Source organism: Hibiscus syriacus, unplaced genomic scaffold, assembly GCF_006381635.1.
Source record: "Hibiscus syriacus cultivar Baekdansim isolate YM2019G1 unplaced genomic scaffold, ASM638163v2 tig00111812_pilon, whole genome shotgun sequence".
NCBI lineage: Eukaryota > Viridiplantae > Streptophyta > Magnoliopsida > Malvales > Malvaceae > Hibiscus > Hibiscus syriacus.
The window spans coordinates 1,183,427-1,255,515 of NW_024063187.1; the positions used below are offsets into that span (position 1 = coordinate 1,183,427).

Below are 72,089 nucleotides of genomic sequence, written 5' to 3' on the forward strand. Positions count from 1 at the left end.
GAGCAGTTGCATAGCAAGATCCTTCATGAAGCCTATTATAGTCCAATATCTTTCTATCATAGTAGCAATAAGATGTACTAAGAGCTTCGACCGTTGTACTTTTGGCCTGATATGAAAAGAGAGGTTTCTGAGTTTGTAGCAAAGTGTTTGGTATGCCAATAAGTAAGGCGGAATATCAGGTTCCCTTAACGGGGAACACCGGTTCTCTTCGTTTATAAGAAAGACGGGTCGATGCGGTTGTTCATTGATTACCGACAGTTGAACAAGTTGACCATCAAGAACAGTTATCCCTTACCGAGAATTGATGACCTTTTTGACTAGCTCAAGGGCATGTTTTTCTTCTCCAAGATCGACTTGAGATCCAGATATTATGAGTTAAAGGTAAGGAAGAGGATATAGCAAAGGCGGTGTTCAGGACAAAATACGGTCTCTATGATTTCCTAGTAATGCTGTTTGGACTCACCAACGCCCGACAACATTCATAGATCTCATGAACCGAGTTTTCTACCCGTATTTGGATTAGCTCATGGTGGTTTTCATAGATGATATTTTGGTGCATTTACGATCAGAGAATGAGCACGACTGTCACCTTTGTATAGCTCTTCAGACCCTTTGAGATCGTCAGTTGTTCACTAAGTTTGGAAAATGTGAGTTTTTGTCATCTGAGGTTTCATTTCTGGGGCATGTAGTAGCAGCAAATGATATTCATTTTGACCTCAAAAAGTTCAAGCATTCTTGAGTGTGATCCACCCAATAACGTAATTGAAGTACGTAGTTTCTTAGGTCTTGTGGGCTATTATCATCGCGCTTCGTAAAGGGTTTTTCGATGATAGCTACCTCCAAGACAAAGTTTCTTTAGAAAGGTGTACTGTTTGTGTGGGGTGAGAAACAACAGTATAATTTCGAGCAATTAAAGACCCTGTTGACCCAAGCCCCAGTCTTAACCCAACCTGACTTGAGAAAGGAGTTTGCCGTATATAGTGATGCTTTGATAAACGTTATAGGATGTGTTTTGATGCAAGATGGAAAGGTAGTAGCATATGCTTCTCGTCAGCTCAAGCCTCACGATCAGAATTACCCCACCCACGATTTAGAGCTTGTAGCGGTTGTCTTCACGCTCAAGATTTGGAGGCATTACTTGTTTAGGAAAAATGTCACATAGGAAAATGAAACATTGTAGCTGATGCGCTGAGCCAAAAGTCAATGTAAGAGCTTTGAGCCTTGTTAACGCGCCTGAGTATATCCAGAGATGGAGGCTTATTAGCCGAGCTTAGAGTAGAACTCGAGTTAGTGGGTGAATTTATGAGACTTCAAAGTTCTAATAGTCACATAAGAGCTCTTGTGGAGTAAGTCCACCGAGTCGAGGCCCCAGGGTTTGAAGTGCGAGATAGTGATGTATTGTATTTTAGAGGTCGATTTGTGTACATGATGTTGAGCAGTTGCATAGCAAGATCCTTCATGAAGCCTATTATAGTCCAATATCTTTCTATCATAGTAGCAATAAGATGTACTAAGAGCTTCGACCGTTGTACTTTTGGCCGGATATGAAAAGAGAGGTTTCTGAGTTTGTAGCAAAGTGTTTGGTATGCCAACAAGTTAAGGCGGAATATCAGGTTCCCTTAAGGTTACTCCAACTAATTTTTTTACCACAATGGAAATAAGATTGAGTAACTATGGATTTCACGACGAGATTATTGATGATGACATAAGCATGATGATGTGTGGGTGATAATAGATTGGTTAACCAAGTTTGCTCACTTTTTATCGGTTAGAATGGACTTCACCTTAAAAAGGCTAACACATCTCTATATTTGTGATAGTGAGGTTGCATGGAGTCCCGATTTCGATCATCCCATATATAGAACCTAGATTCACTTCTCAATTTTAGGAAGCTCTTAATAGTTCCCTAGGTACCAAGCTTCATTTTAGCTCTGTGTTTCACCCACAGACAGACGGTTAGTCAGAGCGTGTAATCCAGATTCTTGAGGACATGCTTAGGTCCGTTGTTATGGATCTTAAAGGTAGTTGGGAAGATTGCATGCTATTGGTGGAGTTTGCGTCAATAATAGCTACCATTCGAGCACACAAATAGCGCCCGTACAAAGCCCTGAATGGGCACAAGTGTAGAACTCCCTTATGTTTGACGAACTTAGTGAAGGAAAAATTACAGGACCCGATCTGATCCGGTAAACTGAAGAAAAGGTCAGGGTGATCATAGTAGACTTAAGGAGGCTTTAGATAGGTAGAGATCTTATGTAGATTTGAAACATAAGGAAATGAGTTTGAAGTGGGAGACAATGTATTCCTTAAGGTGTCCCTATGGAAAAAAGGTACTTCGGTTTGGATGCAAAGGAAAGTTGACTCCGCATTTCATCAGTCCTTACGAGGTGCTCAAGAGAATTGGATCGGTAGTGTATCGTTTAGCCTTACCATCAGATTTGAAGCGTATTCATAATGTGTTCTATGTATCCATGCTCCGAAAATATCATTCCGACCCATCACATATCCAAACTTTATAACAAGTTAAGTTGAGCCCTGGCATTTCTTATGAGGAGGAGCTTATCAGAATTCTAGCCAAGGAAGTAAAAGAGTTGAGAAACAAAAAGATCCCTTTAGTAAAAGTACTTTGGAGGAATCACGGGGTCGAGGAAGCTACTTGGGAAACAGAGAAAGATATAAAGCTCCTATATCCGCATCTTTTCTATTCAAGTAAATTTCAAGGATGAAATTTCTTATTTGGAGGGGAAAGTTGTAATACCCCGAATCCTAAGTTAGTAGTTCGAGTCAGCTTGAAGCCCAAAGTTAAGCCATTGGACCTTATATTATAGTTAAACCAAGTTTGTTGTTTGTGGACTTGAGTTAGGGCCCAAGAAAGTTATTATTTTGGGATGAGTAAATCAAAAAATAAAAGTAAAGGGACTAAAAGTGTAGTTTACCCATAGTCATTTGGGAAGCTAAAAATCCTTCTTATTTTATGTTTTAACGTGAACCAAACCACTTACACAACTCACCAAACACTCTTCATATCTTCTCATCTTTCTCTCTTTTTCTATCTTCTTTAAGGGTGTGTTTGGTTGGGGGAATAGAGATTCCCATGGGAATGGAATCCACATTCCCCCGTTTGGTTGGCCAGGAATGTCATTCTCGGTAATCTTACATTACCAATAGTGGATTTTTTGGGTATATTATCGGGAATGTCATTACCTCCCTTTCCTTAGGTATTGTTGGATTACCGACGTTTTGGACTAAAATGCCCTTAAATTTTTATTTCAAAAATATCCTTATTATGTCATTGAATAATAAAAATTCTACGAAGGTTAAATTACAAATTTATCCTTAAACTATTTTAGATTTACAAAAAAGTCTATAATTAAAATTTTATATGAAGTTCAGGGGTTAAAATAAAATTTTACCCTTTCATTAAACCTTTTTATATTTTTTATTTTTTTAAAAAGATTATATAAATTTTATGAATTTAATTTTTTTAACGAAAATATATAAATATTTTCCAACTTGTTAAAAAGCAAATATATAATAAGGATAATTTGGTCAAATGTACATTCTAATAATCTTTTATTTCTTTAGCCAAACACGGTAATCTTGCATTCCTGCTAAACCAACCAAACACAAAATACAACATTCTCAGTAATCCTATTCCATGGTAATCTTTTATTCTCACTGGTAATCTTACATTCCGTGAACCAAACACACCCTAAGTAACAATCTCAAAGGAATTCAAGCCTAGTTGGAAGCATCCAAGGTAATATTATTAAACCTCATCCTTCTAACTTCAATTTGAGCTCCATTTCACTAGTTTTTACACTTAGAGCCAACAATTTGAGCTTCATTTCACTAGTTTTTACACATAGAGCCAAAAACTAGTTTTGAGAGATTTGGGGAATCTATGGATTCTAGCTATGTTTTGAGTTATAGGGAGTTATTTAGAATGTATTTCAACATCTAGATGGATTAGTAATCCATTTTTCTCACTTTTTTTTTAGTGAAGGAATTAGGAGAAAACTTAAGAGATAAAAGGAAGGAAAAGTTTAACCTTGGTTGATTGAGGAAAGTTCTTGCCATCAAAAGAACAAGGTAACACCTTTACAACTCTTATATACTCTTATGGAGTCATTAGAAGTTCAAGATAGTTTAAATGTTTGAGTTTATCATGATAAGCATTTTCATGGTGAAATTCTTTTTCTAGAGTTATAAATGTGTTTAAAGCCTCCATTATGACCCTTGTTGATCAAATAAAACTTTAAGCATGTTTGGGGACCTCACTGGGATCTTTGGGATTGAAATATAGCATTTTCGTATGTGTTTTAAGACCTATGCAAGTAGAGTATCGATACTATGGGGATAGTATCGATACTTGTGTGTCGTTTTGGGCAAATTCATGAGTTTTTGGGCAAGAGTATTGAAACTTTGGGTCATAGTTTGAAAACTCCTAGAAAGTATCGAAACTGGGTAGAACAGAATGCTTAAAAGTATCGGTAATTATATAAAGTATCGAAACTTTTGTAGAAATATCGACATCCTTGGGCTAGTATCTATACTTTCAGTCTGTTTTGGAAAAAATGTTAGTTTTTGATACATGCACCAGGGTCCATAATACATGCTTCTTTGTACTAATGTTTCTACTCGAACCTATTAGAAGAACAAAGTCTCGAAGATTCAAAGCATATCTATTCGGTAAGCATAATGTTAATAAATTATTAAACTTTTATAATGTTGCTCCCTTTAATGTTTTAGATTTGAGGATGAATCTTTTTCAAGAAAGGGAGGATGATACATGCATCACAAGGCTCACATCATAGGAAGAAGTAATAACTCTTTCAAATGAACCACTCGTCCAAGCCTTGGAAAAGAAGACCAGAACAGAAGCAAACTTCCAATGAATTTTTGAATGGGATCCTGATCTTATTTGGTGAACATCTCTTCTGGAGATACAACCTTCTGTCCCTTATATTTCCAACAGTTCTTGAATCGCATCAATCCGATATCAAGAACTCAAGATACGTTCATTTTAGTGAAGACAATGCATGCAGAAATTCCTATACGAGATTAATACGTGATTTTGATAATATTACGGATTTTTAATATTTATATTGATTATTTGTAATATAATTTAATATAGGATGATGCATTATCTTTTAGGATTAGATTTATTATTTTATTAGGAATTAAGGTTGGGTTAAATTTTATTTTTAGTTATTATTATTTTATTAAGAATTAGAGTTAAGACATGTTTAGTTTATTATTATTTTATTCAGTAGTTATTTAGGACCTTTAGAACTCAACCCCTATATAAAGGAGACTTCATTCAACTTTTTACATCAGATTTATTTGATTAATAATACAACGAGAGTTCGTTTTTGCAAGTGTTGAATGCCTTGTGCCTTCGAAGCTTCTTCTCCTAGAGTTCTTTCAAGTTCTTGTGAGGGAGATTAATCTTTACACTCCAATTTTCCTTTTCATCGCGACTAGGAGAGTTGGTTAGAGCCATATTATCGTGTTTTCCTTTCATTGCGACTAGGAGGGCTAGATAGGACATTATCCATCAATTTTCCACATATCCATCCACACCATCAATCATCTTTACTGTTCACCTTTTATAAGGGAGATATTTTGATTTATTGGTTATCTTACTTTATTTTCAATTTCTGTATCTTTTGTTTATCTTGTTTTAATCTTGTTTCTTAACTTGTTTCCAACACCTAAAAAAACCCTAAGAACCCTACGTGCTGCCTCCACCTTCCCTTATTCATTCCCCATTGTTTGTCATTGAGTCTAGAGCTTTCTAGGTTTGATTCTTTAACAAGAGCAATGTTCATTAACCCGCCACCGCTTCCCTATCAATTGGTATCAGATTTGGGTCGATTCTTGGAAAGAATCAAGCAATCTTCTTGTTCTTGCACACAAAATCGTCAAGGTACCCCAACGGAGCTAGTTCACAAAAGATTCAACGTTTCAGGTTATTTTTATTTAATTTTAATTTAGATTCAAATTCTTCTTGTTAGTTTGTTGTTTTTTCAGAAACAAAACAAAAAAAGGTAAAACAAACAAAACAAAAAAACAAAAAAGGAAAAATTTCAAAATAATTGCAAATAAAGGAATTTAGGGCATATTTTCTCTAAATATCATATTCATCCTAAGAGTAATCTCCAGTCCAAAATTAACCCTAATCAGAGTTCATTAGAGCCTTCAAATACATCATTCAAGTTTCATTGGCAGATTCGATCTAGAATCTTGTTGAATTTCTTGAAAATTATACAGGAGGAATTTCGTGGTGAAAATTTCCATTTTGAAACATCATATATTTAAGATCATTCACACAAAAAATCAGAATATTTGGAGATCACGAAACCTTTGAAAAAAGTGATCAAGAAAAACATATTGTTTGAGGACTCATCATTCAACAGAGTCTACTGGATAATAATGAAGGTATTTGGTTCTGAAATTTTACAGGTGGTTTCTTGACGCTTCCAAAGACATTCAAGAATTTTTTCCAAATTGTTTTACATCGTTAACCCCCTCAAAAATGTTTCTCAAGTTGATCCAGCATTTTTTGGGTTTCCGTGTTGGTTCTTTTTTTTCTTTTACTCTTAGTGCTTTATGTTCTTTTGTTTTTTCTTTTTATTGTTCTTTTGCATTATATAACACATTATCTTTCTTGTGTTAGTAGGACTAAAGAGTTTGCTGTCATGACCTATGAGGCTGAAATAGAGAAGGATTTGGGGAACCATGAGGCGGAAATGGAGACAGATGAGAAGGATTTTGGGAAAATGGGAGAATTAGGGATTTTGGGAACAAATGAATTAAAATTGATGGACCAAGCGGGAAATATACCTGAAGAGAAGAACGGCCTGCGTGGATCGGATGGGTGTGAACCAGAGAAGAACGAGCCCAAATTGGAGAACAAGAGCTGAACAGCCTGCAGTGGAATCCAAAAGGAAAAAATAGTTAGAGGAATCTAGTTGTTATGCAAGGACAATACAACTGGCACTGAGTCCTTAACAAATTCAACTATATACTGGTTATAAAAGAACGAATGAAATTATGAATGAAAATATTGAGAATTTTGTTTCTTCAATCTATCTTCTCTATTTTCTTAATCCTTTCTAAAATTCTTGATCAATTCATCACATTTGCATACTTCTTCCTTATTCATTCTCGTTCTCTTGGAGTTTAACCTTTGTTTGGCCTCTTATAACTTTTAAGTTTTTCTTATCACCTTTGTTAGTAATCAAACTCCGATACGAACTGGATACATAATTTTTTTCAAACTGGGTAAATCAAAGAAAACACATCAAATGACTCTTACTAAGTAGTTGCCGATCATTCTTGCTGATCCAGCAGAGTCTTCTGAAGCAGAAGTGATTCCCACTTGGTGGCTTAATCAACAAAGTTATTTGGAGTAGAGGATGTAGGCTTTGGAGACTACCACAAATGAAACAAAAACCATGCTCCAACAACTTTTTGGATTGATGCAGAAAGCTGGGACTGAATCATGACATTCTTCTCATGCAGAAGGACAACAATTGCCTACAGTTCAGCTTAAAGAATCAAGTAAAATGCCTTTACAAGTAACAGTTATTGATGAGCGTGAAAAGTATTCCTTTCAGCTGGGACAACCTGGAATTCTAGCATCTAAACCTAGTTTGCCATATGATGATATTCAACAAGTTCCTGATGTTCTAAAAATGAAAGCAGTAAACCATACAAGTGAATCGAGGGAGCATTCGATCATTAAAGGCATTCATTTCTGGAAAAACATTCCAGCAACACAATACCGGTATGTTTATTCCAAAACAAAAATAGAACTCCAATTATTTGATAGCAGTAATCCTAGGAGTTGGATCAGAAAATGTGAGAAGTATTTTTCTATTTTTGTTGTTCCCGAGTTTCAGAAGTTAGAGATAGCTACTATGTATTTCACTGGTAGAGATGAAGTTTGGTTTGATGGCTATGTTATGAAGAAAAGTCGAGTTACTTGGCATGAATTTGTTTCTGACCTATGTCATAGATTTTCTGCTAAATGATATATTGATGTGATAGATGAGTTTAATAAATTAACTCAACTATCTTCTGTAGAAGAGTATGAAGCTCAGTTTGAGGAACTTCAACCCTTCCTTCTTCAACTTAATCTGAATTAGGAGAGACTATTTTGTTTCATGTTTTCTGAGTGGCCTTAAGGAGGAACTGAAACATAAAGTAAAGGTTTTGGAGCCTAAAATTGTGGTTGAAGCTGCTAGAAAAGCTAAACTTTAAAAGTTGTCCTTAGAAGTGGAAAACAAAAAATTAAAAAGTGTTTCCAGACTAGTAATGCAAGGGTATAACATTGGTTACAGAGCATCTAATTCCTCCATGAGTTCAACCTTAAAAAAAACCAAAGTTTGGCCCAAAACAAACATCAATTGTTGGAGTATAGAAAGCAAATAATATGTGTTATAAATGTGGCGATAAATTTACTCCAGGCTATCAATGCAAACTGAAACAATTAAATTCAATGGAAGAGGTGGATGAGCAAGAAGAATCAGAAGAATTACAGACAGTGCAAAATATTTATGATAAATTGAAAATAGAAGAAAAGGATCCTGAGATTTCTATAAATGCAATAACTGGCAATTCTGGTAGTAGCACATTAAGGATCCAAGGGTTCATTAAAGGGAAACCACTCAGTATTTTGATTGACAGTGGTAGTACTCATAGCTTTTTCACTAATATATGGGCCAAGGAAGGATTAGAGGTGAAGAAACTAATCCATTGGTGATTACAATTGCTAATGGTGATAAACTTTACAGCACAGCAAAGAGTAAACAACTAAGTTGGGAAATGAAAGACTTCACTTTTATCCATGATTTCAGAGTTTTACCTCTTGGGGGTAGTGATATGGTGATTGGAGTTGAATGGATGAAGAAATACAATCAAGTATTGATGGATTTTAATAACATGACTCTCAGTTTTAAAATGGGTGATCAAGATATTGTGTTAAAGGGAGGAGTGAACACTACTACAATAAAGATAATTTCAGGCACTAGAATGTAAAAGCTAATGAAAAACAACCCTGATTTGGTGGGGGAAATCTATATGTTAAATGAAGAGGTTAGTAACACTGATAGACCTCCTGAAATTCAAGCAGTATTAGCTGACTTTAAAGATGTGTTTGAAGAACCTACTGGAATGCCTCCAAGAATGAAGCATGATCATTCTATTACTTTAAAACCAGGAACTGAAGCAGTTAATGTAAGACCCTACAAAATGCTTTACCATTAGAAAACTGAGGTTGTAAAACAAGTGGTTGACATGTTAGCCGCATCAATCATTCAAACTCGTAAAATCCCTTTTTTCTCACCATGTTTGTTAGTAAAAAAGAAAGATGGTAGCTGGAGAATGTGCATTGATTATAGACAATTAAGTGAACAAACTGTAAATAACAAGTTTCCTATTCTTGTTGTGGATGATCTCTTGGATGAATTAGATGGAGCTAAATATTTTTCTAAGTTGGACTTAAGATTTGGTTACTGGAAGATCAGAATTACACCTGAAGATATTCCTAAAACAGCTTTTAGGATGCATCATGATCATTTTGAGTTTAAGGTGATGCCCTTTGGGCTAACTAATGCACCAGCCACCTTCCAAGCTCTTATGAATGATCTATTTGGTGTCTTCCTTAGAAAATTTGTTCTAGTTTCTTATGACATTTTAATTTATAGTTCTGATTTGCTTAATCATGTGCAACAATTAAGAACTGTTTTGCAGATTCTGAGGACAAATCAGCTTTTTGCTAAGAGAAGTAAATGTTTTTTCGGCAAACAAAAGTGGAGTATCTGGGACATTCTATTTCTTAACATGGAGTAGCTAAAGATCCTTCCAAGATTCAAGCTATTCAGGAGTGGGCTATTCCAAAGAATTTGAAATCTTTGCGTGGTTTTTTGGGCCTCGCAGGCTATTATCGAAAGTTTATTAAAGCTTATGGAGAGATTAGTAAACCTCTTACTACAATGCTAAAGAAAAACCAGTTAGTGTGGACTAAAGAAGCTAAGAAAGCATTTCTCATCCTTAAAAACACTATGTGTTGTGCTCCAGTGTTAGCCCTACCTGATTTCAACAAAAGGTTTTTCTTGGAAACTGATGATAGTTGCAAAGGTATAGGGGCAGTCCTATCTCAGGAGGGTAGGCCAATTGCTTACCTTTGTAAAGCTTTGGGACCAAAGCAAGTTGACTTGTCCATCTATGAGAAAGAACATTTAGCAATCCTAATGGCTATCTCTAAATAGAGACACTATCTAGAAGGGAGTCCATTTACAATCAAAACAGATCATCAGTCTTTAAAGCATTTGCTAGAGAAAAATCTCACTACTACTATTCAAAAAAGGTTCTTACTAAACTGTTAGGATTGGATTGCTCCATTCAATTTCGCAAAGGGAAACACAATAAAGCTATTGATGCTCTATCAAGGAGGTTTGAGGAAATTTCTGAATTAAATCAGTTATCTACAACAGTAATAATTCCTGCTTGGGTACATGATGTTGAAAACAGTTATGAAGGGGATTTTTTTACAAAGGATGTAATTCCTAAGTTGTTACTTGGAAATCAAGATATGCCAATTTGGTCTTACACTAAAGGTATCTTAAGATACAAGGGTAGAGTTTATATTGGTGAGACAGGTGGATTAAGGGATCAACTTCTTGCTACACTTCATGATTCACCACAAGGGGGACACTCTGGGATATAAGCTACTTACCATATAATGAAGCTGTATTTTTATTGAAAGGGCATGAAAATATTGGTTAAACAATATGTTCAGCAATGTGATGTCTGTCGAAGAAAAAAAAATGAACATGTCCTACAGCCTCTACCTATTCCATAGCAGGCTTGGGAGTTTATTACCATGGACTTTATTAAAGGCTTGCCTACTTCTAATAGATACAATTCTATTTTGGTGATCATTGATAAATTCACCAAATATGGGTATTTTGTACCCCTGGTTCATCCCTTCACAGTTACTGAAGTTGCTAAAGTTTACCAAGATCAGGTCTACAAACTTCATGGTCAACCTAAAGTTGTTTTTTCTGATCGAGATAAAATTTTCACTAGCATATTTTGGAAGAAGCTATTGAAATTATTATGGACTACATCCCTATTTACAACTGCTTATCATCCTCAAAGGGATGGCCAGACAGAGAGACTTAATCAATGCCTGGAGCAGTACCTAAGAGGCCTTTGTTTTTTAAAGCCAAATTCTTTGGCTAAGTGGATTTCTCATGCAGAATGATGATACAACACTAGTTTTCATACAACTTTGGGTACTACTCCCTTTACTACCCTATATGGTTTTACACCACCTACAATGACATGGGGGACTGAGTCAAGAGTGGCTGATGTGCAACAATTTATGCAAGAAACGGATAATGTAAACAGTATACTACTTGATCAGCTTACTAAAGAACAAAATCGAATGAAGCATTATGAAGATAAAAAGCGCAGTGATTGAGAGTTTACAGAAGGAGATGAAGTTTACCTTAAACTTCAACCTTATAAACATACTTCCTTAGCCTTGTGCAAGAATATAAAGTTATCTGCTCGTTATTATGGTCCCTACAAAATCACAAAAAGAATTGGGTCAGTCGCTTATCAACTGGAATTACCGAATCATTTTAAGTTACATCCAGTATTTCATATTAGCCTTTTGAAGAAAAAATTAGAAGCAATTACAGATAAACGTATTATCAAAAGAAATAACAAGGCAATGACTCAACTGCTCATACAGTGGTCGAATTTAGGGGTGAAAAACAGTACTGGGAAGATTTCACGGTGCTTCGCTCACAATTTTCTGACTTCGATCCTTGGGGACAAGCATCGACTGCAGCTGGGGGTATTTTCATGAACCATGAGGCTGAAATGGAGAAGGATGAGAAGGATTTGGGAAACCATGAGGTGAAATGGAGAGGGATGAGAAGGATTTGGGGAAAATGAGAATTAGGGATTTTGGGAAAAATTAATTAAAATTGATGGACCAAACGGGAAACATACTTGAAGAGAAGAACGGGCTGCATAGATCGGATGGGTGTGGACCAGAGAAGAACGAGCCCAAATTGGAGAACCAGAGCCCAACAGCCTACGGTGGAATCCAAAACATAAAAACAGTTATAGGAATCTAGTTGTTATGCAAGGACAGTACAACTGGCACTAAATCCTTAACAAATTCAACTATATACTGGTTGTAAAAGAACGAATGAAATTATGAATGAAAATATTGAGAATTCTGTTTCTTCAATATATCTTCTCTATTTTCTTAATCATTTCTAAAATTCTTGATCAATTCATCACATTTGCATACTTCTTCCTTATTTGCATTCTCGTTCTCTTGGAGTTTAACCTTTGTTTGGCCTCTTAGAACTTTTAAGTTTTTCTTATCAACTTTGTTAGTAATCAAACTTCGATACGAACTGTGGAAGACTAATTGGTAAAGCGAGTTTTAAAGAGTACAAAATCGCTTACTTGCCTCTCGTTGTGTTACACTCTTAGAGTGACATGTGAGGTTTCTTGCTTTGTTGAATTTACTTTCTTTTATTTTTATTTTACTTTAAAATTTTCTTTTGAGTGTTATGATTTCAGGATGGGCGACAATAATAACAAGACACTTACGACTATTTTAGTCGCACTTGCCCGACTCACGACTCAAGTTAAAAGATTTGATGAAACCATGAGAGAACGACAAGAGCCACAACTGGATCTACCAAACTAGAATCCAAGACCAAACAATGCTAAACTTTTGGTACCCAGGCGAGAACAACCACGTTTCCAAGTACCTAAACTCTTTACAAAACCAAAGTTCACGATCCCATCTTTCAAAGGAGACAACGATCCGAATAGGTACATCGATTGGAAGGAAAGGTTGATCTCATATTCTCATACCATGACTTCCCCCAAGCTAAACAAGTTCCCCTCATCACCATGCAATTCGAAGGATATGATCGAACTTGGTGGATGCAAACAAGGAAAAAGATCAAAAACTTCCAAATTCAAGCAATCACTTCTTGGACTGGCCTCAAACAAACCATGAGAAAGCGATTCTTACCGACACATTATACACGAGAAGTTAAACTACAACTACACCGACTTTGACAAGGTAGAAGTTCAGTTGAAGACTACTATAAGGAGATGCAGTCCTTACTCAATAGGGCTAACATAACCAAAAAAAAAGAGGTCATTGTGTCAAGATTCATCGTCGGCTTAAACTCAAACATCACTGATCTTCTTGATCTCCATGGGTACGAAAACCTTGAAGATACAGAAAGATATGACAATCGAAGCACAAATCCAAAGGAGATTTCGATTCAGAGAACATTACCAAGGTACTTCATTCTCTTACCAAGGTAATCCTTCAAATCCTTTCTCATCTTCTACTCCATCTTCTCTGAAAAAGCCAAGAGATGACAAACCTGACAAGGAGAAAGAATGACCAACAAAGAATGACACACTTTCATCCCCTAAAGATCAAATGATAATTTATGAGGAGGTAGGGAAAGCAAAAAAAGAAAAAGCGGGGAAAGAGGCAAAAGTAAAAGAGGTCACTAGTGAATGAACCTAATTGTGAGAAGAAAAGAGTGACTCAAAATCTATGTACGAGCACACAAGAATTGAGAGAGAATATTCTTTACAAACAACCTACCATCCTTGTTCGCTTTAGTGAATCAATTGTTTCAATTTCTAACATTAACAAGGATTTGCCTAGTGTGTTTCCATCTTTGTTACAGGATTTTCGAGAAGTGTTAGGTGATCCACCTAACAAATTACCACCGAAAAGAGGAAAACAACACCAATCTAATTCAAGATTCCATCATACCTCGTCAAATATACAATATGGAATAAACCAAAGAGTTAGATTTGTCACGAAAAGGCTACATCAAGGAAAACCTTAGTCGTGATGCCATCTTAATGAATAAACATGATTTAAACAACTCCATAGGCTTTATAGTTCATGCACAGGGAATCCATGTAAATGAAGAAAAAGTAAAAGCAACAAGAGACTGACCCACACCATCTTCCATTGCCAAGAGTTGTCGAATAGTGTTAGGTGACCCTCCTGACGGGTTACCACCTGAAAGCCCTAATTACTATGCCATATCAATGAAGAGTCACGATTTACGGGATTCCAAAGACTGAGGTAAGCAAAACACAGTAGAGGATGCACTACCACAAAGGTATACTCTTACCTATTAAATGCATACGACTATTCCGAGAATTGAACATATCAAAGATGTATATCACAATAACTAGGATATTTCTGATATTTCTACCCATACTTTTAAAAGTGCTTCTAATAAGCTTTATCTTGTATATGAGTTTCCTTGCCAACTAAACATGTTTTACAGTCCACAAATCTTCTCGCGAGAATTCTTAATTCATGAACCACACTTAGGAGACTTAAGGGATTACTTTAACAAACCATTTGACATGGTTTTTAAGCACTAATTCTCGCCACACATGAATGAAACCATGGAGAAATTATCTGAAGCAATCATACAAAAAGCCAACAGTGGTCGGTGCCATGTTGAATTTCAACCTAAACATCATATTACAAGACTTGTATGCAAAAGAGGATTTCAAGAATACAAGAAATCAGTTCCTACAAAGAAGAAACCTTGGCTAAAATGCATAAAGACATATCACATTAATCCTGGTAAATGTTTCAGAAGTTTTTCTTTCATCACATCTAATTCTCTTTCTTTTGGATTTTCAGATTTGAGGATGAATCCTTTTGAGGAGTGGGGGAATGATACATGCACCAGGGTCCATAATACATGCTGCTTTGGACTAATGTTTCTACTCGAACCTATTAGAAGAACAAAGTCTCGAAGATTCAAAGCATATCTATTCGGTAAGCATAATGTTAATGAATTATTGAACTTTTATATTGTTCCTTCCTTTAATGTTTCAGATTCGAGGATGAATGTTTTTGAAGAAAGGTAGGATGATACATGAATCACAAGGCTCACATCAAAGGAAGAAGTAATAACTCTTTCAAATGATCCACTCGTCCAAGCCTTGGAAAAGAAGACTAGAACAACAGCAGACTTGAAACGACTTTTTTAATGGTATATTGATCTTATTTGGTCAACATCTCTTCTGGAGATACAATCTTATGTCTCTTATCTTTCCAACAGTTCTTGAATCGCATCAATCCAATATCGGGAACTCAAGATACATTCATTTTAGTGAAGATAACGCATGCAGAAATTCCTATACGAGATTAATACGTGATTTTGTAAATATTACAGATTTTCAATATTTATATTGATTATTTGTAATATAATTTAATATAGGATGATGCATTATCTTTTAGGATTAGATTTATTATTTTATTAGGAATTAAGGTTGGGTTAAAATTTTATTTTTAGTTATTATTATTTTATTAGGAATTAGAGTTAAGACATGTTTAGTTTATTATTATTTTATTCATTAGTTATTTAGGACCTTTAGAACTCAGCCCTTATATAAAGAAAGTTTCATTCAACTTTGTACATCAGATTTCTCTGATTAATAATACAACGAGAGTTTGTTTTTGCAAGTGTTGATTGCCTTGTGCCTTTGAAGCTTCTTCTCCGAGAGTTCTTTCAAGTTCTTGTGAGGGAGATTAATCTTCACACTCCAATTTGCCTTTTCATCGTGACTAGGAGGGTTGGTTAGAGCCACATTATAGTTTTTTCCTTTTCATTACGACTAGGAGGGATTGATAGGACATTATCCATCGATTTTCCACATATCCATCCACACCGTCAATCATCTTTATCGTTCACCTTAATAAGGGAGATCTTTTGATTTCTTGGTTATCTTACTTTATTTTGAATTTATTTATCTTTTGTTTATCTTGTTTTAATCTTGTTTCTTACCTTGTTTCCAACACCTAAAAGAAACCCTAAGTACCCTACTTGTTGCCTCTACATTCCATTATTCATTCCCAATTGTTCTTCATCGAGTCTAGAGCTTTCTAGGTTTGATTCTTCAACAAGAGTAACGTTCATTAACCCGCCACCGCTTCCCTATCATTTTTTAAAACAATTAAAGTCGAGGTACCCCAACACTTCATTTTATCATCAAATAAGACTACAAGTGAGAATATTAATGATATTAATATTACACTTAGAAACAAGATCAATTAGGATGACATAAAAATAGTGTTGGATGATGCTCGAGAAATGATCAAGAGACATGAGTTCCTTTAGAAAATGCTAGAATTATCGAAAGTATAGATTCAGTCCAGATATATCCTTAGATAGTGCGTAAGGCACATATAGCTAACTAGCTTGAGCATAAGGTCTGACACTCAAGGAGTGGGCTAGTTGAGGGGGTTGACCGATGCAGAGATTTCGAGCAACTAGTCTCCGTAGGCTAAATGGGTGTGTGAACTCTGAGATACAGCACCCTCAGTCACATCATGATGTCTACCATAGAGAAGAGAGTGCAACATACAAGTATACTCACTATTGCAGTTATCAATTAGCTTGAGCATGACACGAACACTTTTAGTGTACCTTAGTTGTTAGTGTGACATTGGGCTAGTTAGCTCAACATTTGGAATTTGTTTCTTTATACAGGTTAGTGTAGGATCAGTCTAAGTAATTTTTCACAACTGTGATCTAGACCCAGATAGTGCAGAGTACGTCTCGAGTTCATCTTTAGAGGGCATGTATAATTGTAAACCTCAATTTGTATATTTTTATATGAGCCGTAACTCATTTTAAACTATGGTCTGTATGATTTAAATATTATTTTGGGAGATCATAATGTAAACTATTTTATTTAAATTGTAGTTGATTTATTTTAGCATGAGTGGTTACAAATGGTCATTTTTAAAATGGAAAACTTTAAAAGAAAATTTTGGTTAGACACTCTGGTGGTTCCATGTGATATTCTGATGGGTCGACTGTGTGTCGTACTAGTTTAGGGTGTTACATTACTTATCTACAAGGATCAATCCTTATGAATATGCTTTGTATACCAAATACCCTAGTGCAACCTTTGATTCTGGCTTTGGAAATTAATCTAATCAACATCAATTGTTGTAGACCAAAATCCAGTAAAGTTTGTAAAAGACCGAATCAGATTATGTTGTTTCAATAATAACAGATTTTGTTCCCAATTCCCTCTTATCAATCAATTTGCTAAGTGTGTCTTCAAAAAGTCGAATGTGCTTTCAATAAGTTGATCCTTCCTTCCACACATTTAATCGCAACAACATCATGGCCAAGGTCAATCTTCAGTTTTGAAAAATGTTTTGACTTTGAAAATAAGCGCAAAAAATTAAGAGAGAGATTTCCAAAGTTATTCGAGTACTTTTTCAATTACCATGTTGTAATTGAATCATCGCTTTATTCCTTGTCTTAAAAGAAAATTAACTAAGCATGACAAAATTCATATTTAGCATTTTAAAAATAAAAGCTTTAAAGTAAAAATAAAGAAAATGAAAGTAAGAGAAAAAGAAAGAAGTTTTATAAAAACATAAATATAGAACTTCAAGATTCGAGTGATCGAATGATGAATGAAGCTTTACCCGAGGTAGGTATTTAAAGCATACTAAAACCCTAGAAATGCTGAAAATAAATCTAAGAAAATTACAAAAGATAACTCTAAAATTGTTTGAATTAAATCTAAGATAATTCCTAAAAATCATGAATTTTAAATGCTCTAATTGTTTGTCAACCTTCTGAAAACCGTTGATTGGGTGCTGACTTAATCTTTTAGAAGCTGCTGACTCACTGCCACATCAACATTTCATGCCCATTTTCATGCCCACTATTCCAAATTTGATTCCAAAAAAAAAAGTGCAATTTCTGGCCCCTTTAAGCACATTTTCCAGCAGCCATTGCCCTGCACATAAATCACGTAAAAACACCCAAATCAACAATAAATATGAATAAACAAAGAGCATTTAATCATGAAATATTGTACAAAATAGACACTAGTCAAATTCTCCCTCACTTATCTAATGCTTGTCCTCAAGCATTTCTCAATTAACATGTCAAAATAAATAGTTACCATTCTATAATTCACATCATACTTTAATCATCCAATGAATCAAAATCAAAGAAATTAATTTAAATTAGAAAACAATCAAGCAACTGGAAAAGCTAGGAAATAAGTTTAAGCAAAATAAGGCATTCCAATGATTCGTTAATCTCATGATGCAAGACTCAATACCCTCACAAAGAATTCACTCATCCCGCTCAAAGTGTTTAAGGACAAAGAAACGCTCAAGCCAAAACAAGTCAAAGCATTACCATAAGCTTGTAATTAAATCCAATCTGCACTACATTAAATTGAATATTATGTAAAAGTCAAGAGGTCTTTAATTGGGTTGTAACGTGGCTAAGGTATGGGTAGGGAAAATGCCTAAAAGAAAAGTTTAAAATGCCAAATATCAAAATAATTAGGAACAATCTATGAATTTATCATGAACCTCAATGGAAATAGAATAACAAGAATAAATGAAAGAAAACTGAAACAACAATAACTTTTCTTCTTCTCTTTTTTTCTTTTATTCTAACGAAGACTGTTATTTTTTCCTTTTTTCTTCTGATGTTTGAAATAATGAATAGTACGCTACTTTTTCTATTTTTTTGAAACTATTTTTTTCATTTTATTTTTATTTCGTGGAACAGGAATGATACAATAATAATCTCAAGTCTCGACAAGGGTGTGAAAAGAGAGAAAAATAAAAAGAAATGCTTCAGGTTTAATCTAGTGAGGTGAAAATCAAACAAAACGGAAAAATCGACTCAAAATGGTTCACTAAGGGATAAATTGAAGGGTAGGCTTTTTTGGGTAGTGGAAATGGTTAATCCTAAGTGCCTCTATCATTCAAAAACATCTAATTCATGCATGTAGTCTCAACTAGTATTACACTACAAGTTCTAAAATGCTAAAATGAGTTTGGCGAACACAAAGAAACAAGGCATAAGAACGAGAAACGCATGTTCATAAGGTTCAAACTCACAAAAATGGCTCAATGTATTAAGTCTAGCATAAATTTAATCAATAAACCATGGAACATCAAAAATATCATGAAAAATTTACTAATTGTGACAACTAACCATCAAGCATCCAATATCCAATGTCAAGCAAAATTAAAAATTCATTGAAAAAATTAAAGTAATCAAACTAAATAAATAAACAACCAATGATTCAACATATTAAAATTGAAATAACTCGAATTCAAGAAATCAACAAGTGAGGTGAAATTCAACATGCAATCCTCCCTCCACTTAAATCATTTTGTCTCAAAACGTAATTTAAAATTAAAATCAAAGAGGGCGAAAAGGAATACTTCTCGATCTAGTGACAACTCGTTTCACACGATGAAGTGTTGTAGAGCAGAGTGTCCGATCGAGAAGCCACCAAAAGATATATAAAAATTGTCTGCAAAAAACAAGAAAAAAACATTTTAAGATTCTTAAAGGAAGTAAACTCAATAAAAGAACTCAATCAAGCTTTATCCTTTTTCTCTTCTTTCTCTCTCTTTTTTACCATTCGAACCAAAACTGCACTACTGCTTTTTTCTCTATTCGAACAGTCCATTTTTTCTACATAGTTCGAACCAAACTGCAATGTATTTTTCTATATTGTTCGGATATATTGTGTATTTTCCTGCACTATTCAAACCAAATTAGTTTTCTTCTGCAGTGGTCGAACATTGTATTTGAAATTCTGCTTCCTCCTTTTTTTTGAAATAATTCTTCCTTTGTCTGCTGCCGCAAAAATTGGTGAAAAGTTGGTGTTACCATCACTGCTCCATATATTCAATTCACCAAAACTCGAAAATATTCGAGGTGCCTCTCATGCGTGAATGGTTTTTCCAAATTTGGTTCTCTCTTTATGCTGCAGAATCGAATTTTTGTCAGTTTTTTTCTTCCATCTTCACGTTCAAGTATGAATAATGACTACCTACAAAATGTAAATTAAAAATGCTGGAAATAAAATAAAATTACCCAAATAAAATTGAAAAACTAGAAAGGATTAAATTTAAAAAAAAATATTGGTTGCCTCCATGAGCACTATTTTTAAAGTCGTTATCTCAATGACCTGATTCAGACAACATGTTTTGTTTCAGACGCTTCCTTCGTTTCATACGAATTTTCCATGGATAAGAAAATTTTCAATCATAAAGTTCTTTCAATTTATCTTTGTAGCTTCAAACAAGCTCATTAGTATTGCTTCAGATCTTGTTTAGTTTTGGAAGCTTGTTCGAAATTGAGTTGTTCAAATGTTTCCATGATGGTTTTGACTAAATCTTTAGTACCAGAAAATGGAAGATTACAATTTAGTTTTTAGCGGATTTAAGTACAAATCTAATTCAACCAATGAAATATTTTTCAACTCCTTGGATTTGTCACTTTTATCCTCCAGTTTCCTACATAAATTATCAGAAAAAGTAGTTTCCACAGACTTGACAATAGGATCATTAATATTAATAAGACTATCACTATGGACATTATACATACTTTTCATTGCTTTATAAACGCCAATTTTTTTGACCTCATCGTCGAACTCCATGGTAAGACAACCGCTTTGAACGTCAATTTTTGCATTTGGTATGCTCAAGAAGGACGACCGAGGAGAATTTCAGAACCAATGTTGATGCAATCATTTTCCATATCAATAACATAAAAATCAGCTGGAAAAATTAAATTGTTTACCTTTACGAGAACATTCTCTAGGAGTCCTTTAGGAAAAATAATCGATCTATCAGCAAGCTCAAATGTAATTATCGTTTCCTTTAAAGAATCGTTAGTAATCATTTTATAAACATAAAAAGGCATAACATTAATTGAAGCTCCTAAGTCGCACATTGCACGTTTAATCAAAAAATTACTTATTTTACAAGGTATGACGAACATACCGTGATCTTTCATTTTTTGTGGAAGATTCCACTAAAATACCGTCGAGATGTTCTTCCTCGGACTTAATTTCTCATGACCGATTAACTTCCTCTTTGTGGTGCAGATCTCCTTTAAAAATCGAGCATACCTCGAAACTTGTCGGATTATTTCAAGGAAAGGTATGTTAACTTGTAATTTCTGGAACACTTCTATAATTTCCTTTTCTTAGGCCCATTTGTCTTGCCTCTCTAATATCGACAGGAAGGGTGGTGCAGTTTTATGGGAAGGAGAAGAATGAGGAGGTGCGATATCATAGGAAGAAAAAAATGAGCGGTAGGTACGATCTAGGACTTCAGGATTGATAATGGTTTCACTTCGGAGGGAATTGCACTAACATTTTCCCTCAAATTCAATTCCATTTGAGAAGGTAGTCTTCCCCGTGATTCAAGTCTTCCCACATTTTGAGGCAGTTGACTCACTTGCTTATCTAACTTTTCAAAAAGTGATTTGTTTCAAATTTGTAATTTCTCCTAGGAAGTGACTAACTTTTATTGAGAATCGACTAATTTCTCTCGGGAAATCTCCAATTTTCCATCATCGCCATGTCTTTTACAGTTGTTGTTGAGAAGGTGGCCTCGATTGATATGTCGATATCTGATTCTGAGCATACCTAAAATTTGGGTAACCTTGCCATCATAGATTGTAAGTATTTCCATACGGATTGTATGGCCTTTGAGGTGGTACTGGAAGGTTCCAATGGCGTTGACTTGTGCGTTTTCTTAAAGCATGAGGCAGCAGTCTTTTGGGTGATCTAGAATTATACATATCTCGTAGGTTCTTGTTACCCCAGATTTCCCTACAATAAGAGAATTAACAACTTCAGTCAACTTATCAAATTTATTTTCAATTGAGAATATACTTATCTAGTGAACCCCTCAGCTGGGTTCACTTGAAAACTGTTGAGCATTAACTGCCATTATCGAAATTAATTCCCTTGATGTTGTTGGAGTCATGTTTACGAGAGCTCATCCTGTAGCGGTCTCAATAATCTTCATTTCCATGGGAAGGAGGCCTTCATAAAAATATTGAAGAAGCATTTGATCATTTAGTATATGTTATGGACAACTTGTGCAAAGCTTCTTAAAGCGCTCCCAATAATCATAGAGATTTTCTTTGTGCTTTTTTCGGACTAAGAGGATGCTCTATTATAACTCACTAGCCTTGGCTACTGGGAAGTACCTTTTAAGAAAAAATTGACTCATGTCAGCCTATGAATTAATTGAATTCAGAGGTAAGTAAAATATCCATTCCTTAGCCGAATCGACTAAGGAGAAAGGGAAAACTCTCAATTTTATTTGATCTTCGAAAACTCCCTTTGGTCTCATGCTAGAGCAAACCATTTCGAATTTCGTTAAGTGTTTGTAAGAATTTTCATTGGGAAAACCACAAAAAGTGGGAAGAAGGTGAATAAGCCCCATCTTGAATTGAAATTGAACTTTGCCTTGAGCAAATGCTATACATAATGGTGTATGAGTGGTAGGAGCCGCAGCTAGCCCACGTATTGTTTGTTCTTTAGTCATCGGGATTTGATCTTTATTATTTTATTTAATGTAGGTCAATTTTAGAATCTGTCTCAAGATTTGGATCGGTTTCTAAACTCAACTCTTGTTCTTATTTTCTTTTCTTTTCCTCTCGAAGCATTTGTGTGTGGATTCTTCAGGCTCGTGCTTCAATCTTTGGGTCAAAATCTAGTAATACTCCCAGGTTATTCCTAGTCATAAATCAAAAAAGAAAACAAATAAATCAATACTTTGCCATTAGTTCCCGGCAACGACGTCAATTTGATGTGGTCATTTTTCGCGTCAAAATAATCCATTTCTTCTCAAATAATATTTAAAGGAAATTAAACATAGTATAGGAGAAGTAAGGGTTGATCCCACAGAGATTAAGGTAACTCCCTGATTTATGCTTAATTTAATCTCTGAGCCAGGAAGTGGATGAAATAATTTTTTGAGTAATGATGAGGGGGTTTGTATATGAAGAGAGTAAACAAAAACAAGAAAATAAAGAAGATAAAGAGAAAAGTAAAAGAAGATTAAGAAGAAGATTTTGAAGGAATAAATTCAATTTGGTAAAATCAGCCTTGGGTTGTCGCTTTGATTCAATTTCCTCATATCATTGAAAATGGTTTTTTACTTCGTGATTTACGTCGGTTACTTGTCTACAAGGATCAATCCTTGTGACTATGCTTTGTATACAGAAAACCCAAGTGCAATCTTTGATTTCGGCTTTGGAAATTAATCTAATCAACATCAATTATTGTCGACCAAGATCCAATTAAGTTCGTAAAATACAGACTCAGATTTTGTTGTTTCAATAATAACATATTTTGATCCCAATTCCCTCTTAGCAATCAATTTGCTAAGTGTGTTCCTAGGAAGTTGAATGTGCTTTCAATAATTCGATCATTCCGCCTACACGTTTAATCGCAACAACATCTTGACCAAGGTCAATCTTTGGTTTTGAAAATTGTTTTGACTTTGAAAATAAGCGCAAAAAATTGAGAGAGAGATTTTCGAAGTTATTCGAGTACTTTTTCAATTCTCACATTGGAATTGAATCATTGCTTTAGCCTTTGGCTTAAAAGAAAATTAGCTAAGCATGACAAAAGTCATGCTTAGCATTTTAAAAATAAAGTTTTAAAGTAAAAATATAAAAAATGCAAGTAAGGCAAAAAGAAAGAAGTTTTATAAAAATAGAAAAAAAGAACTTCAAGATTCGAATGATTGAATGATAAATGAAGCTCTACCCGAGGTAGGTATTTACAGCATCATAAATCCTAGAAATGTTAAAAATAAATCTAAAGTTGTTTGAATTAAATCTAAGATAATTCCTAAAAAACTTGAATTTTAAATGCTCCAACCGTCCGTCCACCTTCTGGAAGCCGCTGACTAGGTGTCGACTAGACGCTGACTTGATCTTTTAGAAGCTGCTGACTCACTGCCATGTCAATATTTCATGTCCAATTTCATGCCCACTGTTCTATCCTTGATTCTAGAACAAAAAGTGCAGTTTTTGGCCCTTTTAAGCACATTTTTCAAAAGTCATTGCCCTACACATAAATCACGTGAAAACTCCCAAATCAGCAATAAAATGAATAAACAAGGAGCATTTTATCATGAAATATTAAAAAAATAGACACTAGTCAAAAACACCCTAGACCAGTGCGACACACAGTCGACTGATCAGGTTTGCCACACGGAACCACAGGAGTGGCTAACAAACAATTTCTTTAATTTTTTAATTAAAGCGATCATTTGTAAATACTTAAGCTAAAATAAATCAACCACAATTTAAATAAAATAGTTTACATTAAGAGCTCTTAAAAATAATAATTCAAATCATACATAGCATCCTTTAAAATAAGTTAGGACTCGAATATACAAAATAGGGTTTATAAATATACATGCATTCTAAAGATGAACTCGAGACGTACTCTGCTCTATTTTGATCTAGATCACTACTTGCCAAAAGGTTCTCTGATTGGTCCTCAACTAACCTGCATAAGAAAACAATTTCTAAATGTTGAACTAACTAGCCCAATGTCACACTAACAACTAAGTCATACTAAAAGTGTTCATGTCATGCTCAAGCTAACTAATAAACTGCAATAGTGTGTATACTCGTATACTACACTTTCTAATATATGGTAGACATCATGGTGCGACTGAGGGTATTGCATCTCAGAGCTCGCGCACCCCTCTAGACTACCAAGGATGATGTCAGGTATCTCTGTATCTGTAATAACCCAAACATCGGGTCAGTGACAAAAATGTAAGAATTTAAAATTTAGTGGTTTAACTGGAATAAGTTGAAAAGTTCAATGACTAATTTTGGAAATTTGTGTTTAGGACTTGTTAGCAAAGATGGAATAATGGAAGGGCAAAGAGCTCTTTTAGAAGGATATGAATTTAAAATTCATATTAAAAGATATTTTAAGCTTATGAAGGTTAAAAGAAAGGAAACCGAATTTTCTGGAGGGTTGGTTTATTTCTCTTCTTCTTCTCTTCCCGTGACTCCATTGATAAGGTGAGTTTGTCTCAAGTTGATTAATCTTTTCATTTTTGAGTTGGTGTTGAGGAATGGAGTGATATATAAGCTTAAGGAAAGCTTCAAGTGGATTAAAACTAAGAGGTTTGATGAATTAATGATGAATTAGTTAAAGGGGTTTTTAAGGGTTTTGATGATAAGGTTTAGTATTTGGATTTTGAATAATAAGTTTGACTTGTCAAAGGTCTAATTAATAAGTTAGAAGTATTATAAAGGATTAAGAACATGTTTGAATATTTAGTGTGACTTTTAGTTATAAGAGTTTTATGGAGGAATTTAGATGTTATAAGAGGATTAATGGACAAAAGTGGTGTGGTATAAGTACTAAAGAGGTTAAGGATTTATTTGGAGTCAAAAGTATGAGATTTAAGCGAAATTTTGGAAAATTTTGAAGTGAAAAATATGAATTTTGGGTAAGAGTATTGGTACTGGAAAAACAATACCAATACTATAAGGGTAATTTATTGGAAAAAGGGATGAATCGGATGATCAGTATCGATACTGATGTAGGTAGTATTGATACTGATGTGGAGGTATCAATACCATGAGTAAGGTATCGATATTTTAATTGAAAATGGAATTCCAATATGCCAAAATGGTATCGATACTGAAGTGAGTATCGATACCATCGAATAGAAGTATCGATACTATAAAGGAGGTATCGATACTATTAGGTTTGAAATTTAAAATTAGGAGTTTTTTCGTTCTATTTATGCAAGTGCTAATCAGTTAATTGTTAATGGAGATTCAATATTAACATGGGGCATATCTATGTGTAGATTTGGATCGAACGGTACTGAAGGAATCGATGTAGTACGAGATTGAAAGAAAAGAAAAAGGATTTTGTTTAGAACTGATGCGAGGCAAATGTGAGTGCAACTAAATTGTTTTATATTGGATTTGAGGACGACCTGCGATAAGCCAACCTCAAATTTTTTGATCGAAAAATGTTTATTTATTTTATGCAATGTTTTATTATGTTTATCTCAAGTGTATTTTTGGAAATGTGCTAAACAAAAATGTTATATGTGAAAGTGCCTACGTGAATTTACTCTATGCGAATAAGAAACACTTAAAATAATGAAACTAAAAATAATTATATGGTTAAAGCCAAAGGTATATGTATGAGAATTAGAGGTATAGTTGGCATGCCAAGAGTCGAGGGTTCTACGTGGTCCTTTGGGACAAATCTATGTGGTCATTCGGGACAATTCTATGTGGTCATTCGGGAAAATTCTACGCAGTCCTTTGGGACAAATTCTATGTGGCACTTCGGTGTAATTTATATGAGCAGTGGTGATTGCATTAGTGCACAACCTAAATGTACTCAAATACCTTGAGTTCTCATTATTATGCATTGGGCTAAAATAATAAAATGATACAAATTGAACAATGAGTAACCTTATATGTTTTATCATAAAATATATCTTGATTTCAGTATGAAATATTTTATATGGATTGAATGAGAAAAGGTTTTTAAATGTTTTCTTTTATACTTATTATTGCCTCATTAAGTCAACGACTTAGCGTGTGAATGTTTCACACATAGGTTCAAAGAAAAATGAGGATCAAAGCTATAAGAGTACATCATACTCCGGTAGAAGATCATATCAGAACAATTTGAAATACAGGTTCTTGTTATTATTTTGTGATTTTGTTGGCATGTACTACCAAGTTTTAAATTACAATGCTCTGATCCGTTTTGTAAGCATGATGTGTTACATTTATGTAAATTATTAAGTATTTATTTCCAATGTGAGTTTGAGCCATTTTAATACAAATAAAAGTATAATTTTTCAATTACTTTTCAAGAATCAATGATTTGAAAAGTCAATGTGACACATCAGATTTGTATCCTGGTCGGATACGGGTTAGGGTGTTACAACATCGGACACATCACCCTCGACGAACCCACCCTTTGCGAGTCTCAGGCCTCAACCCTAGTTAGTCAGTTTAAAGTGTCTCACGCACTACTTAAGGATATCCGGACTAATTCAATACTTCGATATCATAATCTTATTAAAGGAAATCGGGTGTCCTGATCATTTCCCGAGCATCAATGAAGGCTAGTTTTATGTCCTCTAATTGATGTCGTTTCTAAATGTAATTAAGCATCATTAATGTTTTTACTTGTAGTATTATTTGGTGATATACTCAAGTGTTGGGGTACCCCATGTCAAATCTATTAAAAATATGACTTTTTTGCCCAAAACAGACTGTTGGTATTGATACTGACCATTCAGTATCGATACCCATGACATAGTTTCTATACTTTATATAAGTATCGATACTAAAAAGGCTACTAGAAAATGGGTCTCGATACCATGTATGAGAGTCTCGAGATGGTGACCCAGTATCGATACTCCTAAATAAGTATCGATACCACTACCCAGAAATTCATGAATTTACCTAGAAAATCAAGAACAATCTCAATACTGACCCTCTATTATCGAGACCCAAGTTGTAGTGTGCACAAAATAAGCACAAAAAATCCCATTCTTCTAACCCAAAGACCTTAGTGAGGTCCCCAATAATTATTAATGTTTTATGTATGATATAAAGGTCATAAAGAAGGTTTTTAAACATGCTATACCTTTAAAACATATAATCTACCATAGAATTAACTTATTATGCTTCAACTAAACTCTTAAGCAAATGCTACATCTTTAATAACCCACAAAGAGTATAAAAAAAGTTACAAGTGTGGTTACCTTGTTTCTTTGATGGCTAGAACTCTCCTTAATCATCCAAAGGTCAGCTTTTCCTTTCCTCTAACTTTAGAGATTTCTCCCGCCTTCTTCACTAAACAAAGGTGAGAAAGGGGTTTACTGACTCAATTAAGTGCTTATTACAATCTACATAATCCCTATAACTCAATTCCACCCAAAATGAGCTAGAATCCATTAATTTATCCTAAACCTCTCAATACCCATTTTTAGCTCCATGGTTAAAAACTTGTGAAATGGAGCTAGAAAGATGATGATTAATAACCTTACCTTAGATTGATCCAACTAGGCTTGAATTCCTTTGAGATTCTCACTTAAGAAAGGAAGACGATGAGAGAAAAATTAGAAGATGGGAAGAGTATTTGGTGAGTTAAGTAAGGGGTGGTTCATGTAAAATCATAATATAGGGGAGGGTTTTTCAGCTTTCAAAACAACAACGGTAAGTTTGCACTTTTAATCCCCCTAAATTTTATTTCATAAAACACTCATCCCCCAACATAAAACTCTTGGCCCAAACTTAAGCCCACAAAAACTAAACTTGGTCCAACTATTTAAATAGGGTCATTCGAGCTCAAACTTTGGCTCTCGGGTTGACCCAAACTACTAACCCAAAATTCAGGATGTTACATCTTATTGAAGAGTGCAACACAAGTGAGTTCTAGTTCCTAACTTCGGATGTACGAGGTCTGGAAGACTGTGTTAACCTTGAGGGGCAATGTCCATTTTATGATTACACCAATCCAGATGAAATTTCTTCTAGGGCATTAGCTTCCATACCGCGGCACAGTAAATCGTTTTATTTTTCTTTTTATGTCATTATTATTTGTTAGTCAATGCTAACGATTTTGTCTTGTAATAATATTATTTCCTAACAATTAGGATACTAATGGGGTTGGTTCAAGTGGTAAGTAACTTGATATCATTTAAGCAAGTCTTGAGTTCGAGTCCTTGTGTATGCAGAACATCCCCACTGGGAGACTTACCCACCAAAGCCAGGTGAGCGACCGGGTCAGTCCGAATTGGTCAAGACGAAGCCTTGATAATTGAGAGGGCAACCCAAAAAATGAGACATTAGGATTGCTCATGTATATCTATTTATTTTTAAGTTTGATTCATGTTGATTAAAAAATTGTTAGTAAATGTATTACATTCAAAACTTTTTTTAATAGTACGCAGTGATTATAAGGTATTATTTGTTAATTTTTTTAATCAATGCCAATGCACACACATCTTATAAACACAGTTGCTCAAACTTAAAACCTCTAGGAAAAATAACAGTCTAATCCACTGAAATCACTTAATGAGTTTACAAAACAACTAAGTTAATATATACTATCATAAATAATAATAATAATTAAATGAAAAATAATATACTTATTAGTGTAATCATGAAAGTGGACATTGCTTCCAAAATTAACATAGTTCTCCAAATTTCTACATCTTAAGTGATGAAATTGAATCCAATCAGTATTGTTCTCTAAAGATTTCTATAAATAAAGAAATAAAGATTATGAAATAAGAGTTTTTTTGTGTCGAATAATGAGTTAGAACTTGCTATTTATAGGAAGAGAAAAAGGATAACTCAGTAAATAAGATAGAGACGGTTATCATAAAAATTAGGATAAACTACATGTTTAGTACTTAAATTATTAGTTTTGGTCTATTTTAGTATCTAATTTTTTTAAAATTATATATCATTTAATTTTTGTTTTATTTTAGTACCACGTCATTAAGAGATTAACACGTTTAGTACCTAAATTTTTAATTTTTTCAAAACTTAACGTGACATTAAAATGAAACAAAAATTAAACGTTAGATATTATTTTTAAAAAAAATAAAAGTTTAAATACTAAAAACCCAAATCAAAACTGATATTTTAATTACTAAACACGTAATTTACCCTAAAAATTATAATCGTTATGGTATCTATCTAATTTAAAATAATAATAAAAATTTATTTGCATTATCCAACGATCCAATAACAGGGTTTAGAAGGAGTGGCTATGAGGTAACAAAGAGAATAGTGTTAGGGGAGGCGAAGGAGAAGTGGAAAGGGAAGTCAAGGCAGATGGAGAAAACTTGGTTTCCGGTGAACTTTTGGGAAATCAGCGGTGCCCATAAGGCGAAGCAAAGAAAAGAGATGACAACATTCACAAGAAGCATAACTACAATATACAAAGTGCAAAGGGGGGGGGGGTTCTCTTTTTTGGATTTAATTGCTGGTGGTCATGGAAGGATAGGAATTTAGTCCTTTTCAGTAATAGTATGATGATGTTCTAAACCAAAGTGTAAGACATTAACACTAGTGATAATAGAGGAAAGAACAAGAATTGCAAGTTGCTTCAGATGGATACGCAAGTAAACACCGATGGAGCGGTGGTCAAGCATCAACGGACGGTCAAGCAAGACCGGAACATGCGCAGTCACCCAACCGGAGCTTTGGCCAAGTTTATAAACGCATTAAAGAACTCCGGAAACCATGATACAAACAAAGCATCAAAGCCAAATGCATGCTCGGCATCAGTGAGTGTTTATCTGCAGGAGTTTAAGTTAACGACAGAGTTTAACCTGATTAATATTAACTCACGGACTAACAATTATATTCCAAAACATTAACGTTTGTTTGGTTTCCGCTTTTCATTTTTAAATCCATTAAATATGGAAGTTCCGATTCCATAAATTCTCTGCATGTTTTCACGTTTTCGGATAAACAAACCAGGAAACAAAAATGAAAAAAATAATAACATACCTTCAGTGTGTTAGACTTACATAATAACCACCTACAGCCCAACACCACCTTGGCTGAGGCCTTGAATTAATTTAATTCAGAGATAGCAGAAAACCAAAACGATTGGATTTCACGACCATGGATGGATTGGGGACGTGTGGCAAACGGCAATTTAAAAGAACCGTAACGAAAGCTGTATTAATGAAAGTTTTATTCGGTTAAAGTTATATAAAATGAATTTTCAAATGGGAGAGTGAGTTTTCATTTTTATGGGATTCATGATTGGGTTTCGTTTATAATAATATGTGAAGTAATAATTCAAGTATTAAAATAATTTTTAATTATATTGTAATATAAATATTTTTATCATATATATTTAATTGTATCTAATGTAAAACAAATTTAAACCTGATAACAAATCCAAATTAAAAAAAAAACATGAATCTAAATAGGACTAAACTATAAAAAAACAAAATATGAAATAATTCTAATTGAACTACCTATCTCGAATCTATTCACATAAGCTAATTGACATTTTTAATCAATATTATTTTAATATATTCATTGATATTTGACATATTATAAGTTAGCTTATGTGAATTGAATATTATATAAATATCTCATGAAGACGTAATTCTTTTAAATCAATTTATTCTATTTATAATATCAAAATTTAAACTATTTAAATTTTCAAAAGATGTAACATTATATTTTAATAAATGAACTCAACTTATTCTTTTATAATATCATGATTTGAACTTTATACATTATTTTAAATATACTTATTTATAATATTGAAGAAAAAAAAAACTTTAAAAATATGCAATATCTTATTTCCCGTGGTGGATGTACGTTTTTTTAGGGATTTCCATTTTATTCGTTTTATTACTTATATCGGACTTCCATTTCTCGTCTAAGAATATTCAGATGCCTTCAGTTTGCTCATTGGCTTTTATTTGATTTATTCGTTAATAGGAAGAAATGGCTGTCCCTTTGCTGTCGAAGAAGATTGTGAAGAAGCGTGTTAAGAAGTTCAAGAGGCCTCAAAATGACCGCAAGATCTCCGTCAAGGTTATAACATAGCCAAATATCTCCTCTTATCTTGTTTTTTTAGCTGCGATTGGTTTTACCGGCTTTATTTTATTGTGATCTTAAAATCTTTGTCGGTAGATCTCCCTAGCTGAAAGAACGTGAATTTCCCTTTCCCTTGAAACGCTGTATAGAATTGATGTTATAAAGAACAGAAATAACCAATTCGGGATGCCTCCATGAAGTATTTTTGTTTGCATAATAGAACTTGCTACAGGGGATGCTAGTGGACTCCTTAGTATTATTTTCTGAATGCCTTGAGCGATTTATTTTGTTCAAAATTTTCAAGTTGACGGAACAGGTTTGAATAGTTAAATTTACTTCTGATTCAATGAGAGAATATTAGCAGAACTAGTGTTGCATGCGTCTTGCTGTTTTTTGTCCTTCATGAACACTGTTCACCATTAAGATCGTGAAAACTAGGTGTGGCTCCTTTTGGTGTGCGTAGGGAAATTTATGAATCAATAGGTTATTTTTGTTTTATTGGTTTTGTCGGAACCGTCTTTCGGCTGAGTCTGGAATTAGGCTTCGACTTAGATTATATAAATTGGAGTCGCCATCGACCACTTTAAAACGAATTTAGGTGGGTCAGACACCATCTTACCTGATCTGCGTTACACCAGAAACGTGTCGGGTTCGGGAGTCGGTTACGGACAAAGAAGGATTAGCACCCTTGAACCGTCTTTTTGGTACCAATTAATTCGTCGATTGTCTTAATTGCGAAAATTAAAATTTAAATCAAAATTTAAAATCTTATTCGAATGTTTACCTTTGATTGATTGAAAATATCCCTAAAAGTCAAAAATGTTAGATAAAAAATAATAAATAAGTATTAAATAAATTAAAGGGAAAAGAAATAAAATTAAATTAAAAAAAATACGAATAAAGTGGATTCAATGTAATACCCACACACAAAGCTGTAGCACCATCATGCCATCCCTCTGAATAACCTTTTTGGCAGCCTTCATATTCACATCCAACAATTCACTTGGGCTTTATTTTTTATTTAAGAGAAAGGCTAGGATTGCTATTAATGGTGTCAGTTTTCTCTTGCTTAACACCATTGAAAGCTATTGTTGATGACACGTCCTGATGAACAACAGAGTCATTGAGTGCACGGTGAGTTGCTGGATCGAAGGTTAGAGAAGGAAAATGGAGGGTTCTGGTCTACTTTAGGGTTGTTTAGCTTGCTCTCCAACCGATGAACGAGATCGAATAGGCATCGCTTAAAACCTCTTCCCGGGTCCACCACCGCGGCCGAACCCGATTTAAGGAACTACGACCACCAAGTCAACCTTAACAAGACCAGGGATATCAACCATCCCAAGAACCAAAAGCATATCGAGCGTTTCCCTATCGACTTCGATTTGGTCGACCTTGATAGCGGATTCATCGGGGACGAAATCCATGCGTCGCTCACGCTCCTCCTCTTGGAGTTTAAGGGAAATGCAGCGAACAGGACCCCTCTGGATTCGTTTCATTGAATGGGTGGAGAACCCGTTGACCTTGTTGTGGAGCCACTTGAATGGGATGATGGCAACTTCTTCGATGATCTTCTTGTTGGTGTGGAAATCGAGTGTCATGCGGGAGTAGTACCGCTCGATCACCTGACGGGAAGATTTCTTCATTGTTCCAAGGGATTGAAGAGCAGAAACAAAAGCTTGAAGGACTTGTTTGCGTCGACCCATGATAGCCACGGAAGCTCCATGTTTCTCCAACTAAGTAGAGATCTCCCCCCTTTTTCTTTGGATCCAAAAAACCTCCCTCTCCCTTTTGGTGTGACCACGATTTATAGATTAATAAACCACTCCCCTGCCCAGCAAACGACGAAAGTTGAGGAGATAATGGGTGCACAACCCGTTTCCCACAAAGGGAAACGGTTGAGACACGTGGGGTTCAACATGGGGCCTATAAAATAATTATAATATAAATTAATAATAATAATACAATAAAAAATAAAGAAATATTTTTTAAAATCCGAAAAAAAAGAGTGTCTACAACTGCCCCTCTTTGCACATTCTTGTGTTAACAAGAATAGGGCAAAGACGAAAAAAGACAATTAGTTTTTGTCCGGTCCTCTCAAAATGTGATTGGGCTTCCTGGAATTTGACATTTGTCTTCTTCTCGGTTTAAAGATTTTGGCTTGAAAATTCTTCCAGAAAGTAGTTCATTGCTGTCATCGAACTGAATGAAATCGAACTCGTCAATTTTTGTTGATATAGCTTTTCTCGACTTAAGCTATACTGTAAATTTGACATGCCCTTGAGCTGAATGGAATCGAACTCGAAGGTATCTTGTTTCAAGAGAAACATTTTCAAAGGTTTTTTTTTTGTTTCAAGAGAGACAAAATTTTGTTTCATGGGAAACTGTCTCAAGAGAGACAAAATTTGTTTCAAGAGAAACTATCTCAAAATAGACAAAACATAGTTCCAAAAGAATCTGTCTCAAGGGAGATGAAACTTGTTTCAAGGAAAACATATTCAAAGATTTTGTTTCAAGGGAAACTGTCTCAAGAGAGACAAAATTTGTTTCAAGAGAAACTGTCTTAAGATAGACAAAACTTTGTTTTAAGTAAATTAGTCTCAAGCGAGACGACTCCTTGTTTTAATAGAAACAATCTCAAAGGCGACCGATAATCTGTTTGTTCCTGCATGTTAAAGAAATCCTCTCAGAAGCTCTAATCGTTGACTTAAGGAAGTCAAATCATTGGATGGCATGGATGTTTGTGGGCACGATTCCCTTCGTCGTGAAGTTGAAATCGTGGATGGCCCCTTCATTGTGAAGTTGAGCCTTGAATTGGATATCCTTCGCGTGAAGTTGAAATCCAATGAAAGTTGTGTTGTTTCGAGTCCAATATCCTTTGTTGTGAAGTTGAAATTGGATATGAAACTGGAAAGTTTATTGACAGACACTCATTCTTTGAGTTGGATATCCTTCGTCGTGAAGTTGAAATCCAATCTAGAGATGGATGCTGCTTGTTTGCACGATTCCCTTCGTCGTGAAGTTGAAACCGCGGGTAGCCCCTTCGTCGTGAAGTTGAACCTGAAATTGGATATCCTTCGTCGTGAAGTTGAAATCCAAGGAAGTTGTATTGTTTCGAGTCCAATATCCTCCGCCGTGAAGTTGAAATTGGTTCTGAAACTGGGAAGCCCATTCATCGTGAAGTTGAGCCTCAAATGGAACGATATCCTCGTCGTGGAGTCGAAATCATGGTCGTGTGGGTGGACACGATTCCCTTCGCCGTGAAGTTGAAACCGTGGATGACCTCTTTATTGTGAAGTTTGGCTTCGAGCTAGATATCCTTCGTCGTGAAGTTGAAATCTACTCTCAAGCAAATTGTGTCTTTTCGAGTCTAATATCATTCGCTGTGAAGTTGAAATTGACACTGAATGAAACTGAAAAGTTGTTTTTTTACAGTCAGTCGCCCCTTCGCTGTGAAGTTGAGCTTGTGTTGTCTCGAGTCTAATATCCTTCGCTGTGAAGTTGAAATTGACTCTGAATGAAACTGAAAAGTTATTTGTTGAAAGTCAGTCGCCCATTCGCTGTGAAGTTGAGCTTGTGTTGTCTCGAGTCCAATATCCTTCGCTGTGAAGTTGAAATTGACTCTGAATGAAACTAAAAGTTTTTGTTGACAGTCGCCCCTTCGCTGTGAAGTTGAGCAACCACCATCAATTTCTGAATGCGCTTTTGAATCGAGTATCTTTCATCTTGAGGTTGAAATTTGACTCTAAAAGCTGTAAAAAATTATGTGTGCTAAAAATGATAAATATGATGCTCTTAAGTATGTCTAAGATGCATGCAACATGAATGAGTTATGTTTTAGCTCTTGGATTGGAGTCATGTGTTTTGTATTCCAATCTAGTCATTGGAATCGATCGTGTCCCATTTTCTTCACGATCTTTGGCTTGACAGACCTTTTCATGTCTGAGACTATTCTGTTTGAAAATGTTTTTCCCTTTTTCTTGTTTTAGGAGGGAAAATGATAAAAATGATGTACAATATTGTTCGCAATTGAATCAAATTATAAACATGAGTTCAAAGAATATCAAAGGAATCAATAGCTTTTTAATGTTTTCAGAGTTACATCTCTTTGAAAATGTTCAAATGGATAAGTTGGCTTTAGGTTGGCCTCCTTTCTAAGGTTTTAGTAACCCAAAATGTCATTTTTTTGAAATATGAGCAACATGCTTTTTTTGGTTTGGCATTTTAATTGGGTGCGGACAAAATAACGCAACTAGCATGATCAATTACTAGACCTTTTATTTCGGTCCTCTGAAATCTTCCATTTGTTCAAGTTTTGTAAGCACCTCTAACAAAGGTAGTGCATAAATATCGGTCTAAAAATGAAATTTCTGAGTTTTCGTGTGACGTTGACTATAACAGGTGTTCCTTAACTCCTTAGTCCATTTTTACCGAAAATTTCTTTCCTAGATAAATTTGATTTAACTTTCCGTTCTATGGCTAGATGAATCCATAAAGTCAGGGCGTTTAACCAATTGCTTTAGAGGGACATCTTAACATTATAATCATTTTTATCAAGTTAACTAAAGGGTTCATCTCATCACAAAATCTTCGGCCGGACAATAGCAGTGGATCAAACACCGAATTGCCAAGTGTTAGAGAAATGTTATGGTTTGAACGTAATCTATTCATAAGGCCAGGGCTTTCAAGTTTCCTCTTCTTAAGATTGTCAAGAAGAACCTGTTATAGCCTATGTGTTGTTAAAAGTCAATGAATCTCATCTTTAGAGTTCAATTTCCAAGCAACTGGCCTAAACTAGATTTGTTTACTCGACTATTCCATCTGTGAAGATTATTATCATCACTGAACATCTTAAATAAAAAGTATAGTAATGTCATATGCAAAAAGATGCCACATGTTGTCCGCACCTTATGAAATGAAAATGTTACATTGGTTAATTGCAAGAGCAGGGTACGATGTTTGAGTGTATATTATGGGTAATGTCAAAGTCCTTGTTTTAAATCATATTACTTTATCAGGGATTCGTAACTTTGAAGCATTTACAGAGCGCCTTGATTCAGTTGATATTCAAATAATTGCAAGTTTACAAATGTGATTCATTGCTCGTCATCATTAAAGTAACATAAATTTATTTAAATGTCCTTACAAAAATTTGAGAAAAAATGAAAAAACAAATTCAAACAGAATGCCTCAAATGATGAAATGATCTCCCTCACTTGGATACCCCCAAGTTATTGAAGTCGATCCAGTTATGGTTACGCATCTTCTGCATGACTTTCTTGAATGTGTAGCAGTTCTTATTTGTGTGCTCCGGGACACTGTCTTGATATTCGCAATGAGAACTCTCACATACCACTTGGAGTATGAGGGCTTCATGGGTTCCACCAAATATGGTGACACTACGTGGGTGTCAAAAAATTATTGGTAACGCTCTTTTGTAGGTCATAAGAGCATGATCGAAATGTTTCCATTTTTCATGAGACATGTGAAAAAAGAGAAAAATAATGCGAAATATGCAGGAATGCATGATGCATGCAATGTTCGAGGCATTGATCCAAAAAATGTGCCTGTTATTATGAATAATCCTTATTGGGGACAAAAATGTTTTATCTTTTAAAAGACCAAAAATATCATGACAACTTCTGACATGCTGACTAGTCTTCTGCGTTCGTCTGTCACCGGTTGAATAACCTGTCGTATTGCTCCGGCTTCTTTGGATAAACCGTGCAAATGTTGAGATGTTTTTTGTATTGGCCCAAGAAGTCTCAAATGATTGTATCTCGGGCATTTATTTTTTGTTGAGCGTGTTCCCAACGAATACGTCATTGGAGTCCTCAATTGATAGGAACTATGTGAAGTTTTTTTGTCTATTTCTTGAATTCGTCAGCAATGGTCTCCAATTTCAGCTATCCATTGTTGTCTTTGAGGGGACTCCCAAGATCAATGACATTCATTTGCTCCTGCAACCTCTACCAGTCAGTTCTTCCGAGATAGACTTTCATTGTGCTTGATGTAGACCCGATTCATTCTAAGTCCTTTATAACGCAACAGAATGATATACTCTTCAATTGTGGGCGCCACATCTTCGGGATTGAATGTGACACATAGTCGCCTTGTAGACTGTCCTCTGTATTTTCATCTCTTGTATTACAACCCCTTTGTCCATTAATGCAGATTATTCATGTTTATCAAACACGTTTTTGGTGGATCAACACCTCGTTTTAAATGATGCAAACGATGAAAACAAAATAAAAAGAACAAAAATAAAAATAGTTAGTGAGGTAAATCAAAACAATAATAAAAATGAAAAATCCTATCCCACATGATATCTACCCCACATGCTTATTGTTCCTACCCGGACATGATCTCTATGCTAATTTCAAACAAATCCTAAACCGCATATTTGTCTAGTTCGCATGCTTTGAACAGAAAGTAAAGCAGGAAATAAAATCAAAGCAACCTAGGGTTTGCAATGAGGTTTTGGGGTGGGCTTTAATTCTCTGTACTCTCCCGGTTTAGGTTCTAAAAAGGTACTCGGGTTCTCTTTGCTGGTGCCCCCTTGGTCTTGCCAGACCCTTAGTCCTAAGCCCATTACAAGCTTGTGTGGACTAAGTTAAACTCGAGAGGACACATTCCCTTATGTCTGTGCGGTGAATAAATTCACACGAAGACATAAGGTATATGAATCCCGAAGGCTACTTGCTAGGCATGTGCGGTGAATAAATTCACACGAATGCGTCGCTTTCACCCCTACTTAAATAGGGTTCGGAGCTCGGGTATAGAGCCAGAGATAGAAACTTTTCAAAAATCTGAAATCATTGAAAAAAATGTCAGAATAACTATTTATTTGAAAAATAATCAAAGGTAAATAATTATAATCGAATAAATAAATTAAAATTAAAATTTAACATTTTCGCATAAAAAGACAACCGAAAATTAATTCTGGCCTGACTCACTTACCTGTCCCCAGCGGAGTAGCCAAGCTGTCGGAACCGTCTTTCGGTTGGGCCCGGAATTGTGCTTCGACTTGAATTGATTGGGTTAGAATCGCCACCGACCACTTTAAAACGAATTTAGGTGGGTCAGACACCATCTTACCTGATCTGCGTTACACCAGAAACGTGTCGGGTTCGGGAGTCGGTTACGGTCAAAGAAGGATTAGACCTTGAACCCCTTTTGTACCAATTAATTCGTCGATTGTCTTAATTGCGAAAATTAAAATTTAAATCAAAATTTAAAATCTTATTTGAATTGTTTACCTTTGATTGATTGAAAATATCCCTAAAATTCGAAAATATTAGATAATAAATAATAAATAAGTATTAAATAAATTAAAGGGAAAAGAAATAAAATTAAATTAAAAAAAATACGAATAAAGTGGATTCAATGTAATACCCACACACAAAGCTGTAGCACCATCATGCCATCCCTCTGAATAACCTTTTTGGCAGCCTTCATATTCACATCCAACAATTCACTTGGGCTTTATTTTTTATTTAAGAGAAAGGCTAGGATTGCTATTAATGGTGTCAGTTTTCTCTTGCTTAACACCATTGAAAGCTATTGTTGATGACACGTCCTGATGAACAACCGAGTCATTGAGTGCACGGTGAGTTGCTGGATCGAAGGTTAGAGAAGGAAAATGGAGGGTTCTGGTCTACTTTAGGGTTGTTTAGCTTGCTCTCAACCGATGAACGAGATCGAATAGGCATCGCTTAAAACCTCTTCCCGGGTCCACCACCGCGGCCGAACCCGATTTAAGGAACTACGGCCACTGGGTCAACCTTAACAAGACCAGGGATATCAACCATCCCAAGAACAAAAGCATATCGAGCGTTTCCTTATCGACTTCGATTTGGTCGACCTTGATAGCGGATTCATCGGGGACGAAATCCATGCGATGCTCACGCTCCTCTCTTGGAGTTTAAGGGAAATGCCGCGAACAGGACCCCTCTGGATTCGTTTCATTGAATGGGTGGAGAACCCGTCGACCTTGTTGCGGAGCCTCTTGAATGGGATGATGGCAACTTCTTCGATGATCTTCTTGTTGGTGTGAAAATCGAGTGTCATGCGAGAGTAGTACCGCTCGATCACCTGACGGGAAGATTTCTTCACTCTTCCAAGGGATTGAAGAGCAGAAACGAAAGCTTGAAGGACTTGTTTGCGTCGACCCATGATAGCCATGGAAGCTCCATGTTTCTCCAACTAAGTAGAGATCTCCCCCCTTTTTCTTTGGATCCAAAAAACCTCCCTCTCCCTTTTGGTGTGACCACGATTTATAGATTAATAAACCACTCCCCCTGCCCAGCAAACGACGAAAGTTGAGGAGATAATGGGTGCACAACCCGTTTCCCACAAAGGGAAACGGTTGAGACACGTGGGGTTCAACATGGGCCTATAAAATAATTATAATATAAATTAATAATAATAATATAATAAAAAATAAATAAATATTTTTTTAAAACCGAATAAAAACGAGTGTCTACAGGTTTTACGTGCAATAATATTTGTATAGAAGCAATCCCTACCATCTTGTTTATGTACTTTTTTCAAACGTAGACTCAATAATGTCTTCTACTTTACTAGGTGAAGCCATAACAAGTGTAGAATCTTTTTGTCTTTTGAGTGTAGATTCATGTTGGGTAGAGTTTTTGGATAAATGAATATGCAACTTTATGATTAGTCAGGATGAATATACAACAGGTATAATACTATAATATATGATGTTTAACCCTTTTCTCATTTTGCGTTTTCTAGCTTGTTGCTGATTGTTACTGCATTCTCAGGACATACGGTGCTGAGATAGCCCATGATGTTTCAACAAAGAAGAGGAAGGCAATTGTGGAGCGAGCAGCTCAGTTGGATGTTGTTGTTACCAACAAATTGGCTAGGTTGCGCAGCAAGGAGGACGAGTGAAAGTCTGTTGATTTGCTTTCATATTTTGTTGTTTAGGAAAGTTGCACTTTTGTTCCAAGTACTATTCTTGCTTTAGTATGGTTGAATATAAACCTTTTTCTGATTTAAATTGTGATTGATGTTTTGAGGGACCCTGGTTTTTAAAACTAGATTTACAATCGAATCATTATAAGTATAAAATTCGATTTCAACTCTAGATATTAGTATAATGAAATTAAAAATAAAAATACATGTTTAAAAGAAAACACACACGATGTAAATATAAAATTCTAAATTCACTTTTATTGCTGAAATCACTTGATGATATAGCTCGAACTATTTTAAGAACCCAAACTATAGTTATTACAAAGTAGTATCTTAAATCACGTGTTTATAGTATTATTTTATTTTATATCATGTTTTATTTTTAAAATATTTCTAATATTTTACATAATTAGTTATAATGATTCAAGTTTAATTAAATAATTTTTTATGCATGATATTATAATATATCTAAAAAATATTTAAATAATGCGTCTATTTATTTAATTTAGAAAAAATGTTTTGTTATTTTTATTTCAATTAAGTGAATATTATTTTAATTTTTTAATAATTTATCTAGATCTACACATTCATCCACATGTTGATTTATCATTCATATTTGACCTATTTGAATTATTTTGAATAATGTATATAAAGATTTTGCCTACCAATTCAAGTAAAAGTATCATTTTTAATTTGTAAATGATCTATATGAAATTTTGTTTTATTTTATTTTTAAATGATGTATAAAATTTATATATTTTTTAATAGAAATCACTAGTATTATTAAAAAGTTAAAATATCAAAATTACAATAAGATGTTACAACTATCATTGTAAATTAAATACATAATTTGGATGTTTTCCTAAAACATTGAAATTATTCACTTATACCATACAAGACTCGAGCAAAAAATAGATACGAGCAAATCTGACGTCATCGATAAATGAATCACAAAATGGGATTAAGTTGTTGAAAGATCATCGAGAACTGTAAATCAGAGCCAAGCGTCGTGAGAAACAATCCATGAACGTAAAATTGCGCATCCAAATTCATTCCTAGAGTCCATAGTAGGGAAGATCAACGATTAAAAATAAACATCATCTTGATAAGTTGTGGCATCGTCAAATCTCATCCTAAGAAAACATAAATAAAATAACGGTCAAACGGCTGAGAAAGAAAATAAAAAACTGGCCACAAAGACAAAAAAACTTGCCACAAATGTAGAATTAAAAAAGAAATAAAGAGAAATGAGAACTGATAGACGACAAATAGCATCAAAACCGATATTGTCGTCGACTAAACAAAATCAAAGAAAAAAAGTTCATATGTTCTATAAAAGATGACACAAAGTCAAAAGAAAAAAAGGAGGGAGAAAGGGGCTAGAATTTAGTTAAATTAAATAATTATAGAATTATCATAAAATAAATTAGAATAAAAATAATTTTAATTTAAATGATTAATAAAAATGAATAACCATTTCATTAAATTAAGTTTGCATTAAACTAAATTCCAACTTTATTAATTGAACAAATAAATAAACCATAAAAATTATCTATATAATTTTATGTTTGAGTATTTTTCAAAGAGCATACAATTAGGGTTACTTATCGAGCGAGTTGATTGTGAGTTGGACAATGTTCAACTCGTACTTGTTAAAAAATTATTATTCAACTCGATTTGTTTCTCGTTAAGCTTATTAAAGTTTTACTCTACTCGTACTCTTTAAAAAACTTATTATTCACCTCGGCTGGTTGCTCGTTAAGCTCACAAAATTTATAGGTAAGATAATTAGGGTCTGATTTTTGGATGTAGTAAAGTAATAATTTAATTTTTTTCTTATTGTTTATTAGAAAATTAATAGAATAGTAAATCAGTAGTAATTATTAATTAATAATTTAATATATTTATTACTATCTATTAGAAAATTAGTAATTATTATTTATATTTTTAATTGAATATTTGTAAGGTAATTACTAAAAAATTAACAAACTGCTCGCGAACTTATCAAGTTGAATTAGATATTTCTCAATTCAAATCGTTAAGGTCTCGAGTCGAACTCAAGTTTAAGTCGAATCAACCCGAGTTAAACAATTACCAAATTTTGATCAACTCAATTTCTAACAACTTACGAACTATTAAACTCATTAAGCGCCTTTACACACACTAGATTCTTGTTTAGGGGATCAAAAAAGGTGAACAAAAAATGTTGAGCTATGTCACATGTGATGATAAATGACCGTGATAAGCGATGATTGATGGCATGTAATTTTGGTCAAATTTTAAAATCAAATTGATATTTGATATAAAATTTAAAGTTAATTTAATATTTTATCTAAAGTTTAAAGATTAAATGAGAAATTAATTATTTTTAATATATCACATCATCTAAGTAACGAGATTTTTCAAAAATAAAAAAATAACGAAATTTAACAATTTAATAAACAAAATATAATAAATTGATGACATATACATTGAAACATAAATTTTTCAAAATTGATGATCAAAAATAAAAAAAATAAAACAAATATTACCAAACTTGTACTTTAAATTCATTTAAAAATTTTAGAAATGTAAAAATTAAGTGCATATTTACTTTACTTTATAAATAAGAATATTTTTATAGTTTTTAATTGAATTAAAACTCAGATAATTATTGATATAAAATTTAATCACAACTTTAAACATTAGTATAATAAAACCAAGGTAAACTACATATCTAGTACCTCAATTATCATTCTTATTTCATTTTAGTCACCCAACTGTTTTTTCTTTCAAAATTATATCTAAAGTTACATTATGGTTACATTTTGATCACCCCTGCTAAAACATTAATATAAGTGCTAACTTGGTATTTTCTTTTATGATGATATAACATTATCTTATGGTGATACGTCAGCATGACTGATAAATTTTTAATAACCATTGATCAAAATGAAACAAAAGCTAGACGTTAGATACAGTTTAAAAAAAATAGTTGGGTGACTAAAAAATGAAACAAAAGTATAGTTAAGATACTAAACATGAAGTTGACCCAATCTAAAATACAAAAAAACTATAATACTGCATATTATTTCTAAATAGAAAACAAAAGGAAAGTTTTTTTATAAGAAAATAATTTTGCCTTTTTCTCCATTGCATGTCTTCCAATTGTTTCCCTCTTTCTCTCATTTTGCCTTCCGCATTTTCTTCCCCAAACATTTCTTCTTTCCCTTCGAATCACCTTTTCTTCTATAAAAAAAATCAATCAAAATATAGAACCCAAACTTAAATATCAAAAAAGTAACCAGTTGATCTGGATTTTCACATTGATCTAACTTTTTTAATCGAATGAGAACCAACTTTTCCTCAGTGCTCAAGAAATCCCACCACCCGGACCGCCATTGGACTTTGGTCAGTCCCTAACTTCAGCCATCGAAATTCAATCACAGGATCATCGGATTACGGTCTACAATTCGAGTCAGCAACGAGTTCGATGGTGTCTTCTCCGGCAGCATCGGGTTCCAATGTCTCCAACGACATATTCACTGTCAGGGAATTGCTCGGCAAATTGGGGAGCATTGGTAACTCCGGCGAGATCTCCCCACATCCTTTAATGGCTTCTTTTTACGTTAATGGAAACAACAACAGCACGAACACTTCTTGTTACAGCACTCCATTGAATTCTCCTCCCAAATCAATGGGGATGAATTCCAGCGTGGCGGATTTCTCAGCCGATCCTGGATTTGCAGAGAGAGCGGCGAAATTCTCTTGTTTCGGAAGCAGGAGTTTTAATGGTCGAGCGATTCAATTCGAAATCAACAACAATTATAATGAAATCTCTACTCACAGATCTAATCCTCCTTTAAAGGCAATGGCATCTCAAATCGGAAATAAGAGTAATACCCCCATTGCAGGATCGATCCGAGTTAGCCAATTCTCAAGAGGAATCCTCCGTCACCAATGGTGATCCTGGTTTGAAAGCTTCGAAAGGGGCGAATTCGAGGAAAAGAAAAGTAGTTCCTAAAGCCAAAACGAACGACAATTCAACATATCCATCAACAAATGCTGCGAAGGTAACAGAACGTAAAACAATCCCAGTATCCATTTCATTTTAGAGCACTCAGTAATCATCTAATGCATCCATTTCCAGGCGACTGAACATAAGGAAGAATCAAACGAGAAGCGGTGCAAGTCAACTGAAGGCAATGACACAAAGCCTCCTGAGCCTCCCAAAGACTACATTCACGTTAGAGCAAGAAGGCGTCAAGCCACCGACAGCCATAGCTTAGCTGAAAGAGTGAGAATCAAAAAATCCAGTTTTTTTTCCCTCTCAATTCAAAGCATTTTACATTGACTCTATATTATCAATCGTTTCACAGGTACGTAGAGAGAAAATCAGTGAGGGAATGAAGCTTCTGCAGAATCTTGTTCCAGGCTGCAACAAGGTCTCCAATTTGTTCTAATTGGGGGGGGGGGACAAATTGGTAAAATCATGGCTGTAATTCTAAAACATGATGGTGTTGGATTTTCCAACTTGTAGGTGACTGGAAAAGCCTTAATGCTCGATGAAATTATAAAGAGAAAATAACTTCAGTGATTGAAAATGCCTTATAATATACGATTTTAACCAATTTTTTTTGAATTTGCCAAAATGACCAATAAAATCGCAATGCGATCTTAAATTCGCAACACGAACTCTAATTTTTCAACTCAGTTTCCAAATTTGCAACGCGAATATCCTGATTCGCATCGCGATTGTAAGATTCGCAATGCGATTTTGAAAAATGTGTTGCGATAGTTAAAATGTGTTTCGATAGTTAAAATGTATTGCGAGAGTTTGAAAAACCTATTGTTGCTATAGTGAAAAAGTGTTGCGATAGTGAAAAATCCAAAATAAGTTTACATTTTAACTATTCCAAATTCACGTGGAGTTTGCAGCAATAAAGAATGTGTTGCGATAGTGTAAAAGATTCCCAAGCCATTTGTAAGATCTTAGTTTGAAACAATAAAGAATGTGTTGCGATAGTGTAAAAGATTTCCAAGTGTTTGCAATGCTCAATCCCACATAGTATTGGAAACACTATTGGGAATGGGTATTTAAGGCTTGGATTTCTCACTTCCTTGTTGAGTGGAAGAGAACAAGGGGGACTCTCGCGCACCGCCGCCGCCGCCGTCTTGGGTCGGGTCGTGGTCGTGGTCGTGGTAATACGTGTCTTCGACACGTCTCTATCTTTTTAGAGAAAATTCTTAAGAAACAAATGCAATACCACCGGTCGTTGCGATTTTGGAAAATCGCGTTGCGAATCTGGAAACTGATTTGCGATACTGGAGATCGCGTTGCGATTAAGAGATCGCATTGCAATTTTGTTGGTCATTTTGGCAAATCGAAAAAAAGTTGGTCAAAATCGTATATTATAAGGCATTTTCGGTCACTGAGGTTATTTTCTCAATTAAAAACTACGTTCAATCATTGCAGCATCAAGTTGAGGTAAAAAGATTACACTTGAACGTGATGTGCTTCAATTTCTTAAAATGGAAGGTTTTTGTTTTACTTAATGATTTTATGATAATATTTTATTGACAATTCCTTTCAATGAAGTTAGCTTCAGTGAATACCAGGCTGGATAGTTTAATCCCAAAGGCAAAGGATGTAAGCCATTAAATATAATGGAAAAAAAGTTTATAACAATTGCATCAGATCTTTGAATCTGAGATTCACATTTTGTTGTTGCTTTTGCAGGTATTTCAATCAAACAACATTTTATTCCCAGTAGATTCCTATGCACCAGACATATTTGGCCACCAAGACCCTGCCGTTTCAACAAAATGGGACGATGACCCAATGCTTAGTGGAACCATCAGACACTCAAGTTCACCAATTTACTCAAAATCTGCCTCAGGTAATTTCATCTTCCCACAGTCAACATTTTATCCGAATTTTCAGTCTAAAAACTTTGCACAATCATGTTGGCAGCACCCAGCATTTTGTGAGGGCGACCTGCAGACCATAGCTGAAATGGGGTTTGCCCAAAATCAAAGCATGGAAATGGGATTACAATCAGAGAATTTCCAGGTTAAGAAAAATCATTTCTTTATGATTAAGAATTGTTTTTACATCATTTTTAAATGAATTAGAAATAGATAATTAATTGTTTTATTGCAGGGCAAAATCAAGTTGAGCTCTTGATAATCCAGGATTGAAGCTCAGAAAAGGTGACCATATACAAAGAAATTGAAAATGGAGCAGGTGCATGAACTAATGTTTAAGTGAAAAAGGAAAAGTGGAGGATTCTTTGCCCGTTTGTAATATTTTTGTGTTTTGGGTTTACCAATGTATTCTTATTAGCAAAAAGCACCAACATTTGTAAGATAATTAATACTAATTTTAGTCATTAGACGAATGTAAGAATCATGAATTTAGACGGCGTAATCTGGGTGTTAAGTTTTAAGCAGCTGTATTTGTTTTGTTATTTTTAATTACAAGCAAAACGTCTAATTTAGAGCTGAGCTGTGGTCAACTCAAACCCATGCATCTTGGGAATCTCATAAATGTCTAGAATATGAATTTCAATACTTTTTTTCCTTTTAATTTGACAAAGATGTCGAGACAATACAATTTTGTGATTTAAAACCTAATTATTGAATTAGTATTATGTTTGATTGATTCTCAAGATTAAAGGGTTTCCTTTCCTTTTTATATATTTTTCTCAAGTATTATGTTTGATTGATTCTTCTAAAGTTCATAACCTTGACAGAGCTATATTTTTTTTCTTTTAAAATTTTATAAATTTATTAATCTCTTAAAATTTTAAAAAATTGTTCTAATATAAAATCTTCTGTCTATTCTTATCTATAATGCTATATATGTTGATCTACGGGATTTTGGTAAAAAGTCTTAATCAAACCCTGAAATCCATGTGCTAACCAAACTCTCAATCTCCACAACTAGGAATAAAGAATGCTTTGAAGGGATGGGGGTGGGATATTTTGAAGGCAATTGGTTGATGTTGTAGGGCACTATCTAAATGATGATTAGGGTAGGTGTCCCATTAACAAAAGTCATTATCCCTGTTTTAACGTTGCTTTCACCCTTTATAATCCTTTATAATCCTTTTTTGAAGAAACAATCCTTGATCCCATCATTTGTTTCACCAACCATGCATTATTCCATGCTCTTCAACTATAACCATGTGTTTTGTTTTTGGTTTAAATGCACTATTTTCCCTTAAAGTATACCATATGTACCGAGATGTCCTATAAAAGTATTTTTCGTTACGTGTTGTCTATTTAAATTTAAATTGTTACATTGTTTGCTCCAAACCGTTAATTCTATTAAAAACAGTAAGGGTAAACTATATATTTAGTCACTCAACTATTTTCACGGTTATGTTTTGGTCACCCAACTATTTTTCTTTTCAAAATCAATCATCACTAAAGTTGAGTTTTTATTCTGTTTTGGACTCCCAATTTGATTCAGTTATTTTTAAATTTTAATATATAAGATTTTATTTATATCACATATTTTTATTCGACACATAAATTTAATTTATAATAATAAATTCATATCTTTTTCATTTACTTCTCATACATATGAACGACAATGCCTATTAAAAAAAATTTTAAAAAAAAGATAGAATCTGTTATGTACTTGATGGAAAACGAGCACAATTTTATTAACTAATCGTAATAAACTAATTACTTTCCAAGTTATCTTAGTGATCATCGATAGTACCTCTACTAATATTACACAGGGTTAAGCATGCCTCAAAAGTTACAGGAAATTCATTAAAGCATTAAGTCAATTATCAATGCATATAGTCAATTCTCAAAAGTTACAAGAAATTTAATATTTAATATTTCTTTCATTAAAATTTTAAATATGGACAATTTAACATGTTATTTATTATTTATGTTATAATATTATTTATTATTATAAATTAAATTTATGCGCCGATTAAAAAAATATGTGATATAAATAAATTCTTATATATAACATATTAAAAAATAATTTGAATCGAATTGGGTGACCAAAACGGAACTAGCAATGATTTTGAAAAAGAAGATAGTTGGGTGACCAAAACAAAATCGTGAAAATAGTTGAGTGACTAAATATATAATTTATCCTTTTTTAACGGAGTTAACAATTTGGGACAAACAAGATAATGATTTAAACTTCAGGGAGCAAAACATCCCGAAAAATACTTTAGAAGGCAACTCGGTATAAATGGCATACTTTAAGTGGCACTGGTGCCTTTAAGCCTTTGTTTTTCTGTGATTCTTTTTTATTATCATGCTGCAGTCTCGTTTGTAAAAAAAAAGTATGATATTTCTTTTTGATGTGTGTAACCATCATTAATTTGCACTTATTTTCTTTATGTGTTAATGAACTGGTGGAAATAGATACTTTTTGTAATACCCCGAACCCCAGGTTAGTAGTTCTGATTGACCCTAGACCTATAAATAGAACCCAAAAGACTTATTAGAATAGTGTGAATTTAATAAAGTTGGAATTGGGTTAAGTTAGGCCCAAATGTTTAAGGGATAGGGATCATTTAAATATTTGGGAGTTGTTAGAAGGATTAAAAGAGTAATTTACCCATTGTTATTTTTGAAAGCTGAAAAGGCCTTTTTAATATCATGATTCACGTACCCATTCCCCCTTAATCTCACCAAACACTCTTCCTCATCATCTCATTCTTCTACTCATCTTCTTTCTCACTCAAGTGAAGCAAAGATTGAAACTTTAAGAATTTCAAGTTTAGTTGGGTTAAGTGAAGGTAAGAAATGAAATCTCCATCCCAAGAGCTTCATTTTAAACCCCACATTTCAAGTTTTAGTCATACTTTTCAGCAATGGGTTTTAGGAAGGTTTAGATGCAACAAGTGATTCCACCCCATTCTTAGTAGATTCAAGTTATAGGAAATATTCTTAACCTTAATCCAAGCATCTAAATGAGTTAGTAACTCATTTACCTTGTTTTTGGTTAGTGAAAGAAGTAGAAGAAAACTCAAAGATAAGGGGAAAAGAGAAGTTGCCCTTGGGTGATTTTGGGGAGTTTTCATCAGCTAGATCACCAAGGTAACACCTTTTTAACCTTTCAATATCATTTGTAAGCCTTTTTATGTATTGGTGTAGCTTGCATTAGTTTTTGGAGGATAAAAACATGCTCATGGTAATTCATGGATTTATATGTTTCTATGTTTCAAAATGCCTTCATGACCTTAATAACTCAAATAAGATACTAATAATGTTGGGGTGCCTCCTTAGGGCCTTTAGGATGGTTTATAAATGTCTAAAGATGCCCAAGTAGGGCATTTTCAGGTTCTAGTATTGATATTGGATGAGTCAGTGTCGATATTGTTCTTAGGCAAGGAAAAAATCTAAGAAAATTTAAGTAAAAGTATCAGTACTCAAGTATAGAGTATCGATACTATAGGCTCGGTCTTGATACATGAGGGAGGGGTTTCGATACTGATTTTCCATAATAAAATTTTGGTACTGTTACTAATGGGAGTATCGATACCAGGGGCTGAGTATCAATACTCCCCATAGGGATATCGATACTACCCTTACTTTTAAGGTTGATTTTAAGTTATCGATATCGATACTTTGATAGTTATCGATACTAAAAAGTCAGAATGGATACTACCTCAGTTTTCTTTATTCACGAATTACAAATTTTAGAAACATCATTAAGGGACCCAAACCACTCTTTAAATATTCAATAAGACACCAAGTGAGAACAATATTAACCAACTTAAATTTCATGTAGAAACCTTATAACTTAGGGAATCAAAAGACTTACCCTGTGTGATGTTCGGGAAATAAGACAAACACCCATATCACTCTAGAATAGGGGAACATTTGTATGTTATGGCAAACCCCAAGATAGTACACTAGGCACTTCTTTGCTAATTGGGCGTAGATATCCCAAGGCTCGACGGAGAAAGTTAGTTGGGTGAGCATTTCTGATTTAGAATTCCGGATTTCCAATCTAGGTAGGATAGAAGGTGTGTAAGCTCTGAAATGTAGCTCCTCAATCGCACCATAATGTGTACCTCTTTATGTATGATTTGTTAGCATACTCATATGCTATCATTCGCCATATGTATCTGAATAGAGAATGCATATAGTATAGTTTGGATTTTAGTGTGACACTGAACTTGTGAGATCAACATTCGAAATTTGTTTCCGTGCGCAGCTTAGTAGTAGGAGCTTTTGGAGGAGCTATCGCCTAGACCTTATAGCATTCAGTCGCCAGCTTTTGAGTATGTCTCGAACTTTGTTAGTGGTAATGTATTGTATATACAACTTTGCATGTCGAGTCATAACGATAGATGGATTATTTTGTAAACTTATGTTTAAATTAATTTGGGGGCTCCTGTAATTATAAAATGGGTATTATACATTTATATTGTTGGTTATTTCAATATGTGGTTTTAAGTGATTGAATATATGTTTTAAAAGAAAATTTTTAGGTTAGTCAGTTAATGGTCCATGACGTAATAGTCCGTTGACCTCCGGGTTGTACTGTATTAGGACGTTACATTTAATGGTATCTGAGTTTCCAGGTTTAGCCGTTCTTAGGACCATCGGGCCAGAGTCAGTAAATGTGTATTATGTACATGCTCCTAAAGTATTGAGATGTACTTTAGAGTATGGAATAGTTATAATAACCCTCATTGTTCCTTGTTATTTCATAATAGAATTATGGATGGTGGTTCAGACCTTAGTAAGGAGGGTAGAGTCGAGAATCATGCTTCTTTAGTAGGTGACTCAAGGGATGAGTTCGTCCCAGACACAGAGTTTGATGTTTCGAGAGATGTTGGGGTTAATAAAATGACCTTCTTTAGGGATTTAACGGTGATGTTTAGGTGTATAGTAAGAGCTATACCTAGGACTTCAACCGCGCCTCCTCCCCTTGTACACCTCCAGCCCCTCTAGTAGCGCCATCTCAGGAGTCTTTGGTAGAGGGTTTGCCCAATATAAGACGATAGATTTCTTTGGATCTGGGGATGATAACCTTATTGCGGAAGATCAATGGCTTAAAGAGACCCTTCCTATGTTTAGATAGTTTTAATTGACCCCTAAGGGTAGTTTGGTATGTGTCATCTCCCTGCTGAAGAGTGACACCATCAAATGGTGAGAAACTGTAGAGTTAGCTATAGAGCCAGACAGGCCAACATGAGAGCTTTTCCTATCAGAGGGAAAAGTATATTGGGAAGCTCATATGGATGATCTACAGGATTAGTTTCTCCATCTGAAGTAGGAGGACCGATCAGTGATTGAATATTAGAGAGAGTTTCTCAGGTTGAGTAACTATGCACCAGAGCTGATTTATTCTAAGAACCATCATTGTAGGAGGTTTATGGAGGTCCTCTATCTTGATATCCTCACTTATCTAGCTGTTAAGCCACCTAGAGTCTTCACTAAGTTAGTTCAGCAAGAGAAGAGGATCAAAAAAGTGGGGAGATGAGAGCCAGAGCTTCAGTATAATTCCTGAGCAGAGTAAGGGTCAGTAGAGTCCTCGAGGTCAATTCAGACGTTGGCCAAGAGGGCCAGAGGTTCTCAGGGTTCGTATAGGACCAAAGTGAGTCAGTCTAGGAGACTAGCTTAGAGCTCAAATTGTGGGGGTAAATCAGGGTCTCGTAGGAAACCATTAACGACCTCTTCAGTAGCTAGTTCTCGTGGTTCAGCAAGGACACCTTATTTGGACTGTCAGACTCGTGCAACGAAACATCTTGAAGTATGCCACTTTATGGTTGTGGGTCACTCGAACATTTTATTCGAGAATATCTAGAGGCTTAGAGGGTCGACCCAAGTCAAATGTAGAGGCCCACCCAGTCAGTTCAGAGGGATCGATGACCCTCGAGAGGTAGTAGTTTTACTTTTGGTCAGTATGGTAGGGTGCTGCTAGGTCTATGGCCAACTCAGAGCCTCGTGTAGCTTCTCGTTAGTATACCGTTTAGGCTCAGAAGGAGTACGACGTAGCTGATGTGATTTTAGGTATATTTTTTGTGTTTTACATTCTAGTTACAACATTAATAGAGCCAGGATCTACGCATTCATATATATATATATATATATATATATATGACTCAGTTCAAGAAAGAAACCTTTTAGCCGAGGACTTAGAGATAGGGGTTGGAGTGTCTAGTCCCATAGGGTTTGATGTCTTGGTTGATAAGATCCATCGTCGATGCTCAGCCAAAATCCATGGTCAAGTTTTCCCTGCTGATTTGATGGATCTTCCATTCACAAAGTTTGATATGATATTAGGCATGTATTGGCTTACGAAACATGATGCAAGTCTAAGGTTCAAGGCCAACCGATTCAAGCTTAGAAAAGATGATGGAACTAAGGTATTGATGAGTAGTAAAGAGCTTGGGTGTTAAAGTTTGATTTCGAAAATCAATGCGTATAGGATGATTGAGAAGGGATATGAAGTTTTCTTAGCCCATGTAGTTGACAATTGGGTTGTAAGCCCTTCGATTGAGGATATTAGAACTATCTAATATTTTTTAGATGTGTTTCCCGAGGATTTACCACAGTTGCCCTCAGACCAAGAATTAGAATTCAGTATTGAGGTATTGTTGGGTTCTGCTCCGATGTCTATTGCACCCTATCGTATGGAACCGACATAGCTCAAAAAGTTAAAGGTCCAATTTCAAGAGCTTTTAGAGAAGGGTTTTATTCGACCAATTACCTCTCATTGGGTAGCGCCTATCCGTTTTGTAAAGAAGAAGGACAAATCGATGAGGTTTGCATTGATTACCATTAGCTAAATAAGTTAACCATTAAGAACAAATACCCTCTCCCCGGAATAGATGACCTTTTTGATCAACTTAAGGGAGCTTGTGTTTACTCAAAGATAGAAATAAGGTTAAGGTATTAGTAGTAGAAGTATCCGTACTAAAGTATAGAGTATCAATACTATAGGCTCGGTATCGATACCTGAGGGAAGGGTTTCGATACTAATTTTTTAGAATTTAATTTTGGCACCGATACTCATGGGTGTATCGATACAAAGGGCTGAGTATTGATACTCCCCGTAGGGGTATCGATACTACCCCTACTTTTAATGTTGATTTTAAGTTGTCGGTATCGATACTCTAATAGGGGTATCGATGCTACCTCAGCTTTTTTATTAAGGAATTGGAAATTTTAGAAACATCATTGAGGGACCCAAACCACTCTTTAAATATTTAATAGGACATCAAGTGAGAATGATATTAACCAAGTTAAATTTCATGTAGAAACCCTATAACTTAGGTTATCATAAGACTTGCCTTATGTGATGTTTGGGAAATAAGACGAACATTCGAATCACTCTAGATTAGGGGAACATTTTATGTTAAGTTATGGTCAACCCCAAGATAGTACACTAGGCACTTCTTTGCTAACTGTGCGTATATACCCCAAGGCTCGACGAAGCAAGTTAGTTATGTGTGCATTTCTGATGTATAATTCTGGATTTCCACCCTAGGTAGGATAGAGCGGTGCGTGAGCTCCGAGATATATCCCCTCAGCCACACCACAATGCCTACCTCTGTATGTATGATTTCGTTAGCATAGCTATTATTTATGCCATAAGTATGTGAATTATAGAATGCATATAATAGAGTTTGGTTTTTAGTGTGGTACTGAGCTTGTGAGCTTAGCGTTCAAAATTTGTTTCCTTTCGCAGGTTAGTAGTAGGAGCTTTTGGAGGAGCCATCGCCTAGACCTCATAGCAGTCATCCGTCAGCTTTTGACTACGTCTCATACTTTTGTTAGTGAGCATGTACTGTATATAGACCTTTGTATGTTGAGTCGTAACGATAGGTGGATTATTTTGTAAATGTATGTTTAAATTATTTTGGAGGCTCCCGTAATTGTAAAATGAGTATTATACATTTATATTGTAGGTTATTTCAATATGTTGTTTTAAGTGATTGAATATGTGTTTTAAAAGAAAAATTTTGGCTTAGCCAGTTCGGTGGTCTGTGTGACGTAATAGTCAGTCGACCTACGAGTCATACTGGATTAGGATGTTACACTTTTAGCGTTATTGGTAGTGAGGGATCCAGAAATTTAAGAACGAGGTTTAAAATTTTAATATTTTTTTCTTAAAAATAATGGTTATACAAAAAAATTTCCATTTTCCTTAACATATTAAACTAAATTTCACATTTCCCCCTAAATAATAATAATAATATGATGCACTTGGCCTGTCATGTTTAGCACCAATTTTATATAGACCAAATTGGGGGGGATGGTGTTGAATTTGATATTTCAGTATTTTTAATTGCATAGTTAGCTTTTATCTCTCTCCTAATAATTAAACAGTGTAATAAGAGGCTTTAAATTACATTCGATTCAACAAGAGTAGTAAATTATCATAGTTGTCTAAACACATTAAAATTGTATAATTACACATAAATCCAATTGCAATGCGACTTTTCTAACGTCCCTTAAAGATAGAATTTCAAATTTTCGTCTACTTTCTTATCGATATAATTTTTTTTTCTTTTATAACTTTTGTTAAATTTTCAAATTTGATTATAGGTTAAATTTTTGTTAGTGATTTTATTATTAAACCTCAAGTGCTTTCTTGACAAAAACTCTGCCGATTGAATGTATGCTCTGGCCCTTTTATACAGGGCTTTCACGTTTGTACTTTCTAATTATAAAATCTGGATATACTGTTTATTTAGAATTTTTTAATCAATTGATATAACATCATGATACAACATGCAAATACAACTGCTTAGACTTAAGAAACATTTTCTTTATCATTGATGTCACTTGATGGGTTCATGCCGAAATCATGATTACTACAATCTCTCACTAAAACTTACGACCACAGTCATGAAGATTATTCCAACCTTGCTACACAACTTCTCAACCTGTTTGTAATCTTCTTGGAGTAATATCATTATTATAACAGTAGTAAAAGAAGGAACAGATAATGCTATTCACCTAGCCTTCATCAAGGTCCTTTGGATTCTCCCATTTTTCTCCTTCAGACGATACAGCTAATGACAGGGGAACATAGAGCGAAAGAGAGAGTTTGTTAGTGGACTGCAAAAGAAAGCAATGCTGATCCAACTTCAATTGATTTAGGAAAAATTTGTGAACCCATCATCTCCTACATCTTATCAAACTCAGTGTATAATATTTTCTTCTCTTAAGTTTATGCCAGTTGTAATTTGTGTATGTTTATATATTAATTATGAAATACACCTTGTTTCGGTTTACTATATGGTATCAAGATATTAATAGAAAATTGTAGATAGGTTTCTAAGTGTCAATCCTTGTCCAGGGTTTCAATGGCTTAAGATGGGTATTGTACTTGAGATCTAATAATTTTATTTTCAAAACATTGAAGCTAAATTTAGCATTGATATCTTGTTAATGTATTTATACCTATGATATGGTATTGATATCATCTATATAGTATTAATAACTTGACTCTATAAAGAAATACCAAAATGCATTTTTCTGTAAAGAAAATACCAAAATGCTGAGCTATATGGTTTCTCATAAAGAACAAACGAACTAACGTTACAAACATGCACACACCTGAATGGAGTTAGGGTGGAAAGCTATATATGATAATGGATATGTCCACACGGTTCCAAGCAACCCATTTCGGACTCTGAAAAAGCTGGCTGCCAACATCAGTAACACCTGAAACATCGTGCATTTTAATCACAAGATTAGAAAAGAAAAAGCTTAGTAAGATCTAAGGGCTGGAAACGAAAATAATTGCAGCAATGCTTAAAAGTGAAGCAAACACAAAAATTGCAGCAATTTTTGTTCATCGATAAGAAAAGATAAAAGTTATTAATGCACCCATGTTTCATAAGTAAACAACTGTTCAGAATAGAAATGTTACACCCTAAATTCGATTGGGCCTAAAGTGTCACATTAGGCTATCGAGGCAACCGCTAAAATTTAAAACCTGATCATTTTCATTTTAAAACACATTGATTGGTATCAAAATACTACATGATAGTTATAAAAACATTTTTATAATCTGGAGCTCCGTGAAACATAGGTTAAATCAAATAATACAAATCAAAGTTTGAAATCCAAATACATAAGTAAGGTTCTATGTATATACATGTCCACTAAAGATATATTATAGTACTCTGGAGGATATACTGGAAGTCCTTCTACGACAGTTCTCCTCGAACGACTGAAGCTAAAATCCTACGAATGAAAAATATCCTAACACTGAACTTATAAAGCCCAACAATATAATTGTTAATCTAGAGCATCATTATGAGCCTCATAAACACAAGCATGCTGAAGACATGGTACTAAGCAGTAGGTATATGCATGATTATAATCAAGTGCTACCTACTTAAGGTTCAGCTGTTCTATCACCAAAATAGGATTCTCATGCTTCCCTTAATCCTCTGCTAAGGGCCTTGCCATGAGACACCTCAATTGATCTTTGACAACAATGTGTATAACTATTGTGCATTCTCTAAATGTGATAAATGACACACTATTGTGCATTCTCTGAATACAACACATGACACGCTGTTGTGCATTTTGTGAATACAACACATGATACACTGCTAATATTTGATATCACATATTATCATATACTAGATGACTGAGGGAATCTCGGTATCACATATCATTGGTTAAATTCTCGCTAAGCTACTAAATGATCTCTTGGTCTCATATAACATTATGTAGATCATGGAAGGGGAACCTCATATCACATATCATTAGTAAAATTCCCATTCACCTGAAGCATTGGATCGATATTGGATAGCATAGAGCCAATCTAAAAGGATATTGTATTGGACTGATGCACCTATACAGCTCAAAGGCTACATTTTACTGACAATTTCCCGCTAGGGAAACCAACGTAACCTAGCTACACAACATCATAACTCAACATGCTAAAGTAAGGTTATCCCCTTATTAGCTTTTATTGATGGGATCGCCGATACACCCCATGACATAATAAAAACTTTAATTTGGTGATCTCACCAGAGATCTATGTACAAAAAACAAAGTCAGGAGAAAATAATGCATGATTTACCTTGGGTTCATGGAATTACAGTAGAACAAAACAACGATTCAAGCACAATTAACAAGACTTTGAACCTTAAGCTTCTACGAAATCGTCTCATCTTCTACTTAGTTCACCTGGTTGTAAGCAAAATTTTCTTTCTCTAAACTGTTTAGAGAATTTCTTAAAAGAACATCTAAAGGCTGCTAGAGCTTATTTTCTTTTTATATCGCAATGACCCTAACACTTAGGGTTTTTTTTGTTGAATTTATATATATTAAAAGAATTATAATTACCATAATTATATTCTTTTAATATTTATTTAGTATATTTAGGATAATTAAAATTATATATATATATATCAAATATATATTAACCTTAATTAAATACTTTATTCATGTACAATAAAATTGTACACATATAACTCGTTTAATATTTGCTCATTTCAACTCTGTGGTGTGACCTTATAGGTTCCTATAAGTAGTAATTATTAGAACCATTCTAATATTACAAATAATGAGTGACATATAGAAATGTATCATCATCACCTGAGTTACAAGATGTCATGATTCGACATTACCTCTCAGTGACTAACTCTTTTTATATATTATATCATTTTGTCCTTTATATATAAATTGGGCACAAGTCCTGGAACATTCACACTTGTATAGCCCATATAATGTTTCTTGACATTTAGAGTAGACTATAATAAACAAACAATTTGTGATATCTCATATCAATTTGTTCGAGCACGGCCATGCATTTCTAGTCTCACTCAATCAAGTGGCCTGTGATACGACTCCTTTTGTAGGAAGGAAAAATCCTATATTGATCACTCACACCCCACTACATATATCGTGATATGTCCAACATTAATCCTTATAGTGTAACCAGTTAAGAAACACGTTTAACTGTATCAAAACATACAACTATATATGTTGAGATAATGATAATCTCAAGTTTGAGAATCATACATGTAGTCATCACCACGAGCAATGTTGTTGCCATCACATAATAATCCAAGATATAATCTCATAATGGGTTTGAAATACCCCAAAACTTTGGTTAGTGACCAAAATGTAATTTTTGAAAGTTTAGTGGGCAAAGTATAATCTTTGAAAAAGTTTAGGGATCAAAAATTAATTTTTCAAAATTTATATATTTTGTCTCGTAAATGAATAGTTTATTGCAAAATTGATGTTTCTGTACGAATCAAAATTTTGATTCGGAATTTGTCTTAAAAGCTATAAAGTACTAAAGTTTGGTAAGAAATTAGATAATCGGATTGAATCGAAATTTCACGAAATTTGAAGGATGATAGAGAATGGCTAGAAATATTATTTCTATAATTTAGAACAGTGAAATTTAACATGGATCAATGGAATTAAGTCGATTTCCATGTTAAGCAAAAATTATGAATTTTAATGACTAAATTGTAATTTTTGAAAATTTAAAGGGAAAAGTGTAGAGTGGATTGTTCATCTTTGACTTTTGAATATTAAATTGAAAGATGGTGGCATGGTGGAAATTGTCACTAATTTTAAAGGATAAAGTTGGAATTTCTTATTAAATGAATTTAAATTCATTTAAATTAGATAAATCCATGTGTATTAGTTATAATTGTGTAGAAAAATCAAGAGAATCAGCTCTTTCTTCTTCTTTCTACCGTGAACCTCTATAGCTAAACGGGTAAGAATTTTCAATTTGAGTTTAGCCTTATTCGATTGATTTTTGGATTAAGCTATTAGATAGAGAATTAATCTACTTGAAATTCTCTATCAGTTGGTATAAAACGTTCATGGAAAACATGTTTTGATTATGAATTTCACGATTTGATTGGATGAAGAACAAGTTGGGTTTTGGTGATTTTAAGCTTTATTTTTATACTATTGGTGTTGTAGATTAATTTCCAAGCATGTGTGATGATTAAAATCATCTAAAATGGGACATATATGATTCGACCATGGCTAGGGTTTTGGATAAATTGTTGAATTTTGATTGAAATTGATGTGGGAATGATCGAATTGCATGAATTTGATCATATGAGCTTTATTTCATGCATAAAATTGAATGAAAACTATGCCATATTTATTTAAGTATATTCGACAATAAGGAATCAATTAGGGGGAAAATGTTCAAAAATTTCATATGGTCTATAATTGAAATTAGAATGATTCTACTTGCTTTAGAAGTTGATTTGGATCAATTTGGAACATTGTGATAGTATTGGGAATATTTTCCATGTTTTGGAAATTATGGGACATTGAAGTATAAATGCTTTATTATGGGTATTTATTGCTGGAATTTAATGTTTAAATGTTGAATTTGAAGTTAGAATATTGTTTTGGATCAAATTGCAAGAATTTAGAAAAGTTAGTGGCTAATTCGAATTGTGCTAAAAGTTGGGGTAGTAATTGCAAGTTTTCAAATGTTAAAATATTATATTGAGTAAAGTACTAAAATGCTGGAAATTAATGTTTGGATACTGAAATTTGAAGTTAGAATGATGATTTGGGACCAAATTGCAAATTTGGTTAAGTTTAGTGGTTTATTCAAAAGGATTGGAACTTTTGGGGGTTAAATGAAAATTTTGCAAATATAATTATATTAGATTGAATATATTTATTTTATTGCTGGAAATTTTGGTTTTAAGTTTGGATTGAATTAAATGGTGAAGGACCATTTTGAATTAATTGGAAAAATTAGTATGAATTCTAAAAGAATTCATAAATGGTGTCTAAATTGTAAACTTTATGAAAGTTGAGTAGTTTGGTGATGGATACGAAAATATAAAGGATTGAAGTTTCATGTTGGAAATGTTGAAGTTGTTATTAAATAGTGAAGTGAAATTGCATTGAATATGTATCGAATATTAATTATGGATTTTATTATTGGATTTAGATTATGGTAGTACAATACTAACATATGTTTTTGAATAACTATATTGCGTATGATTTTATATAGACTGCAATAAATCTTGTGAACGAAATCAAGTGTAAGGGAAAGATCATGTAAAAGAATATCATTGTAAAAAGGTTCAATGGTGAGGCAATTAAGGTGAGTGTATTTATTTATTTGATTATACTGATTGAAGAAGACTTGCAATAAGTCAACCTCGAATGATCTATTTTTTTTACAGAAAAGTTTGAATCAAATTATGAAATATTTCCATAGTGGTTATCGAAATGATTTACGATTTATTTTTGGGTATGAATTACCCAATATGTTTTATATGATATTTTCTGGAAATATATAATTTAAATGAATTCTCTAAAATGATTTTAGGGTATGAACTGCCCAATGTTTTTTATATGATATATGCATCTTAATTATAGATGACTTCGAGTATGAATTGCCCAATGCACTAGTTCTGATAAATGATGTTTTCAAAATGCTATTGATTTGAAATGTTGGAATTATAAATGACGTGAATTTATAGAAAATCTCGTTGTATGTTGCATTGAGAATCGTAGGTACAATTGGCATGTCATGAGGTTGAGTGATTCTGATTCTGATCTGGTACATCATGTATATTATGTATAGAACCGTTGGTTCAAATGATAAGAGGCACTTAGAGTCCATATTTATGTGTTTGATGATAGCACTTGGAGTGCTTATTGCGTACACTATTATGACTCACATACCTTACATTCTCTTTAAATATAAATTGGGCTATGTATCTGAAAATAAGTTATGAATCTAAAAATGAATTATAAATCTGAAAATGAGTTATGAATCTGAAAATAAAGAAAGGTGAAAGTATTGATTATGAGAACTATAAATGTGAAGGAATGAAAATGCATATTTTATCGAATATTGTGATCTGACATTTGATTGTCATGATTTTTACAATATGTGAGATATTGGTTTTGGCAGGTTTCAAAGATGAAGAAATTATTTATTAAAGTTGATTTATGGATTTCAAAATTTTTATATAATTAATTATACTATTTTTATTTTATTAAGTTGTTTTATATTTTATCTCACCTATATTTGTTATAATGCCTCACTAAGTTATACTTAGTGTGTGATGATTTTCACGTATAGGTAAAGAAAAGGATAAGGACGTGAAGTAAGGAGCACCATGAGCATCTCTTCTTGGGAAATCATACCGACCTACAATATCAGTAAGGCATCTTATCTTTGACTTATTAGTGGCATGTATATTATAATGTTCTGGTTGATCTGATAGACTAGTTTAAAATGGTTGATAGTAGTATAAACGAATAATATTTAATAATATTATATTTTAAAAGTTAATTGATGGATTTTTAAACTAGGAAGTGTTTGGAAGTTCTATATGTTATGAAACAACATCAAACTGTCTAGCTGCTGCCTAAAATCTAATTTAATTTTGATGATAAAATATTATTTTATGTTTTTATGCAATAGATTAAATTGATTTTGATCGATAAATTGAAATTTCAAATTGGAACAAATTTTTTGGGTTTACAAATATGGATTGTTATTAAAAGTCAATGTGGCATCTTTAGCTCGTATTTAAGTATATATGGGTTAAGGATGTTTCAGGGTTAATCCAATATGTTGTTCTCTAACATCATACTCATGTATCGATTTTGACATCTCTATGTCAATGACAACTCGTTGCATCAATCAACTACATGTTATCCTTGAACGTATTGTTATTGTATACGCTCACAATAATACTTGACTAAGGACCTTTTAATAATAATCATATTATTATATAGATTTTATTATCTTTAAGTTTATTTAAGACACATAAGTATAATTGGAAAAAAATATTGGCAATGCCTTTATTCAATAAACACAGTAAAGAAAGTATATCATTACAAGCATCTCATGATTGGTCTTGGGGCATACTCTAAAAGTTTTCTAGCTCGTTCTCTCAACTTTATGCAAGAATATATTCATCTGTTATATCTTATAGTCTATTAAGTTGTTATATTCTAGTCATTTAACATCCAAGGGTGTTTTAGTCTTTTCTATCTTTAATGAGATCTCTATATGTTTCATGATTTTGCGACAATTATTGTTTATAATTTTCACTTATTGTATTATTTATTTAACAACCTCAATACCGGGTTAGTGACTAAATTATAAAACTTCAGAATTTGGTAATTAAAGCAGAATAATTGAATAGTATTGTAATTTGGTATAGGGTTAAATTGCAAGGAAGATGCAATGTAAGGATAGAACAGTCAATTGTTTGGAAAATAATTAAATAAGAGATATTTATATATTAACTCCACGTGGAAGAGAGGAAAGAAAAACAAGGTTCCAGAGTTCACTTCTTCTCTTCTTTTCTCCCAAACGTGAAGACTTATAGCAAAGGTGAGATTCTTCATAAGCTAATTGTTTGCTGAAATTTAAGTTGGGTTTTGCTCCTTAGATGCTAATTAAGCTTAAGGAAAGCTTAGTTTGTTGTAAAACAACAAAATGAAGAGTGTAGAAAGATTTAAAGATTTGGAGTTTTTGAATGAAATTTTGAAATAGAGTCTATAATTGGAATAAGAAGCTGAATTTGACTTGTCATCTACCTAATTAAGGAAGATGAAGAGTTAGAATTAGATTTTGAACATGTTGGAATTTGGGTGAAATTCTTGAATTCTATGTGGAAGATTGGATTTTAAGTTTAAAGAAGTGGTTATTGAGTAGTAATGAGTGTAAGCATATGTATGCGAGTTAGAAATCTTAAAGGAAGTGAAATAAGAAGAGTTGTGTTGGAAAAGGGTGAATTTCGTGTTGAAAATGGCAATTCTGGGTTGAGTGCATCGATGCACCTTCAAGGTATACCGATGCACTCTCAAATAAATGAACATCGAATGTTATTGATGCATCGATGCATAAGGAGTGCATCGATGCATAAGGAGTGCATCGATGCACCCGTTTAAAATACAAACATCGAATGGGATTTATGCACCGATGCATAGGTAGTGTATCGATGCACCTGTCAAGGGATGCATCGATACATGGTGTAGTGTATCGATGCATACCTTCATTAAAAGTTGGAAATAGCTTTATTTTTAGCCTAAGGAGTGATAGTTTAAAATATATTAATTAATATACTGATTAGTATCAATGTATTACTATGTAGATATAGAACATAATTTCGTTCCAGAACAAACAAAGGATTAGGATCAAGTCAAAACAAGCATGGCTAAGGTGAGTGCATTTTCTAGTTAAAGTGTATAGAGATAAGACTTGTGATAAGTCTATCTCTGATAGTTGAATTCATGACTTAATATTCATGTACATGCATACATGTATTATTTTTGTAGTGATTTCATGCATAATTCCATATGCTTCAATATGATATTATGGGAACGAATGCCATTACAAGAGAAACAATCTAGGTATGTGGATTAACGAAAATGATTATATGTGTTTATATGAAAAGTGATGAAAGAGATATTAAATGAGAAATGTATTCATATTTAAGCCCATGTTATATGATACGAGAGCTATAGGTATAATTGGCATGCCAAGAGTCGAGGGATTATTAGTGGTCCTTCGGGACATAGTGGTTCTTCGAAACAATCACTGGTCCTTCAGGACAAATATTCAGTGCCCCTTGAGGGAATTATACGAGCTGTGGTGACAACATAGTGCACAACCTCTATGTACTGACATACCTTTGTTCTCAATAATGTACATGGGCAATTCAAAGATAAATTAAAGTGAAATTGGTATGAGAATGTATGTGTTATATGTACATGTTATCATCATTTATGTTATCATGTAATCGATACATGAACATTGGAATATCCTGATTCATGGTAAAAATTCATGTTCATAAATTCATGGTTATACATGTGAATATATACTTTTATGAAATGCCTCACTAAGTCTGTGACTTAGCATGTAAGTGATTTACACGTAGGTACCAAGAATCAGAAAGAGCGGAATTAGGGTGGCAAGAACAGCAGGACTGCTAGCGGATCAGATCAGAAGTAATAGATAAAGTATGTATTTTGTCGTGTATAGTATGTTGGCATGTAAGTAAAGTGTCAGTTATGAATGCTCTGATCGATTTTGGTTGTTTTGTTCAATCTTTGTAAATAAACTGCTTTTACTTTAATGAAAGTTTTAAATTTCCCTGTTTTCTTTAAGTGTCAAAGTTTGAAAAGTCAATGTGACACCTCAGACTCGTATTCGGGTCGGATACTGGTTGGGGGTTTTACATTTAATGGTATCAGAGGTACGGTTTAGTCGATTCTCGGCATAAACCGAAGTCTAGAGTGTCCTATAAGGTATACATGCCAACAAATTAGTGAAAACTTCTGATCTAATATAATAGTAAGTATGATGTTTTGCTGATAGAATGATATGGGTATGTTTTTATAGATGTTCGGACATGGTAGCTCTAAAAGTGAAGCGGGAGATGATAGGCCCGCTGAAAGTAATAATTCACCTGCCCTGGCCAAGCAGAGTGAAGATCAGGCACCCTCTCGAGTGCCTGTAACTGATCAAGATGTGTTCTTCAGAACACTGGATGCGGTATTGGCGCATTTTCGACCTTCTATTACTTCAACTCCAAGAATGAATGTTGCAAAGGAGTTGAAGGGTTTAGGAGCACCAGAGTTTAGAGGTGAAGCTGAAGAAGGTCATGTTGCTGCGGACCTTTGTCTTAATAACGTGAAAATCATGCTTGAGGGACTTCATTGCTCCGATGTTGATAAGCTAGATGGAGTAGTTTCCTTGCTGAGAGGGAAAGCACGGATTTGGTGGATAATTGTTACATTGAGAATGACTAGTGATCAGGTAACATGGTCCTTGTTTCTAGAGGAATTTAAGCATAAATATATCGGAGATCAGTTCATCTGAAAGATGAAGCAAGAGTTCATGCATCTGAAGCAATGGAACTGTATAGTGTATGAGTACGAATGTGAATTTAACAAGTTGAGCCGTTTTGCTACGGAGTTGATCCCTACCGAAAAGGATGTTTGCGATTGGTTTGTGGAGGGATTACGTCCTTGTTTGAAAGAGATGTTAATTATGTTAAATCTATCCTCATTTCAAGAAGTGGTGAACCGTGCTAAAGCTCTAGAAAGATCTCAGAATGAAAGGTTCAGAGATTCGCGGGCTCAGACATCAAAAAGAACAGGTGTATCATCGACTTCGGCACAATAAAAAAGGGGCGAGATGTTTGTCCTCATCTCCAAGCGAGATCAGAGTCAGTTGCATCCTCTGCAGTGGGATCCAATTAGATGAAGGGTCGACAGACACAATCAGTGGGATCTGGAGCTGGGAGATCTAACCTGAGCCAAGTCAGACAATGTTCACATTGTGGAAGGAACTATTTGGGGATATGCAGGATGATTTTTGGAGCCTGTTTTAAAAATAGGGACACTGGACATTTTGTTCGGGATTGTCCCATGTTAGCGGGTGAATCTGCTCCGCCAGAGAGGTCTGCCTCGGCTACACAGAGAGGTAGAGGCAGAGGAAGAAGTCAATCAGAGTCGTCAGCTCTGCAAGAAATACATTCTACAGCTCGTTTGTATAATCTCAGGACAAGCGAGGATAGAGATAACCCAGAAATCATAGCAGGTATTTTTCAATTATATGACAAGAATATGTTTGTATTGATTGATATGGGGGCATATTCTTATAATTGTAGTAAGTTGGTGAAAGAATTGAATATTCCATTAGAATCTACAAAAAATGATGTAATAGTGACTAATCCGTTAGGATGCAGTGCTCGAGTCAATATGGTGGGTCGAGGGTGTCCCATACGGATTCAGGGAATTGAATTCCCTGGTAATCTGATGGAATTACCTTTTGACGAATTTGAGGTGATACTGGGGATGGATTGGTTATATCATTACTATGCTAATGTTGATTGTAGACTGAAAAGAGTAACGCTGAGAAGTTCAGAAGGTATAGAGGTTATTGTATTTAGTGAAGGATGAAACCTATTGGCTAATGTAATATTAGTGATGTCGGCAAAGAAGCTATTACTACAGGGCTGTCAAGGGTTTATTGCAAGTGTGCTGGATGTGAGCGCAAAAGAGAAGGGGGTGGAAGAAATTCCTACAGTCAGAGAGTTTTCTGACGTTTTTCCTCCAGAGTTGCCAGGTTTGCTGCCAGAAAGGGAGGTAGAATTTCATATTAAAGTAATGCCGGGAACTGCACCTATTGCCATGTCACAATACAGAATGGCCACAAAAGAGTTACAAGAATTAAATATTCAATTACAAGAATTATTGGACAAAGGGTTTGTTGAAAACAATTTGATATTTCGATATAACAAATTAAGTTAAATGAATTTTAAGATTTTCCAAATGATTTTCTAAGTATATTCGATAGAATTATTCAAATATCAAAACATTACTCCAAATATTTCAAAGATCATTTTTAATCCTTACTCAAAGTGTAAAATTAAGTTTTAAACTTAAAACAATTTCAAAATAATTTTACAAAGTATTTCGAACCATTTCAAAGCCAAAAATTCCAGATTGCTCAGAGGGAACCGATTCCCCCCCCAAGGGGGTACCAATTCCCCCTGAATGGTTTGGCTCCGAGAATTCCAGTATGCTCAGAGGGAACCGATTCCCCCCCAGGGGGTACCGATTCCCCCTTGTATAACGGTCGAAATATTTGAATTTTACACTTAGGGAACCGATTCCCCATAGGGGGTACCGATTCCCCCCACGCTCCAAGCTGTTTTATTAATTATTTTCACACTAAAACGGCTATATGATCTTCACTAATCATCCCCAATGTTTAGAAGTGATTCAAGGTGTATTTAAACAAGTTCTGAAGCCCTTGATCAAAAAGAAATCATAGAGAAACAAGAGAGAAAGCATCAAACACCAAGTTTGTGCAAATCAAGCCAATTTTCCTTTCAATATTCATTTTGCTTTCAAAGAACACCATTTGTGCTCATTTTTAATTATTTGTGAGTGTTCTTTTCTTGTTCTAGAATTGTGCAAACATCTTACCTTGTGAGGTTTTCCTTGTAAGTTTGCAAATTTGTAATATTCTCTTTGGGAAAGAGTGTTCTCAAGAATTGGGGTATATTCTTGAGGGTGTTGTAAGGTTATCTCTTTGGCCTCAAAAGAAAGAACAAATTAGTGAATTTGTTGGAAAATCCTTAGTGTGGATAGCTAAGGTAGTGGACGTAGACTTTGATTGAGAAATTCGAACCACTCTAAATCGCTATGCAATTACTTTCAATTTTCTGCGAAAGCTTCCACCAAATTTTTAATTGCCAATTCACCCCCCTCTTGGCCAATTCCGTCAATCGATTAACTCAACAATTGGTATCAGAGCCTCACTCATTTGAAGGTTTAATCGCCTCTTGAGTCGATTCAGAAGAGTTAAATCTATAAAGATGGCGTCCACTTCCGGTTCATTCTCCATGGAAGAATCCAGACCAATTGACGTGCCTCCACACTTCATTGGAACAAATTATCGTCATTGGAAAAGGTGTATGATGATATTCATCAAAGCATTTGATATGGAAGCTTAGATGATAATCAAGAAAGGATATTCCTCTCTTACTAAGAAGACAAAGAAGTGGAGTATTCAAGAACGGAATGAAGCTCAACAAAACTCAAAGGCTATGCACATGTTGTGTTGTGCAATTGATCCTAATGCATATAAAGGAGTTTCTTCTTGTTCAAGTGCCAAGGAAATGTGGGATAAGCTTGAGGAGATCTATAGAGACAAAGAAGAAGAAGAACCAATAAAAGTGATGTCTCTATTAGCTCTCACAGAGCCAAAGGTATCTTCTAACTCAAATATATCAAATTCAAAATCTTTTAATGAGTTACAAGATGCTTATGATAAATTATTTTCGGAGTTTGAGACCATGAACTCCAAATACAATAAATTGATTTCTAAATTTATTGCTAAAAATGATCTTCTTTTGAAAGCTAAAACAGACTTGGAAAATCAAAATGAAATGTTGAGAATGGAGTTAGAGCTTTCAAAAATAAAATCTGAAAACTTTGAAAAAGAAATTTTCAAATTAAACAAACTTCTTCTAGAAATGAAAATGGATTTTGAAAATCAAAATGAAATCTTGAAGAAGGATTTAGAACTCTCAAAAATGAAATTTGAAAGTATTGAAAAAGAAAATTTCAATTTAAAAGATAAGCTTGAATGTTTAACAAAAGAAAAAGAGATCATTCTAAATAATTCATCTAGTTCAATAATGACAATATGTTCACATTGTCATTATCATGGTCATAAGGAACATACTTATCCTTTAAAGAAAGGAAAACGATTTAAAATTAGACAAGTATGGGTTCCAAAAGGAACAAGAGGCATTGAAACTAATGTTCAAGGATCCAAAGTAATTTGGATACCAAAATCTACTTAAATGTCTCTTGTAGGTGTGTGGGAGCAATGGTGATGAAGTTGATGATATTCAAGATGCTCTAGCCACACATGAAAAAGTAATGGGTAACCTCTAAACTTAATTTTTTTTATTTTATTTGGTTGCTCATTTATTCTATGCATGCATGAGGTTTTAAATGTTAAATAATTCTAAATTATTATGTTTTATCTCATGTATGTTTAAAAATATTGTATGATGAACATGGTAATTTTTGGTAATTTTTTATAAACTCTAGTTCATCATATTAATTTTTGGCCAAAATTGTTTTTAAAATGTAATTGATATCTCTTTAATAATTGATATTGATTTTTCAAGAACTTTGGTTTTGTAAAATTTTGATCTGAAATTTTTAATGTTTATGCATAGATTTTTGTTGAAATATTATAAAGTTTTAATACATAACATTTTAAAAAACTTTATGCATATGCTCTTACTCTCTATAATCAACATTGCATAATGTTTTATAAGTGAATGGGTTAAAAACATAATCTTTTGAAAAATAAATTTGATAAAAGATACAATGTTTTATTTTAAATGATTACAAAATTGATTGACATTGCATCTATTTTCGATTATGCTTATTGGTCATAAAATAGGGATATCTACATGGTGCATTTAGATTCTTTTGATATGACTAATTTATGCCTAGTTGCTAAGGATGAACATGATAGTTAGTTATGGCATATGAGACTAGGACATGCTAGTATGAGTGTTTTGCAATGGTTAATTCAAGGAGACCTAGTAAGAGGGTTGCCTAAGCTTAAATTTGATAATGATAAAATCTGTGATGCTTATGCTAAAGGAAAACAAAAGCGAGTTTCTTTTAAATCCATTAATGGTGTATCAACTAGTAGAGTTTTACAATTGATCCATTTAGATCTTTTTGGGCCAACTAGAACTACTAGCTTGGGTGGAAAACAATATGCATTTGTCTTGGTAGATGACTATTCTAGATATACTTGGGTTCTATTTTTAAATACTAAAGATGAAGCATTAGAACAATTCATCACGTTTTCAAAAGTAATCCAAAATGAAAAAGGTTACTCTATAACTAGTGTTAGGAGTGATCATGGAACTGAATTTGAAAATCTTGGATTTACTAAATTTTGTAACTCTAACGGTATTAGCCATAATTTTTCAGCACCTAGAACCCCTCAACAAAATGGAGTTGTTGAGAGGAAAAATCAAACTTTAGAAGAAATGGCTAGAACCATACTTTGTAAAAATAATTTGCCAAAATATTTTTGGGCGGAAGCCACAAATACCGCTTGTTATGTTGTAAATTGAGTAATGATTAGGCCAATTTTAAAGAAAACTCCATATGAAATTTTCAAAAATAAAAAGCCTAACATTAGCTATTTTCATCCTTTTGGATGTAAATGTTTTGTTTTAAACAACGGTAAAGAAAACCTTGGCAAATTTGATGCTAAAAGTGATGAAGGAATTTTTCTGGGTTATTCCTTAAATTCTAAAGCCTATCGTGTATTTAATAAAAGAACTTTAGTTGTAGAAGAGTCTATACATGTTGTTTTCGATGATAATCCCCTTCTGAGGAAGGATTCTTGTGTGAATGATGATGTAGGTGTTATAAATACAAATGACGTTAGACATGATGTTGGAGAACCATCATCAAAGGAAGAAACGAAAAATGAGGAAACTCATGATCCTCTTGAGAATCCAACCATTGAAGAAAGGGAAGTATCTTATCCAAGAGAGTACAATTATGTCAAGGATGGTGAAATTATAGGTGATCCATCCAAAGGGGTAATAACTCGATCTTCTCTTAGAAATATTTGTAATTATGTTGCATTTATCTCATGCATAGAGCCTAAGAATATTAAAGAAGCATTAAATGATGAACATTGGATTATGGCTATGCAAGAAGAGTTAAATCAATTTGAGAGAAGTAAAGTATGGACATTAGTTGAAAGGCCTAGTAATAAATCTACTATAGGTACTAGATGGGTATTTAGGAATAAGCTTGATGAGAGTGGTAATATAGTGAGAAACAAGGCTAGACTTGTTGCTCAAGGGTATACTCAAGAAGAGGGCATAGACTATGATGAAACATACGCTCCCGTAGCTAGGATGGAAGCAATTAGAATGTTATTAGCATTTGCATGTTTCAATGAATTTAAATTATATCAAATGGATGTTAAAAGTGCATTTTTAAATGGTTTTATAAAGGAAGAAGTGTATGTGGAACAACCTCCAGGTTTTGAAGATTCAAATTTTCCGGATCATGTTTTAAAATTGACAAAAGCACTTTATGGTTTAAAGCAAGCTCCTAGAGTTTGGTATGAAAGATTGTCAAATTTTTTAATTGAAAAAGGTTTTTCAAAAGGGAAGGTTGACACTACATTGTTTTTGAAGCATAAAGGTAAAGATTTATTAGTAGTTCAAATTTATGTTGATGATATAATATTTGGTTCTACTAATGATGTTCGTTGCCAAGAATTGTCTAAGCTAATGCAAAGTGAGTTTGAGATGAGCATGATGGGGGAGCTCTCATTTTTCTTGGTACTCTAAATCAAGCAAAGAAAAGATGGCATCTTCATCAATAAAGCTAAGTACGTCAAAGATATGCTCAAGAAGTTTGGACTGGAAAATGGGAAACCTCATGACACTCCAATGAGCTCTTCAACAAAGCTCGACTTAGATGAAGGAGGTAAATGTGTAGATGTTAAATTATATAGGTCAATGATTGGATCTCTACTTTATCTAACTACAAGTAGACCGGATATTATGTTTAGTGTTTGCTTATGTGCTAGATTTCAATCATGTCCTAAGGAATCACATTTACTAGATGTTAAGAGAATCTTTAGATACCTTAAAGACACTCCTAGTTTAGGACTTTGGTATCCTAGAGACTCTAGCTTTAGCTTGCATGCTTTTTCTGATGCGGATTATGGAGGATGCAAATTAGATAGGAAAAGCACCTCCGGTACTTGCCAATTCCTTGGAAATATGCTAATTTCTTGGTTTTCAAAGAAACAAAATTATGTTGCATTATCTACCACTGAAGCCGAATACATTTCAGCTGGTAGTTGTTGTGCACAATTTTATGGATGAAACAACAACTTTTTGATTATGGAATTGAAGTAGGTACCATTCCTATCAAGTGTGACAATACTAGTGCTATTTGTCTCACTAAAAATCCCATCCAACACTCTAGAACTAAGCACATTAAAATAAGACATCACTTCATTAGAGACCATGTCACTAAGGAAGATGTAGTTCTAGAATTTGTTGATACTTTGTACCAATTAGCGGATATCTTTACAAAACCTTTAGACAAGGAACGATT

The 72,089-nt window shown here is 33.9% G+C and overlaps 2 pseudogenes; one reads left to right on the forward strand and one right to left on the reverse strand.

Moving 5' to 3' along the window:
- Nucleotides 1-32,806: 32,806 nt before the first annotated feature.
- LOC120171131 lies at nt 32,807-39,704 on the reverse strand (annotated as a pseudogene).
- Nucleotides 39,705-43,783: 4,079 nt separating this feature from the next.
- LOC120171132 lies at nt 43,784-46,626 on the forward strand (annotated as a pseudogene).
- Nucleotides 46,627-72,089: the final 25,463 nt, after the last annotated feature.